At 43.2% G+C, this 72,089-nt stretch overlaps 2 protein-coding genes across 2 annotated transcripts in view; one reads left to right on the forward strand and one right to left on the reverse strand.

The window, feature by feature from the left end:
- Nucleotides 1–6,564: 6,564 nt before the first annotated feature.
- Nucleotides 6,565–34,763, forward strand: LOC147435382 (PHD finger protein ALFIN-LIKE 2-like). The gene is made up of 5 exons (XM_086488453.1): nucleotides 6,565–6,830; nucleotides 6,920–6,952; nucleotides 7,239–7,461; nucleotides 33,213–33,330; nucleotides 34,095–34,763. Exons 1-5 carry the CDS (start codon nucleotides 6,728–6,730, stop codon nucleotides 34,344–34,346), a joined length of 729 nt encoding a protein of 242 aa, XP_086344579.1. The 5' UTR covers nucleotides 6,565–6,727; the 3' UTR covers nucleotides 34,347–34,763.
- A 16,112-nt stretch (nucleotides 34,764–50,875) lies between these two features.
- LOC147435383 (uncharacterized) overlaps nucleotides 50,876–72,089 on the reverse strand; it is a 26,992-nt gene continuing 5,778 nt past the window's right edge. The window contains 4 exon segments of the mRNA XM_086488454.1: nucleotides 50,876–53,348; nucleotides 53,350–54,794; nucleotides 54,872–55,492; nucleotides 55,735–56,004. Coding sequence (XP_086344580.1) covers nucleotides 51,440–53,348; nucleotides 53,350–54,794; nucleotides 54,872–55,492; nucleotides 55,735–56,004 — 4,245 coding nt within the window. The 3' untranslated portion in view covers nucleotides 50,876–51,439.

Consider the following 72,089-nt stretch of genomic DNA (forward strand, 5'->3'; position numbering starts at 1 on the left):
ACCCCAATTTTTTCACCCTCTGAGTCCTCTACTAGCTATTCTACTGTCAGCCGACCTGCAGCACATACCCCCATTCCATCCCCTACTACTACCCCATGTTTTACCCCCACACCCACCACTACTTCACGTGCTCGATCTGCTGTTACTCTTGGATGTGCTCCTAGTGCTAAGATTCGGCTATATTTTTTATGTGATTGCAGGATGTTTGCAAGGATGAAGTTGGAAGGTTTTGTCTGAATCCTCCTGCCCCGACCAAAAATCGCTTCTTCATACATATTACCTACAGGAATGCTCTCATGGATATCAGGTCTATCCATGCCTTCTTTAGCCTTTTTTTGTATGGATTGGATATTCCAACTAATGAGCTATGGGATAATCTCTGTTTTTCTTGGTCATTCATGGACCCTATCAAGCTACAATTATGCAATGCTAAGGAAGTCTTTTCCAAAACTGTAATTCCAAATTGTCAGTGCAATGAGTCTACCCCTGGGTATTTTAATAGTCTTAAACATGTGCTATTTTTTGATCTTAAGTACATTGACAATCAGGGTATGAGAAACATTCTCATGAAGGGACTTAATCATATCCCATCCCAGCCTTTGTGCAAACACATTGCCATAAGCGCCTTTCCAATATGTTACAAAGTGGCATTTTAGTCTTACATCCCCTACTTCAGGAGGATAGAATTAAACAACTCTGTTGGGCATTTTGTGAAACCATGATTCCATTTAAAAACTCAACCAAGTTAATTGCCCTATGGATCAGCATATTGAGGCTCTAAAAAGCAAGTATTTTATTACCTGCTTACACAAGGCTGCCAATAACCCTGTCTTTATATGCCCAACCTTTATGACTCAAGAAGCTAAAAAGAGGCTCTCTGAATCCGACTTTCTGCCCATTACTATTCCCCAGTCTGACATTTTGAAAACAATTGATGATTACCTCACCAAACTTCACCTCAAAAACCTCTGCCCTCTACCTTACCTAACAGCCATTTATCAGGCTCACAAAAATGCCTTCAGATGGATCACTTGTGGGTCTAATTGCTGTTTCTCAGAGGTATCTTTACTCTTAGCTTGCATCCTCAAAACATGTATCCCCTGCTTAAAACATAGGGCACACTTACTCAACCAAAAAGCGTTATTATGTTGTAATATCCGACTGCAATCTTGGTGGGTTGTGGACTCCCTGTACGAAGTTATTCTAAATCTACCAAACAAAGTAACCTCTGTATTCTCAACCGATATCAAGAAATGTTATGAGAATATTCCTCATCAGGGAATTATTGGCATAATCTCCATCATCAACTCACTCATCAGCTATGTCTTTGATCAGCAAGCCCCTTTTGTCTCATTTAAGAACTTCCCCAAGCCGTGTACAAGTGGAAACTGGTCACAACAACCTTATAAAAACCAGCTATCCTTTGACAAGAGACAAGTCCTTGAGCTAAACTCCTGGCTTATTAGTAATATGTATGTACAATGTTACAGGCAGATTAATGGGATCCCCATGGGACTTGCTTGCTCTCCAATTTGGTGTAATCTCTACCTCCATGCATTGGAATATAACTACATACACTCAACCCTCAAAGATCCTCTTCATCGACACCACCTCCGGCTCCAATTCAAAACTCCATTCAGATTCTTTGATGATATCTTTTGGGTCAATTATGATCATCCTAGGTATTTTACTATTACCAACCCAATTTACCTCCCCTACCTCTCCATTGATGACAACATCACCATTTTTAAAGATGGTACAGGAGTTAACACAACCTTCCTCAGCATGCAGCTTGAAGTACATCATGGGAAACTCCACCGGTCCAGGATTGACAAGAGTAAGGTGGTCCCTGCTCATGTTCTGAAATTTATCCATAGAGGCAACAGGCCCTCAAACTGGTCTCATAAGGTCATTTTATCCCAAATCAAGCCCATTATCTTCTGTAACCATTCTATAGAACAAGCCTGCCTTGATATTAAAGCCCTTGTCTAAGCCTTTTGTGCCAATGTCTTTGAGAGAATTAGATTATGGAGAATCATCTATAAATATCTGGATGACACTAAAAACCTTCATTCATGTGCAGACTTCAAGGTTGTCCAATCTTGCCTCAGGAGGTGGGCACTAGGTCCCTAATGGGAGCCTAGTGCCCCCATTAGTGGGCTCTCCTACAAACATCAACAACCTAGTGTAAAGAGGAGGGTTTATCCCACACAAATCCATGGTGCCAAAGCATGAAGCAACCATTGGAATTTTTACCAACCTTGGCATTTTTTTGAGTAGTCTCTTTGAAAAATTAACAAAAGGGATTGTCTAAATCAAATCATTAATGGGATACGCAGGGAACCTAAGCCTTAGGTAAATGAGGTAAGCCTCACCATATGGAAAGCACCTCTTGTCACATCCACATGCTTCCACTAACCCACTACTCTAGGCTTACACCCCTGCATGGCGGGCACAGAGGGTGAGTTCTTTCAAAAGGAGAAACCCCACCAATTCTCCCACGTCACCCATATCCCCACCACCCCACTCTGCAAAAAAAGTGACTACTGCCGCCTACTACTCTTTCAAATGGATAAGCTATCTATATATGTGAAGGTTGTTGTGTGGGACGCTGAGAGCTTGAGCTTGCAGGACTTCTTGATAGGACCTTACTTCACCAACAAACTTAACAAGGAAGTTCCTACTCAGGTGCGGGCGGGCATCATAGAATACTTCCTCTTTCTTTCTTTCATTAATTTTTTTTGCTTTTAGCTATGGTGGACATCGATAACAAGTGTCCTTCATTGATGACACCTGCCTTCCACTACTAACTCCTCTCTTTGTTGTTGGCTGTGATGGTGGCAGGTAACATTTGAAGGACTTGCCATATCTTACATGCAAATGGAGTATTGAGGATGTGTTTTCTTTTATTGTACTTTGCCCACATTTTCACATGATAAATTGGGATTTTTTTGGCATTCCCTGGTTATTAGTAGATGATTGTCATCTTTGTGCTCTGATTATTGAAATCCTCCTACACACACACACACACACACACACACACACACACAAGGTAAGCCCAAGCCCCAAGAGGCAGCAAGGACACACGTCAAGCCCCTACCTATGTTGCCCTCACGGTGTGCCTAAAGCCTATTGGTTGACCTCCAATGATAAATTAGTTAATTTAATTAATTATTTTTGCATTTATCAAGTCCTCTCTCTCAAAGGGGAAAGGGGGACACTTGTCCCAAGGCTACCCTTGTTGCTTGATATGCCTCTCGCATGTGATTGGCTAGGCGTGGGGGGATCCTATGAGCTTCAAGCATGAGCTACAAGGGGGGGTCGACCAAAGCAAGAAGGGGGGCTTCTTGGGGGGTATACTCTCCCACACACACTCACACACACTCTCATTGTGTGAAGTGCAAAGTGCAAGAGCTCTATCTCCTTCTCCAAGCTAGTAGAGAAGTTGAGAGCCTACACCAACACTCTTGGCTATGGAATGCAAATCCAGCCAAGAGCCATGCTTCAATGCTTAAGCTTGCCATCTTCATTACAATGCTATTATGTATGCTAGCAAGAAGAGTGATGATAAGTGAGGAACTACTTCTTTCTCTTATGGAATGTTTCTTCTTCCTCTTCCCTACCCTCAATCCTGCTAGCTCTCTCCATCTTCGAAGGTGTTTGAGGCCTTGGGACTGAGGCTTGGGATAGTTAACGCTTTTTGCAAAGTTTATGTTATGCTCGTGATGCGTGAAGCTTTCAATCTTCATTGCATCACCTAGGTCACAAGGAACACAAAGATTGTATTGTACCAAGTCTCTTTTGATGGGAGAATCTATAATACAAATGCCTATTGGAGGGCGGACCGGCTCCACATAAATCTGGTCCTCAACTGTTGTCACGTTCTCTAAACTCTCTCTTTCTTGAAAGGTATTGTTCATGCCAAGTTAATTAAGTACTATGATTATGTTGCTATCATCAATTAAGTTCACCCTCTATGCTCTCAAAGTAGTCTCACAAAAATTCTTTCTCTAATTTTCCTAATTCCGCTACTCTCAAAGTTCGTAGGCCATTTCCATTACATAGAAACATCCCTACAATGGACTCTTGGTTGAGTTGGTGGGAGGTGCGTATTGCACATTGGGGGAGCATCATGACAGTGGTAGAGAGAAGTGCTGATGGGGCAAACACTCCAAGAACCAACTTGACTGAGAGTAAGCATGGCAGTTGGCTTGTAGTCGAAGGATTCAAAAAAAAAATCTCATTGTATGACGCATGTACTTCAAATATGGCGAATGTAATACTACAAAGCACGAAGGCAGTTTCTCATGCCATCTCTTATAAGTGACATGTTTTACCTCTCAACAATACCATTTTGCTAAGGTGTATAAAAAACTTGCGAGTAGCCCACCTTGAACTATCTTTTGGAAACCCAGAATGCTAGATTTTTAATAGAGCCTTCACAAACATGCTTAGATGGTGCCTCTAAAGGGGGCAATGAGGCAATCATATAAAATCTGTGCAAACACGAAATGTGCATACCATAGTTTTGCATCCGAAATAGCTCTAACATTCGTAAGTGCATTTGCAAAGTTTTTCACACACTTGTCATGAAAATTGAGCTTGTATTTCCCATGAGACAAAGTACTTGATGCCACAATAGTCTGACTTGAACGAAGATTGTGAACAATGCATCTGTCGCCCACAAACTTTACAACAAGACGAAGTCTCGCTAATGTAGAAACAAACAACAAACTCTTCTTGATCCTAGACTTGCCATTAACGGAAGCGATCACATTCTTTCCAACTCCCTAAACTAGAAAAGAGGCATTGTTGGCACAAGTGACAGTATTTCTGTCAGGGACAACATCAATAGAAGTGAACAAGTCAAGACGATATCTAATGTAGCACCGTTGTCAATATACCGTACACATGAATTTGTAGCCTCAATAATCCATGCATTACAGACTGAAGGGTAATACTAACGCTGTGCACTAAAAGCCCATTATGCATCACCAACAAGATTTGTAGATTCTACAATGGCTACATTTGAAGAAGATTCACTTTCTTTCTTACATGCTTCTTTAGCCTTTAGCTTAGGACAATGCTTTATTAGATGATCAAAATCTCTACAATAGCTTCAATGCAACTTTTTTGCTCCTCTTTCAATAGATCTACCAGATGCATTGCTACTATGGGAGGCATTTGTCATAGACGGTTTGCTACCTAAAGAAGGAACATTGGAAGTAGTAGCAGTGTTTATTGCTCCCTCTTCTTTGTGCCACGATAAAAGCCTGATCAACAACACATTTCTTAGCCCTTTTTTTATTGACATAGCCTCCTGTGATAGCAAACTACCCAATGTATCGAACTTAACAGCATTGCCATTGCCTTGTGCAACAAGCCTCCAAGTAGAAGCAAAAGTCTAATACAAATCTAGTAATGCATCCAAGATAGTTTGCATAAGTGAATGGTCGGGAATGACTTCACCCACAGAGCAATGAGTTGCTCATTGATATCGTTGATTTTAATGTCTATTTTATCTTCCTCATGCATGACCTTTGATTCTAAATGTTTGTGTAGAAATGATATTTTTGCTTCATTGCAACCCGCATATCACCTAGGATGTCCCAAGCATGTTTTGCTGTTTTTCTTGAATAACAAAGCTCTAAGACAAAAGAGGAAGGAATCAATGTATGGCTTGAAAAATTCTACATAGGATTGTATTGGCATATTTCATAGTGGAACTCGAGGTATGTGCATGATTTATACTCTCAATTTTCTCTCGAGAAGAGAGAGAGAGAGAGAGAGAGAGAGAGAGAGAGAGAGAGAGAGAGAGAGAGAGAGAGAGAGAGAGAAAATTGTGCAACGATGGATGCATGATGTGGTCATATACTCGTTCTATAACATTTCGTGTGCATATCCTTGCTATTATGGTAAGGGATATCACTTTTGATGTCTTGCAATATCATGATACTAACATAATTTTTAAGCTAAGGAGATGCACATTCCGAATTATTTATTACTAGGTGATCCATAGGTCATACTTAATCTAGGTTTGAAATTGAAAACGAAAAAATTATATTAAGTCTAGAAATATTATTAGATTGGTTTGCATATTACCACTTTCACTCTACATATGAGTAACACAAGTTAGTTGGGTGTCTTGAGCTAATTTGCTCCAATGTTGTAGCGATCTTGAGGATCGGTAGACATGTTTGGCCATGCCTTTGCTACTTTCTGTCATTGGTTTCCTTGGGCAAAATATAAGGTTTTGCCGAGTGTATTTTCATCAACGTGGTATACATCTTTCATTATGCATGCAATGGGTCTTCCAAGAAGTCAACCAAAGTCCAAGCACTCTAGATCTTGCAACAACAAGATCCAATGGTTTGGGCACATACAAATTCTACCTTTCTCCTTGATTCGAACACTCATACCATAATAAAGTAAGTAAATTGCAAATAAAATTTTCAAGTTGAAGCTTGAAAATTGGTACTTTAAATTATAAAACACGAACCTAGTCAACACACACGGATATCATCAAGTGTCGGTTTACGTTCTGAGTTCAAACCCGATCGGCAGCTTCTGCTAGAAATGATAAAAAAACAATAAGTGCCAAGTGCAGCGCCCTCGTCTACGTAAGTTGGAACTGATTGCAGGATCCTGCTTCCACGACTGAACAGTTAGGCTAGATAACAAAGAGTGTGTGAGAGAGAGAGACACACACACATAGAGAACTTAAGCAATGGAAGACGGCTCTATCCAGCATACTAACCCTCGCACAGTGGAGGATATCTTCAAGGATTACAAAGCTCGCCACGCGGGTCTGCTTAAAGCCCTCACCTCTGGTAAGCCACACTTCTCTTTGTCTTCCCCTTTTCTGGGTTTATCCGCTTCTTTCCTCTCTAAAAGATCGCCCATTTGATGCTTTTTGTAGAGGTGGAGGCCTTCTATCAATCATGTGATCCAGGTTTGCTTTCTTTCTACCTCACTCATACACTCTAGACTTTATTTTTCGGATCTGTTTGTTGTTCACATAGAATTGAGACCCTTCTAAGCTCCTGCCATTTATGTAGCACCATGTTCCATTGCTCATGTTAGTTAGCTTGGCTGTTGCACATGGAACAAACATGAATTTTCACATACCTACCTTCAGTTTTTTCACTGTCTGTAGTAGCACAATGCATTGTATCATCTACTCCTTCATTTGTTTAGATGGCCCTAACTTACAAGCTGTTGTGCAACTTTATGATCAGACAAAGACAATCTATGCTTGTATGGCTATCCAAATGGAAAATGGGAAGTGAATCTGCCTGCTGAAGAAATACCACCTGAGCTTCCAGAACCAGCTTTAGGTATAAATTTTGCCAGGGATGGGATGCAAAGACAAGATTGGCTGTCCCTTGTTGCTGTCCATAGTGATGCATGGATTCTATCTGTTGCATACTACTTTGGAGCTCGCCTTGACAAAACAGAGAGGTGCGGCGTTTCTATTTTAGATCTATTTTCAGGTTTTCATTGAGAAAAATGTAGAGTCTTTTTTGCAAATATGAATTCTCGATCCAGGGACAGATTGGATGAGTGGCTAGAGTGCTACTTAGAGTGTGGCATGACCATGTCAGATTTACCGACTCCAGTACCCCCCTCTTTTAAAAAGACTAGTCGTCCTTGATTGGGCACATGCAATTTCCAAAAGGCAAAATCTTGAACACAAACATCAGATTCTAGTGCCGCTTTCATGTATAAGAGTCGTGCATCCAAGAATTCCTGTAGACCCTCCATACACACTGAGATCATGCCCTCCAACCAAAGATGATAACTAAGTTCTTATGCTACAAGTGGAAAGTTGTCTTCAATACTTCATTTGATTTAGTATGTGACGCAATTAGCCTATTTTTTAACTGTATATAACGATGAGGCATACTGGCCCCACACATCAGGAGAAGTAATCACTGGGGGAGGGGAGTGCTCATGAAAGAATCGCCATGCCTCGCCTGAGTCTCTACTCAAGAATAGCTGATACAAGTCTCGCTCCATCTGGGCCAAGTAAGCTCGTTTCTTCCGTCGCACAAGGCGCCGGGAAGCAATCTGAGATTGTCTATAAGTGATGGCTCCCAAAAGAAGATCCCTCTGAAGCTGGGCTCTCATCTCTCTCCACTCCTGATCATACCAACTATTTTGGGGCATGCTCCCAGAATATCACCTCCGACCCGGCTGAGTGTGTGGGTATGCCTCTGATGCTGCACCATGCAGTGTCTCAATCAGTAAAGTGGTGCACTCCTCCACTGACAGGCTAGGACCAGCTGTGCATAGACGGCTATAGATCTCCTCTGTATAAACCGAGTCAGTCTCTGGTGTAAATGTATAATGGGTATGTGACCTGCCTGTTGATGTTTGGGCAATACTATACTAAAATGAAACAGACAATGCCAAAAGTGCATGATCCAGTGCTACGTCCACTGGTCTGGCTGCCCCTATGAAATCTTGAATACAAGGAATAAAGCTCGGCTGTGCCATCACATAGTCCACTATACCAGCCCCGTGTCTGTGTGGAAAGCATGTGAACCCGGTTGTTCAAGGAAATCGCTGTAAGCCATTAAGTATGACTTACCCATGTGTAGTCGTCATCTCCGTGAGGTATCTCCCATACTCCGTTTGCTCTCTGTCATGTGAGCATCTGTCAAGCCCCAACTCACCCACATCTAGCTCTCTAAGCATCTTATCTGAAGTGTCGTAGAAGACTCTGCCCGTTCGGGCATTGAAGTCCCCTAGGAGGATGATATCACCATCCCTAGAAAATTCCCATATATGATCATCTAGTATAGAGAAAGGCGATTGACCTATGGATGCAGCATATACTGACGTACTAGGGGGGAAGTAACATATGGCAATGTATAGAAATCGGCCTTTGTCAGCTCTGAGCCTCACCCACATGTATCTAGCATGATCAACTCTTCGTACAATATGTAGTAGTGGCTGTAACTCCTCCCAAAATAACAATACTACTCCTCCTGAACCTCTACTCCCATGCTCAAATCTCGTGACTGTCCTGTGGGATGTCTCTCATCTGTATCCCACCACATGTGGCATAAGATGTCCAGGGGCCTGATGAGTCTCTGAGAAGAAAACAATGTCCCTATCTCTGAAACTGTCCTCAAATGCACCAACGTCCAACCTCATAGATCCATTACAATTCCAAATAGCCATCTTCAGTGTGATCCCATAGGTCTCACACCGTCATGTAGAGCGCCGCTCTACAATCACCACCCAACCATCTCTGTAAAAGGCTATCTTTCCCTTCTCCCTTGCCGCCGTAATCTCTGGCATTACCTCTCTCATATGCGCAAGTTGTGAGAGAGTGAGATCATCACCGAGGAAAATACCTGTCTTCTTGAGAGTAGGCCTCTTTCCCTCCTCTTCCAAGGAGGGGAAGCGTAGTATGAGAGCTCTCCCTTTTGAAGATTCTCCCGGGCCATCACTCTTCTTGCCCACTCTCCATGCCTTTGTGTGTGAAGGCTTGTCCACCCCCATCATGGATGTGAGGCTTGTGACCTCTTTTTCCACATTGTTAATGTCGTTGAGGCCGGTTACCCTCACATGTAGAGCCCGCATCCTCCTCCTTTGTTCCTCTTCGAGGGTCATGTTAATAAGAGTGGGTGTACAAGGAGCTTTCTTACCTTTCCCTTTCTTGGCGACCTCAATCCATTTTTCGGCCTCTTCTACTTTCTTTCGTGTTGCGGAGATGACCGTGGCCCATGACTTCTTCTCCTCACCTTCCTTGATAACCCATATTTCTTCTCTCATGTTATTCAATTCTTCCATCATGGATGGCTGAATTTCGCCTTCTTCGAGCTGTCCACTTTTTACTTGTAGATTTCGGATGATGGAATCTTGGATGACCACTTTCTCCTCGAGCAAAGTGATCCTCCTACACATGCCATCTCTTTCTTCGGTCCATCTTTGAACAATAGTGCTCCTCTTCTTTCTCCATTCTTCCACTTCGTTTCTCCATTCTCTCATTTCCTTCTCTATTGTCGATATCCTCTTCCCTGTCTGCATGAAAGAGGCTTTGTGGGCGGCCGGCGAAGGATCCGTCTTCTTACATGTGGGGGAAGCCTTCGGCACTTCTCCGATGCTGCCCATGAGTGAGTGAGAGAGAGGAGGAGGAGAAGAAGAGAGAGAGAGAGAGAGAGAGAGAGAGAGAGAGAGAGAGAGAGAGAGAGAGAGAGAGAGGCCCTGGACGTAGTGGATTGATTTTCCATTGTGATATCAAACAACTCCCCACCTTAAGCAACCACTGTACTTCCAACTATGGTGGCTGCTTAAGATTTACAATAGTGGAGGTGCTCTACTTGTATTATCACAGGCACAAATTGCTCGAGTTCCTCCCGGATCATGGTTGCCCTACCCACCTTGGCTGCCTTCATCAGATGTCTTCCTTCCTCATTGGAAACCTTTACCCGCAACACATTCTCCTGTTTGTTGCCGAAACATCCTGAGCATTAAGTTGTCGTCTACCTCCCCTGTGCTGTAGAGGAAACGGCTTGGAGGGGCTCCCCGGTCTTGCTTCAACCCAACGAGCAACGAACCCTGCAAGCACAGGGCCCTACATTGAGTCACGGTGCAAGCACAGCCTGATGTGCAGCGAGCCCTGCAAGCACAGGGCCCTACATTGAGTCACGGTGGTTGGTATCTGTGGAGGAGTGGAAGTTTCTTGCCTCGCTGCAACTATGGTAAAAGCTTCTAGGTAGGCTTGCTTTCAGCTTGCAATTCTTGCTTTGCTATATGTGTATGTGATTATGTGTGAGTTGGGTGTTTGTGAAGAGTTGGTTTTGCATACATTGTTTTCTTCATACTCTTATAAACCGACTATGGGGTGAGTGTGTGTCAGAATAGGCAGTGGAAGATGCAACGAAGACAAGAACTGACGTGCAATCCGGTGAACACCTTGACTCCGATCTAGAACACCTGCAATGCCACATACATGAGCAAGGCACCTGTGGAGAAGAGAGATCATTGAGGTAGAAAGGGATGGGACATCTGAGAGAGAGAGAGAGAGAGAGAGAGAGAGAGAGAGAGAGAGAGAGAGAGAGAGATTTGGGAAAGGTTCTCCATATTGATAACAAACTGCTCATACAAGTGACCAAGGGTTGTCCAACAAATCTGACATGCCCCAATGGATAGACCCGATGTACGCAACTGTGACTCCTACCGCCATCTGCTTCTGCACACGAGACCAGTGACACGGTCTCCACATGGACCCTGCCGGGAGCGTACGAGCATGCTGAAAATCGCTGGACAGCAGCGTTTTCATCACCTCGCAGTTGCGTTTTTGGGTGGACAGCAAACACATGGCTTGTGTTTTTTCAGAGAGGATGAAGTTACCTCCTGCTAGGACACCATCCGGTGGTGGTCCGTGCGGTCTCTTTGTGACTGTTGTAGTACACAGTATCTTCGACATCGGCTTGATCGGGCGTACGATCCTTGGGAGATCCATTCATTCTAGCCATCATTCGGCGGTTGCGCACTCCAGAGGGGGTGGTGACTTGTGGTTTGCAATGGATACACCTATGCACTCATTAGAGGAGTTCACACGAGATATGGCCATGCTCATGGCATATGGGATTTCGACATTCCAAGAGAGGACACCACCATCTTGGGTGGACAAACACTTACCAATTGACCTCGACACGTCAGATCACTTGCTCATGTCAAAAACTGCTAACGTGTCAAAGCCCTGAAGAATGGAGCCAACTTACAGATGCCGGCCGAGGGGCCTAAACCCTAAGAAGAACAAGTAACAGAAGAAGTCCTCTAAACTTATGGGGACCCCGTCCGATGGGGCCCCAAGTGACATAAAGGAAATAAAGCAGGACTCACACACACACACACACCAGAACTTGCGAAGCAGGCTGATGACACGGCAGATTTTTGAAAATCACGCTGGTTGATGACGTGGCAAATTTGTACAGATTTCCGCTTTTCACTCTGGCAGTGCTGACGTGACAGGATTGTCAGCTTTTTGGCTTTGCTTTTGGACGAGATGCTTTTGAGTTTGAAGGCTTTTCACTGTAATTGCTTTTAAGGCCAAGGGCCTTTAAATATGAGGTTAGGGCTCATTCTCTGGCATGCTTCCTGGAGAAGGTGTAGAGTATGGAGTATTGGCTTGTATTGTGTTGATGCAATATAAAGAAATACTAAAAGGGGCGCCAAGGTTTGGGGCCAATACTCTCTAGGGTGGAATTCCGCCACTCCGTATCGTGTATCGTCTCTCTCTCTCTCTCTCTCTCTCTCTCTCAGTTCAGTTGTTATTAAGTATTAAAAGTTTGTTCAGTCTGTTCTTTTCTATTGGCACGTGGTGCCCGTCTTGTGACAGTGCTATCTGAGCATCAAGCATATGCTTTTCTGAAAGCATACCTGTCCCACCAAGGAGCAGACAGAGCAAGATTGCACTTTCAAAAGTTCATTGGAAATTTTAGCTCCGTGCTCCGACCCCGGACTTATTAGCCACTCCCACCCTTACTTCATCGCGCATCGGGTGCGCTCTCGTCTTCACCGCTCATGTCTTACAGGGCATAAGCCATAAAGATCACTTGCAAGAGAAGGATCCAAGATTTGTTTCAAACTGCTATTTTTCTCAGAGACAGTGCCATGCGGATGTTGATGTCTACAGCTACCAAGCAGCGCAATTTAAGGACTTGGCAAGCTTTCAAGAAAAAATTTGCCCGAAGTTATATGGTTTTTGACATCTTCCTTCGGAGCGCAACTTTTGGCAGAGTGGGTTATCTTGAAATGCTTGCCATGAAAACTCTAGCAGATTTTAACTTGAAATTTCTCGACATCTCTCAGTAGATGTCTCTTCACGAGCAGATGACCTTGGAGGTCCTGTGCGATTGCTATCTTGGGGCTACCACCGCCGCCAAAGAAACAGTGTTTGTCCAAGAGCTGATGGACCATGCTGTGCTCGGCTACGACCCTATGGAATGAACCTAACCCTAAATTTTTGGTGCAGGTTTCAGGTTGGAAAGCCAGTCGACTTTTCGAGCTTGACTGATGTCGAGATTGCTTTTTAAGTTTAAAATCTGTTTGAGAACTTGTTTGGTGATCCGGTTTGGAATTTGCTTGAAATGGACGGTATCTGTTTTGAACCTGTCTTGGTGCCAATTTGAATTGTTTGACTCTGGTTGTAATAGTGGTTTCAATGATTGGTGAGTTTACTCCCGGGTGGAGTAGTGAGAAATGATGTTTGAGAATGCTTGTTCATACTTATGGCCCGGACCCTTGTGGTTATTTACGGGGGGGAGTATTGTTGTTGTGACTCCCAACCCGGACCTGGATGGTTATGTGGGAGGAGTATTAAGAAGTCTGAGCAGTGGTTACTCTCAGCACCTCCAAACGACGCAGGCTGCGGTCTGGGAGGCGTTTGGTTGTAAAAGGCCTCTATATCTCCCAACCCGGACCTTTTTAGGTTATGCGGGAGGAGTGATGAGGGAGTCGTTGAATATCTCCCGGCCCGGACCTTGTTAGGTTATGCGGGAGGAGCGTTCATCGACAACTTTCTGTTTCTATGTCTTGTAACATGCATATGTGAGCATTTGTGTTGCATTGTGATGTGCCAACTATTGAATATTCCTAATTGGATGAGATTGCCTGGGTATGTAATTTTAGTGCATCAAGACACCCGTGGAAGATCAGTGCGGTCTAGGTGTGATGGCTAATTTTACTACGCTGGAATATCAAGAGTTTTGATCTGGACGAAAGGAGAAGCTAACTCCTTGATCAAAAGAGTCGAAAGGAGAAGCTAATTCCTTAACAAAAAGAGCAAACTGATTGTCCGTCGGAATGACCCTCGGAAATTTTTGAGCTAACTTGAGTTGTTTTGCAGATATGCTGTGATCGCAGACGATTACTCTCTTTCAAGAAGGGGAGATGTCACAAACTATTGACATGTCAAAGCCCTGAAGAATGGAGCCAACTTACAGATGCCGGCCGAGGGGCCTAAACCCTAAGAAGAACAAGTACTAGAAGAAGTCCTCCCAACTTATGGGGACCCCGTTCGATGGGGCCCCAAGTGACATAAAGGAAATAAAGCAGGACTCACACACACACACACAAGAACTCGCGAAGCAGGCTGATGACGTGGCAGATTTTTGAAAATCACGCTGGCTGATAACGCGGCAGAATTGTACGAATTTCCGCTTTTCACGTTGGCGGTGCTGACGTGGCAGGACTGTACGAATTTCTGTAAATTGCGCTGGCAACTTTTTGGCTTTGCTTTTGGACCAGATGCTTTTGAGTTTGAAGGCTTTTCACTGTAATTGCTTTTTAGACCAAGGGCCTTTAAATATGAGGTTAGGGCTCATTCTCTGGTATGCTTTTTGGAGAGGGTGCAGAGTCTGGAGTACCGGCTTGTAGTGTGTTGATGCGATATAAAGAAATACCGAAAGGGACGCCAAGGTTTGGGGCCAATACTCTCTGGGGTGGAATTCCGCCACTCCGTGTCTCGTGTCGTCTCTTTCTCTCTCTCTCTCAATTCAGTTGTTATTGAAGTGTTAAAAGTCTGTTCAATATGTTCTTTTCTATTGGCACGTGGTGCCCGTCTTGTGACAGCTTACACAAGAGCATCTACATGGACTTAGGAGTGGATCTTGGATTTCTTCTTAGACAGGTTCATTGCTTGGATCTAGAGACTGGAGTGGGACTTGAGTGCTTTGGACTCTCTCGGAGAGTTTACCCATGAGATGCGGAAGATCAGGCATTATTACGCGACTACATCCGGAGTCACATGGATGGTAGTGCAGTTGCTCTTTTACACTCTTGATCATTTGGATTGCTACTTTCAGAGTTGCTTACACTCACCCTTGGTAACCTTACAGCAGACTCATCCCCCGACCTGGGTAGTAGGCCACTCCCAACTCATTTACATTGAGAGCCACACCGAGTTGCGGTTTGGTGGTGTTGTTGGCGTGGATTCTATTTTGGTTGACACCGACGGATTGGAGGTAGGAGATAGAGGCAAGACAGCACAGACGGATTGGTCTGGCCTTTCCTCTTCTTAGAGAATAGCGCAAACTTCTGAGTCTGGATTTCCCCTTATCTTGGATTACCCTAGCTACTGACAAGACACCATCAGTGGTAGTCCGTGCGGTCTATCGAGGGCTGTTGTAGATTACGGTAGCTTGTACAGTGCAGACTGTTTAGTCTTGCTTTCCTTGATTCGGAGGATGTTATGGCGCAGATTGCCACATCTGGCCTTCTTGGAGTTTTACTTAGCTTAGCCACCTGGCCACACTGGGTTGCAGGTTCATGCATTGATAGGCTTCCGTGCATTCTCATGACGGTTCTTGGGGTTCTCCATTTTCTTCAGACGGTTCGACTACAGACACCACAGATCCTATTGGGTAGGACACTTGGAGGTCTATTGACACTTCTTTTACCACAAGGAGTTGTTTTCACACTCAATTCGGGACCTTCACGCAGTATCTTCCCCCTGTATCGGCGGAGTACAACAATTTGCTACACTACTCGTGATAGCATCTTTCCACGTAGATTTCTTGGCGGTTGGGACACCCCAGATTGTTGCAGACATCGCAGCAGACATCTTCATCATTTGCCTCACATCTTCGGCTTCACGCGGTTTGTTCAGCATTTGGTGCTGAGAGGGGGTGTTAGATTTACACCACTTTGCTGCTTCATAGGTCTAGGACATACTTGTACGGGTAGTATGTCTCCGGGCTGGCCACCCATAGCCTAGGTTTCTCTTGGTCCGGCCCCCCGAGTTTGGGACCGGCCGCCCACTTTTGTCTGGGCGCCCACATATATTTCCATATATCATTTTTCTGTTGGTCGTGGGGATTTTTATAAGGCCTTGCCCTACCTCCCCTTGGGCACCTATTTATGGAGCCAAGGGGGTACCCACTTCCACATCTCTTATCTCACAGAGATCACACATCTGTATTGAGGTTCTCTTGCTCTAGTAGTCAGTGGGGGGCTGATCGCCCCCTTTCCTACACATAGCGTTTGTGTTCTCTCTCTCTCTCTCTCTCTCTCTCTCTCTCTCTCTCTCTCTCTCTCTCTCTCTCTCATGCTTCCGTACACTCGCACTCCCACAGCTTTTGGCAAAGAGGCACGTCTCTTGAGCGAAGGGTCGTGACCATCCAAGCGTAGGGGTTCTCCTTGGCATGGCACTTTGCGTATTTGCAAGTAGGAGTAGATGTAATACTGTAAGAAAGTCACAATCGTGACATTCCCTCCCATTTAAAATGAGAGCCTTTGTTAAAGAAATGACTTTTGATGTTGATAGAACTTTGGAAAAGCATTGAATCTTTGAAAATCTTTAGTCTTTGAGCTATCTGAAACCTTTGTCTTGAACTTTTGCTTCTTGCGAAACCTTTTTGCTTTGACTGCTAAATCCCATGTCATTGCATTGTTCAAAGACTTTTTAGAGAATATGGCATAATCAGGTTGACTGCAACAAGAGGTTGATCTTCAAAATTCTTCATGTGATGTAAGACTTCTGGTTCAAAATCTTCCAATAAATGTGAAATAGTTGGTGAAAAGGAAATCTTCTCAAGACATTTTCCAGAGAGGGTAACTTCAATGTTACTAATCATTGGAGAGAATTTTGGATTGAAACTGCAATCATTTACCATCCCAAAATTCTTCAGAATCATCTTCAAAAACTGCCATTTCATGACTTGCAATTGGCATATCATCATCTGGCAAAGAATCAAAGAAAGCATAGTCGTCTTCAGACTCGGAATCTGCAGCTATGTCCTTATCTTTGTCTGGTAACGAAGTATCTCTTGGCAAAACTTCTTTATCAATAATAATTTCTGCATCTGCATCGGAGATCATATTCGTTTCATAATCCACTGTATCATGCTGTTTGACTTGTACACGTGAGGCTTGAATTACTCTTTCCGCATGATAAAGCCCATGTAAAATCATTCCAGGTCCATCTTTGAACAAGTTGATAGTATGTCCTTGAAAGCTAATTGCTAGATCATATTGAAATAACCAATGCTGAGCAAGAATCATGTCATAGTAAGATAAAGGCATGACTTCGAAATCGAGTTGATCTGCATAAGTTTGAATACCAAATTGCAACTGTCGAACTGTCTCATCACAAGTTAAAATTGATCCATCTGCTAATTCCACATTATATAAGTGAGATGTCTTCTGAGTTGGTAAGCCAAGCTGTTGAACTATCTGAGTGCTGACGAAATTATTAGAGCATCCGCTGTCCACCAAAATGTTGATGGAATGACTGTTGAGAGTTCCAAGAAGACTCAAAACTTGCTTTGAAAGAGGCTCCAAAATTGAAGAATTGCACCGAGCATGCTTCATAAGAATAGTCGTATCCTCTGAGACACGAATTGTGTTGACCACAGATTTTCCTTTATCTTGAGTAGAAGCTGGTTAGCATTCGATGATGTTTCCATGTTGGAATTTCTTTTCAACTTAGATGGATTTGGGTTCTTTTGACATTGATACCATCTATGGTCACCACCGCAAATTGTACATAAACCATCCTTCTTTGAAGTTGAAGATGCATTTGACGAAGAGGTATCTTCGGCCTCCGACCCCGGACTTATTAGCCACTACCACCCTTACTTCATCACGCATCGGGTGCGCTCCCGTCTTCATTGCTCTGTCTTACAGGGCATAAGCCATAAAGAACCCAAGACTTGGAATTCATGGATTCAATAGAATATTTGCAGTTTCTGCTCAACGAACTTCACGACATTCTTTCGTGGCATCCTCAGCAGAATCTTTCGATGCTGCAAAGTTTTCAACAATTTTGAACTACATGTTAACCCCCTCTGATGCCCCAGGTGGTACCTCCTCCTCTGGCAACAGAAAGTACGAGAGCTTCCAACCGGCAAACTTCTCGGCCGTCTTTTCCGATTGGGGGAGTCTTCAGGAATATGGTGCAGCCATCTGACCCTGATCCAGTGCAACCGCCTTTGCCACCGCCATTGACCCCACCTCCACCACCACCACCGCCACCAGGCTACAATGGTTGGAGCCCATATGGATACCCTTATTATCCATACCCGGGATATGCACCTAACCAACCCAAAAATTTCAAAGATGGCGGCACGACAGTCAAATTTTTCACTTTTTCCGGGGTGAAAGATCGCAAGAAAGCATTGCAGTTCCTACAACAATTCGACAACATCTGTGCTTTAGGGAACTATAGAGAAGAATCCAAGATTTCTCGAGCAGCAGGATTTCTTAAAGATAATGCTATGCAATGGTGGAGTTCAATCGCGACACAACCGCATGCTCCAAGGACCTGGCAAGCTTTCAAGACAGTTTTTGCACGTAGTGACATGACTTCTATGTTTGAAGTCCAGATTTTGGCAGAGTGGGGCAACTTGAAAATGCTTGCCTTCGAAACCATGGACAATATAACCAAAGGTTTCTCGATGTGTACCTTCCGGTGTCCTTCTTTAGATCTGTTCCCTTGGAGGCCCAATGCGAGCGATACACCATTGGACTACCATTACCATTGCAGGAATATTGTCTATCCAAGCAAGTCTCCACCATGCAAGAACTTATGGACCATGCCGCAGTCGGCTACAAAATGATGAAGGGAAAGCTAGAGTTTACCACAGAAGAATCTCCAGCCACTAACCACAACTCTCGCCAACAAAGAACAAATTCTCGAGAGTCTCGTGAAAATCAACCACAAAGGCCTTGTTTGACACCTCAACAACGAGACACCTTACTACAAGAAGGCCGATGTTTTGGATGCTTTCAAACAGGACATAACTATTTTGGTTGTCCCCAACGCACTGACAGACCCGTGGAGGCGACTCCCGCGTCGACGGTCGACAGAAACCTAGGACCATCTCCAGCCAAACGAGCTAAATTGGCCATTGGATTACTACCTGACATCTATGGCATACGCCGTGAAAGTACAAATGAATTGTGTCGAGCATATGGCAAAGTCAATGGCTTTAAAGCCCTTATTTTCTTTGACCTCGGAGCTACAGAGAACTTCATCCATCCAGAATTCTTAAAGCAGATGCACTTTGATTATGATGTAGAGGGTGGAGAAATTGAAGCAGAGTTAGCCACGGGGCAAACTCAGAAAGTGGTAGTGCTCATTGGTGCTCTTCCAGTGACTATTCAAGATTATCATGGAAAAAAGCTGATTTCCACATCATGAAGTTTGGCAATTGTGACGTTCTATTAGGCATGCCTTGGCATGACAAGAATGATGCGACTCTTCAGGTTCGGAACTGAACCATCACCGTGATGTAGAAGGGCAAGCCAGTAGTCCTCAAAGTTCGGTTGTCCGAACAAAACCTTGAATGAACTCTCTAGTTGTTTTATAATTAGATACTTTTGAACTTTGTTTGAGAAAGTATTGTTTGAAACTTTGTTTGAAATGGATGGTATCTGTTTTGAACCTGTCTTGGTGCCGATTTGAAATGTTTTACTCTGGTTTTAATGATTGGTGATTTTACTCCCGGGTGGAGGGTGAGAAATGATGTTTGAGAATGCTTGTTCATACTCATGGCCCGGACCCTTGTGGTTATTTGCGCGGGGGGGGGGGGGGGGTATTGAATGATTGAAAAGTGTTGTTACTCCTGGCCAGGACGTGCATGGTTATATACGGGGGGAGTATTAAGAAGTTTGAGTAGTGGTTACTCTCAGCACCTCCAAACGACGCAGGCTACGGTTTGGGGGACGTTTGGTTGTAAAAGGCCTCTATATCTCATGGCCCGAACCTTTTTAGGTTATTTGTGGGAGGAGTGATGAGGGAGTCGTTGAACAGCTCATGGCCCGGACCTGGATGGTCATTTGCGGGGGGAGTGTTCATCGGCGGCTTTATGTTTCTATGTCTTGTAACATGCATATGTGAGCATTTGTGTTGCATTGTGATGTGCCAACCAGTGAATATTCCTAATTGGATGAGATTGCCTGGGTATATAATTTAGTGCAACAAGACACCCGTGGTAGATCACTGCGGTCTGGGTGTGATGGCTAATTTTATTACTTCGGAATATCAAGAGTTCCGATCTGGACGAAAGGAGAACCCAACTCCTTGATCAAAAGAGCCGAAAGGAGAAGCTAACTCCTTAACAAAAAGAGCAAACTGATTGTCCCTCGGAATGACCCTCGGAAATTTCTGAGCTAACTTGAGTTGTTTTGCAGATATGCCGTAATTGCCAACGATTACTCTCTTTCAAGAAGGGGAGATGTCACAAACCGCTGACATGTCAAAGCCCTAAAGAATGGAGCCAACTTGCAGATGTCGGTCGAGGGGCCTAAACCCTAAGAAGAACAAGTAACAGAAGAAGAAATCCTACCGACTTATGGGACCCCGTTCGATGGGGCCCCAAGTGACATAAATGATTAAAATAAAGCAAGACACACACACAGAGAAAGAATTACGTAGCAGCTGATGACGTGGCAACTGTAAAGGAAATTTTGGAAATTGCACTGACATGATGACGTGGCAGACTGTACGGAATTCCGTGATTTACGTTGGTAGCTTTTTGGCATTGCTTTTGGACCAAAAGCTTTTGAGTTTAAAGGTTTTTCATGTAAACTGCTTTTCATAGGCCAAGGGCCTTTAAATATGAGGTTAGGGCTCATTCTCTGGCATGCTTCGTGGAGAAGGTGCAGAGTCTCGAGTACCGGCTTGTACTGTGTTGATGCAATATAAAGAAATACCGAAAGGGACGCCAAGGTTTGGGGCCAATACTCTCTGGGGTGGAATTTCGCCACTCCGTGTCGTGTGTCGTCTCTCTCTCAGTTCAATTGTTAATGAAGTGCTAAAAGTCTGTTCAATTTGTTCTTTTCTATTGACACGTGGTGCCCGTCTTGTGACAGTGGTATTAGAGCATCAGGCGTGTGCTTTTCTGAAAGCATACTGGTCCCACAAAAGAGCAGACACAGCAGTCCGAACGACTTTTGGAATTTATTTGAGGTATCTTCGATCTCCGACCCCGGACTTACTAGCCACTCCCACCCTTACTACATCGCGCATCGGGCGCGCTCCTGTCTTCACCACTCATGTCTTACAGGGCATAAGCCTTTAAGATTACTTGCAAGAGAAGGATCCAAGATTTGTTTCGAGATGCTGTTTTTCTCAAAGACAGTACCATGCAGGTGTTGATAGCTACCAAGCAGCATACTCCAAGTACTTGGCAAGCTTTCAAGGGAATTTTCTTTTTTTGTCCGAAGTTATATGGCTTTTGACATAGTGCAACTTCTAGTAGAGTGGGGTATCCTGAAATGCTTGCCATGAAAACCCTAGCAGATTATAACTTGAAATTTCTCGACATCTCTTAGTAGATGTCTGTTCACGAGCAGATGACCTTGGAGATCTAGTGCGATTGCTATCTTGGGACTACCATCACCGCCAACGAAAACACTCTGTCCAAGAGCTGATGGATCATGTTGTGCTCGGCTACGACCTCATGGAAGGAACCTAACCCTAATTTTTCGTGCAGGTTTCAGGATGGAAAGTCAGCCGACTTTTCGAGCTCGGTTGATGTCGACATTGCTTTTTAAATTTGAATTTTGTCTGAGAATCTGTTTGAGAACTTCTTTGGTGATCCTGTTTGGAATTTGTTTGAAATGGATGGTATTTGTTTTAAGCCTGTCTTGGTGCCGATTTGAATTGTCTGACTGTGGTTTTAATACTGGTTTCAATGATTGGTGATTTTACTCCCGGGTGGAGTAGTGAGAAATGATATTTGAGAATGCTTGTCATACTCATGGCCTAGACTCTTGTGGTTATTTGCAGGGGGAGTATTGAATGATTGAAAAGTGTTGTTTTTCCTCATGGCCCGGACCCTTGTGGTTATTTACTGGGGGAGTATTGTTGTTTTTGACTCCCGGCCCAGACCTGGATGGTTATGCGGGAGGAGTATTAAGAAGTCTGAGCAGTGGTTAATCTCAGCACCTCCAAACTACGCAGGCTGCGGTCTGGGGGGCGTTTGGTTGTAAAAAGCTTCTATATCTCCAGGCCTGGACCTTTTTAGGTTATGTGGGCGGAGTGATGAGGGAGTCGTTAAATATCTCCCGGCCCGGACCTTGTTAGGTTATGCGGGAGGATTGTTCATCGGCGACTTTATGTTTCTATGTCTTGTAACATGCATATGTAAGCATTTGTGTTGCATTGTGAAGTGCCAATTACTGAATATTCCTAATTGGATGAGATTGCCTGGGTATGTAATTTTAGTGCATCAAAACACCCGTGGAAGATCAGGACGGTGTGGGTGTGATGGCTAATTTTACTACACCGGAATATCAAGAGTTCCCATCTGGACGAAAGGAGAAGCTAACTCCTTGATCAAAAGAGCCGAAAGAAGAAGCTAACTCCTTAACAAAAAAAGCAAACTGAATGTCCCTTGGATTTTTTTTTTGAGCTAACTTGAGTTGTTTTGCAGATATGCTGTAATTGCGGACGATTACTCTCTTTCAAGAAGGGGAGATGTCACAAACTACTCACGTGTCAAAGCCTTGAAGAATGGAGCCAACTTACAGGCTTTTCATGTAAACTGCTTTTCATAGGCCGAGGGCCTTTAAATATGAGGTTAGGGCTCATTCTCTAGCATGCTTCGTGGAGAAGGTGCAGAGTCTCGAGTACCGGCTTGTACTGTGTTGATGCAATATAAAGAAATACCGAAAGGGGCGCCAAGGTTTGGGGCCAATACTCTCTGGGGTGGAATTCCACCACTCCGTGTCGTGTGTCGTCTCTGTCTCGGTTCAATTGTTAATGAAGTGCTAAAAGTCTGTTCAATCTGTTCTTTTCTATTGACACGTGGTGCCCGTCTTGTGACAGTGGTATCAGAGCATTGAGGCGTATGGTTTTCTGAAAGAATACCGGTCCCACAAGAGAGCAGACGGAGCAATCCGAACGCCGTTTCGAATTTATTTGAGGTATCTTCGATCTCCGATCCCGGACTTACTAGCCACTCCCACTCTTACTACATCGGGCATCGGGCGCGCTCCCGTCTTCATCACTCATGTCTTACAGGGCATAAGCCATTAAGATTACTTGCAAGAGAAGGAGAAGCTAACTCCTTGATCAAAAGAGCCAAAAGAAGAAGCTAACTCCTTGATCAAAAGAGCCGAAAGAAGAAGCTAACTCCTTAACAAAAAGAGCAAACTGAATGTCCCTCGGAATGTCCCTTGGAATGACCCTTTGATTTTTTTTTTTGAGCGAACTTGAGTTGTTTTGCAGATATGCTGTAATCGCGGACGATTACTCTAATTCAAGAAGGGGAGATGTCACAAACTGCTGACGTGTCAAAGCCCTGAAGAATGGAGCCAACTTATAGTTGTCGGCCGAGGGGCCTAAACCCTAAGTGAAGAGGCAGAGCAGCAAGAAATAAAGCAGGGCTCACACACACACACAAGAACTTGCGAAGCTGGCTGATGACGTGGCAGATTTCCAAAAATTGCACTGGCATGATGACGTGGCAGGCTGTACAGAATTCCGCGTTTTGCGCTGGTTGATGATGTGGCAGGCTGTACGGATTTCCGTAAATTACGTTGGCAGTTTTTTGGCTTTGCTTTTGGACAAGAAGCTTTTGAGTTTATAGGCTTTTCATGTAAATTGCTTTTCATAGGCCAAGGGACTTTAGATATGAGGTTAGGACTCATTCTCTGGCATGCTTCCTGGAGAAGGTGCAGACTCTCGAGTACCAACTTGTACTGTGTTGATGCAATATAAAGAAATATCGAAAGGGGCACCAATGTTTGGGGCCAATACTCTCTGGGGTGGAATTCCGCCACTCCGTGTCTCGTGTCGTCTCTCTCTCTGAGTTCAATTGTTAATGAAGTGCTAAAAGTCTGTTCAATCTGTTCTTTTCTATTGGCACGTGGTGCCCGTTTGGTGACAGCTGCTGAGCTATTGCAGATTTACTACCATCCGCTGCTCATGCCATTTGCAGGCTGTAGCCGCTGAAGCAGCCACTACCCACCATTTTCATTTGCTTGCCTGCCTGTTGTGACGAGAAACTGTTACGTACCCGCCATGTTCATTTGCTTGCCTGTTGTGACGAGCAACCATTATGTACCCAGCTGTAATTATTTAGTTTATGTGTTGCCGGATACTGCTGTTTTGTTACAAATTCAGCGAAGCTATGTGTTGACTCAAGACACATTTGGTCTTGGGCATTTGCTAGCTTTTTTGTCGCAAGTGCGGGCTGGGCAAGTCCCATGTGCGAACCGTACTCCCGGGCGACCTTAACGGTGCATCATTCGTTGGTCTTAGGGTCTTTGGGACAAAGGGCTGACATTACTTGGTTACTACAACTTTTGCACAACTTGAAAGCTTCCTTCTTTTTTTTTTCTTGAGAGAGAGAGAGAGAGAGAGAGAGAGAGAGAGAGAGAGAGAGAGAGAGAGAGATGAAATGTTCTATAAACGGCTTCAAAAGGCCAAAATGACCTATGAGACCACAAAGTTACAACGTGATGTATCTGATACAATGTCTAAGTACCAAAAATAAAAGGAACTGAAACTAAAAAGCTGAATGCTAAGTCTAAAGCTAAATGCGAGCTAATTAGGTAGCGAAGACTAGGCTGATACAATGTCTGATATAAATGATGATACAAGAGCTGATACAAAACAGTCCTCATGTGGATCACAAGAGGTCCATCATCGGTCACTGGCGGATCTCCTCAATGGTCAGTAATCTGACCAAGCGTCATGCATGTCGGGCCAAAGTGATCCGAATCCTCTGATGTAGCCTCCTCAGTCGTGGACGACCGGATCTCCCTAGCTCAGTCGCTCGATCGATCAACTTGCCTCTGGTGTGAGAAACATGTGAGCTCTGTTGTGGCTGCTCCTCCGCTTGCCCAGTGCCTGAACTGAAGAAATGTGTGATCCGTCGCTGTTGATGGATGACCTCTACCCTCATCAAACTCTCTCTGTGTCGGCGCAACTCGAGTAAAAATAGTCCCAGACATCTTTGGTCCTCATACCTCATGACTCTAGAAAGTGGTCCAAAGCCCTCTTCGAATAAGCAATGAAAGCGCCCTCATATCTCATAATAGACCGTGCAGTGGCATATCTAGTGCAACTTTGTCTCAGGCTCCATATGGCATAGGGGATATGTCCTGGCCTCTGCTGGTACTCCTCTATATTTGCCAGTCTCAATCCGAAGCTGGTGTGAAGATGTGTGTATCTGGCCAATAGCACATCGTATCCCATGAGATAGGTGAGTATTTTGGGTTTCATCACAAAACCATCCTCAGTAAGCTGGAGAAGATGCTCTCTGTAGAAAGCCATCTTTGTGCCCAGCTCCTGTGGAATGCAAACTGTAAGTGAGAGTGCAAGAGAGTGCTAGAGAGAGAGAGAAGAGACGACACTAGATGGGGTCCCAAACCCCCCTCCAAGGGCCCCCCTCTCTATTGCTAGCGAGGTATTCGCTTTAGATTGCACAAAGGTCTGGTACAATGCTTCTAGATCTATGGTACTTGACGACGATGACAACGGCGAGGACTTAGGGCTGAAAGTGCAAAACGCTAGGGCTGAAGCTGGCTGAAATCTGGTCGCTGTCCTAGGGCTGAAATCTGCAATTGTCGGCAACGACGACGGTGACGACGAGAACTGATAGGCTGAAATCTGAAGTAATGGATCCGAATCTGAAAACGCTGGCTGATCTGATAGCGCTTCGAGAATCCGACGAGGGAACTGTTGCGGGATGGTGTGGTACCGCAAGGCGAGGCTGATCTGCTAGGCAAAAACGCCAAGGGCTGAAAACGCTGATCTGGCTTGCTTGGAAACGCTGAGGTGCTGCTGAAAACGGATCTTGATGGAGAAAATGCTAGAGGGCCTGTTGCACGTGAAGGCACTGTGCTCTCACTTCTTGTCTTCTGCCTTTTCCTAGCGCCTAGGGGCTTCCTTTTATACTTGCCGAGTGGGTCGAGCAGTCTCCCAATAGCCTCCACGATTGGATAAAATGTCACTTATTAATAAATGACCCCTTTCTAAAGGATGGTTCATATGCCGTGCAACTTGGGTTCATGTAATGGCAAAACATGCTCATGCTAGGTGGGGGCAACTACTCTAAGTGCCTGGACATGGACGGCCCGCGTACAGGCTCACAAGGTTGCCAGAACACTTCCTAGGCTTTCTAAACCCTAAAAGTAGGAACAGCTTGTCCACATGCACATAGGGTTAGCTGTGCACGTGACATCTCCCCCATTTTATGGTGAGGTACAGTACCGAGCTGCATGGTTCTTTTTAGTCCTCCAACAACTCGGAAAAATATTTGAAAAATGCTTCATCAACCCGTGTTGCCTCGTGGATTCCTCGATATTTGAACTTCAAAAGGTATTGTCGTGCTTGCTTCTTGGATCCATGGCGAAACCGATGTAGCAAAATCTGCTCTGGTTCCATGACGAGTCTTCACCTTTCTTATGATGAACCTCTCGAACCGCATTACGAAGGAAGTTTCCAAAGAGGAGCATGCACATCCATTGTGGAGACGGATTCTTGACCAGCTTGAGGAGACCTCGTTTGCCAGACAGATCACACTTGAATGGGAGTTGTACAACCTCCAGTTCAAAGATTTCAACTCACTTGATGGTTGACCCGCCGCATGCGAGAACTTTGGGACGGCCTTGTCTCTGCCGGAGGCGACATCACCTCGGCACCCATTACTATTCAAGCTTCCCCCACGCTTTGATCCCTATTTTCAGAGTTTGCTCACATCTGGACGTACCTCTTTTCCCACTTGGGACGAGATTCTCCCTTCCCTTACATGGATTGAGGGGCACTCCGCATTCCGAGCCGGAGGTGTTGTTGATGCAGAAGGAGCTTTGATAGCTCAAGGAGGTAACAAGAAAGGTAAAGGTAAGAAGAAGAAGAAGAAGAACAAGGACATCGAATGTTACCATTGCCACAAGAAAGGGCACAGAGAATTGGAATGCAGACAGTGGTCTGGGTGTGATGGTTAATTTTACTACGCCGGAATATCAAGAGTTCCGATCTGGACGAAAGGAGAAGCCAACTCCTTAACAAAAAGAGCAAATTGATCGTCCCTTGGTTTTGTTTTTTAAAGCTAACTTGAGTTGTTTTGCAGATATATGGTAATCGTGGTCAATTACCCTCTTTCAAGAAGGGGGGATGTCACAAACTGCTGACGTGTCAAGCCATTGAAGACCTGAGCCAACTTGCAGATCCCGGTCGAGGGGCTTAAACCCTAAGAAGCAAAAGAAGTTGAAGTTCCCACCAACTTATGGGACCTCGTTCGATGGGGCCCAAGTGACGCAAAGGATATAAAATAAAGCAAGATCCACTTTGCGTGGAGAGATGATGACGTGGCAAAATTGTACGGAAAACCCGGATTCTGTGTTTACATGATGACGTGGCAGAGTGTACGGATTTCCCTGTTTTGCACTGACTGCTGATGTGACAGTTGTACGGATTTCCGTAAATCACGCTGACAGCTTTTTGCTGTAGCTTTTTGGACCAATTGCTTTTGAGTTTCAAGCTTTTCATGTAAACTACTTTCAAGGCCAAGGGCCTTTAAATAAGTGCAGAGGGCTCAGTTTCTAGCATGCTTCAGTACGAAGGTGCAGAGGGTGGAGTACCGGCATTGTACTGAGTTCAGTAAATATAAAGAAATAACGAAAGGGGCGCCAAGGTTTGGGGCCAAATTTTGCCATTTCATGTCGCGTGTGCTCTCTCTCGTTTTTAGTTCAGTTGTTATTGAAGTGCTAAAAGTCTGTTCAGTCTGTTCTTTTCCGTTGGCACGTGGTGCCAGCCTCGTGACAGTCTATGTACACAACAATCTCAAGCTCATTTCATGGAAACAACCTTCTTATTCTTCAGGTCCATGCAAGGCATGGGATGTATTGGATGGGGATTCATTGGATGGCTCTTTTGAGGATGAAGATGAGGATGACGATATGCTCCCATTGTAACTGATTTTGTTCTCAGATAATTGATTAATCACTACTGTAATTGTCTAATTGATTTTGTTCTTAGATAATTGTCCTACTATCCTGTAAAGGTTGGGTGTTGTAAGTTGTTTCTTTCTATTTGTTCCAAAACTCAGCCATGCTGGTCTTCAAACTGTCAAATTTGTTGTATTCAATCAAGAAAGTAGCAAGTTATTTAATAAGTCTCAATAATTTACATTTCATCGAGAACTAAGCATTACTAGAAACTCATTCTACCCCCGACGTTTCCTTGGGATTTGGAGCCGTTTCCTCACGTTTCTACCTATTTACGTTTCCTAGTTGATGAAAGTTAAAAAGCCTATCGGAAAGGTGGCAAGTAAGAAGATTATGCCGGGGCTATTTGTGTTGGAAATCTACTTTTGAGACGCCTAGTGGATCCAAGAAGCGTGTTCGCTTCAAGGATGACCCCAGTTCTTCTTCGTCTTTAGATAGCTCCCACGGTTTCTCTTCCTCTAGTTTTAGTGAGGATGAAAGGCGGCGGAAGAAGCGGGAAAAGGACAAGAAAAGAAAATCCAAGAAGATATCTAGAAAGTACAGAAAGCAATCTAACAAATTAGAGGAGGAAACCTCTGCCTCCTCTAACAGTTCAGACAATGATGCCCGCATTTTTGGTACTATTTATGGCGTAATCATTTGTCACGGGCCACTCAGTACGACAACCTAGAAAAGAAGAAGAAGATGACCACCAAGTTAAAGGATGGGGTCAAGTCCTAAGGTTTGACACTTTTTCGGCTTACAAGGATTCCCATTGAGCGCTTTCTTACATACAACAATTTAACATGCTTTCTATGGGGGCAACTTCTCTAAAGCCTCCAAGGTACAGAAGGGGCATCTTTTCTAAAGGATAATGTTCAGACATGGTGGCCGACCTTGATTTATAGTACAGCTCTGGTGTGGTTGACCGAGCGAACAAACAGGATGTGATTACGACCTAGAACCATGTGAAGATGTTACAAGATTGGACACTCCAAGCGAGAAACACGAATAGAAAGTGCAAATAATTGATATAAACTTGAATAGAGAGAGAGAGAGAGAGAGAGAGAGAGAGAGAGAGAGAGAGAGAGAGAGAGAGAGAGAAAGAAGAGAGTCGACACGGAACGGTGCTGTTCCGTTCCGAGATGCACTCGCCCTAGAGACTGGTGCCCCTTCCGGTATTTCTTTATTGATTGACAATCACAAAGGTACAACTCCTGGTCAAAGGTGTGACGGAAAAGGGTGAATCGGGTGATGATCTTGTGCGGAACTGCAAGCAAACCTCCTCTCGGGACCAAGAAGCCAATAGATCTCGGATCTATTGTGATAGATCTCCTCGTACACAAGCTCCTAGCGCCGAACGGGCAAGGCAATGACCTGCAGGCGCACACACCCGGTGTAGGGTGTCTATGCAGTGGGAAGAGGGAGCGGTGCTAGAGAGAGGAAGAGGGATCTATGATTGAAAACTCCAGAGAGAGAAGAAGAAGAAGAAGAAGAAGAGAGAGAGAGAGAGAGAGAGAGAGAGAGAGAGAGAGAGAGAGAGAGAGAGAGAGAGAGAGAGAGAGAGAGAGAGAGAGAGAGAGAGAGAGAGAGAGAGAGAGAGAGAGAGATTGATAGATTGATTGATTTATCGTCCACGTAGGTCATATATGACCCATGGGACCGTCACAAAAGGCATTACATCGACTTGTTGCTTCTGGGTCGGATACATATCAGTTAGAGAGAGAGAGAGAGAGAGAGAGAGAGAGAGAGAGAGAGAGAGAGAGAGAGAGAGAGAGAGAGAGAGAGAGAGAGAGAGAGAGAGAGAGAGAGAGAGAGAGAGAGAGAGAGAGAGAGAGAGAGAGAGAGAGAGAGAGCTCAAAACATTGGATGCTCTGCTCATTGATCACAACATGATAAAAGTACGAGAGAGAGAGAGAGAGAGAGAGAGAGAGAGAGAGAGAGAGAGAGAGAGAGAGAGAGAGAGAGAGAGAGAGAGAGAGAGAGAGAGAGAGAGAGAGAGAGAGAGAGAGAGCTCAAAACATTGGATGCTCTGCTCATTGATCACAACATGATAAAAGTACGGGGGATGGGGAGGGTCTACATATATAGGGCAATAGCAAAATTGCCCTACTCGGTGATAAATTTGTAAACTCTGTGAAAGTGACTTGCAACACACATTTAGTAGCAAAAGTGCAGAACTCTGGATACTCGGGAAACCCTAGGAATAGGGGTCTCGACTCATGCGAGCCTATGGGTTGAGCAACACCGTGGAATGTATCGCCGAGAAAAGGTACATCTACCTCAGATATGGCAAGGCACAGCCACAAAACCGCCCTCACTCCCTAATCTGCTCGGGGGAGATATTGGAGCCACCCCCTCTTAGCTCCTGGACAGGAAACAAGTCCAAGGGAGCTGGCATGAGAGGATAATGCCGCTTGTGGAAGAGGTTCGGTGAAGATATGAGCAGGGTTATCTGATGTCGGGATATACTCTAGTCGAATAGAGCCATCCTTGGTCTTCTCACGAACAATATGTTGCGGAATCTCTATATGCTTAGTCCGACCATGAAACACCGGTTCCTCACAATGGCTATACAACTCAGGTTGTCAGAGTACATAGTGATCGTCTGCTGGGGAAATGCGATTTTTGGAAGTAGCCTTTATAACCATACCAACTGACATGTAGCACTGCAAACAACCTTGTACTCTGCTTTTGCAAACTGTTGTAAGAGTACATCGTGATCGTCTGCTGGGGGAATCCGATCTCCGAAAGTAGCCTCCGTAACCATACTAACTCACATGTAGTACTACCAACTGCCTTGTACTCTGCTTCTGTGGACGATAAGGCAACTGCATGCTGTTTCTTATTGCGCCATGAAATTGCTCCTGAGCCAAAAGAAAAGGTGAAACTGTAGTCAACCGTTGTCCATCTGGATCTCCACCCCAATTTGAATCACTCCATCCTTGTAGAATGATCTTGGAGTGTGTACCTCTAGTGGCATGATGAATGCCTAATGACTTGGTTGCCTTTAAATACCCCAGAGTCCGAAGAGCCTGCTCCATATGTGACTTGGCAGGTCTTTGCATGAAAGAGCTGAGAAGGCCCACCGAAAATCTGATATCAAACCCGGTGTTGAGAATCCAACCGACTAGTCTCCGATACTTTGTAGCATGTGCTACATCTGATGGGTCATGTTGTGACAACTTCTAATTGGGATCCATAGGAGATAAGATAGGTTTGCACTCAGTCATACCAAATGCTTCTAACAACTCATGGACATAGCGCTTGTCACCAGGAGGTATATTTTTCCTGTTGTTTTCTTTAAATATCTACTACATATATTTATTTATTTTATTTTTGCTTGTTTTCCCCGAAACCCTTGAAAAGGTGCAAGTGGACATTGCATGGCCAGTATGAAATGGTTGCAGTCGAACAGGTTTCTCATACCGGGAATCTAGGTTAGTCAGTCGGTGATTGTTTGGGCCAGTTAGCATTGAATTCTGATGAGTATGGAAGTGTGCACGCATCTAAATGGAATTTGGGCCATGCGGCAAGTCACTGACAACTTTATAAGTTGGGAGGGGTTAGGAAACTGAACCATAAGGGGCAAACTGGAACACATGGCAGTGGGAAAAGCAACCTGTTTGACAACTCAACTCCCAAAAGCACAGGGCCAGCTAGGGGGCGCCCAAAAGAGAGATGGGGCTACCTATTGCCATTGTGTTAGTGGATTTTCAGGTTTGAAGCTTTAATGGAAAGCTTGCCTTTGCCCTTGTCTCATGTAGCGCGATGATTTGCTCTCGTGCATCTCTCTCTCCCCTTTGCACATATGATAATGCCCTAGCGGGTGGGTTTTTTAGATGACTATGTACAGTTCTGTGGGTTTTATGCTGAACAAGAACTGCACTAGCTAATTGCTAATCCCCCACAAGTATGGACAGTTCCACAACGACAGACTGCAAAATAGAAGAGTTTTCTTGCCTGAAAACTCGTCCATCTCAAAAAGGAAGTGTCCTATTGCTAGTGGGAGCTCGTGAGACACTCATAAACGTGTTTGCCCCGCCCAAAAAAATCCAAAACAGTGAATTACAGCTTGCTGCGTTTATTTGCAGATTTATGGTTTCATACCTAAACTGCAAGTTAAACGCCAGGGAAGCCTCGGGGTGGCTATACAGGGGTTTGGGCACTTGCCAGTGATCAAAATAGGAAATTACAGCATGATGGAATTGACTTAGAGCTCACTGAAAAGATTCTATGAAGCAAGGGAACTTGTCCTAGACTTACACTTTTGACGTGCAGACATTTTGGTACTGTTAAACTGTCGAAATTGGGTCAAAAATATGCAATTTCAGTCCTTGACAGGTTTGGACAGCTTGGTGAGAGCTTGGTCTAAGTGTTCGGATCATCTCTTTTTAATTGAATAAGAAATACCGAAAGGGTGCCAGTCTTTGGGGCCTACAGGGTGTCGGTCTTCATATGCACAGTGACAATCTAGTTGCTAGATGCGTCTGTGCTCTCTTCTTTTCTCAGTGCTCTGTGTATAGTGCTCCTCTGTTGCTGGCTCTCTCTGGCGAACGTGGCATAATCTCTCCTCTTGGCGTATACCTCTGTGTCAGCTAGTCTCTATCTGCAACTGGCGAGATGAGAGGTGTAGCTGACCAATAACACATCTAATGCCATGAGATAGGTGGGTGTCCATATACGTGGGGCGTGAGATAAATCCTTTATCTGTCACCCATAGAAGATGATCTCGATAAAAAGCCATCTTCGTGGCCAACTCATGTGACAGAGAGCCAAGTCCTCCTAGTATCCAGCTGAATGAGATCATGTCTGATAATCCTGCTAATCTCTGAACGTGTGAGGGTGAGGGATGGTGCATCCAGGGAATTCTGAAAAGGGGGCAGCTTGTCCATGCTAAATTCATGTAGCTCAAACCAAGCTGATATCTGTGCAAACCAACATGAAGTATCACCCTCTTTGGCCAGTTGTGGCGATGACTGAAGCGTTAGTCGTGCATATCTGTTGCGTAGTAGCCCCCATATGCTATGAATGAAAGACACTGATCTAGCAAGAGCCTCCACTACAATTGGTGGTGCACTCATCTCAGCTCTGATAACCTCATGTGGCACTGAGGCTTTCACGCCGATCAGCCTTTTTTTTTGCATACATCGACATTTATTTGGTGGTCTCAGAAAGTCTTATTCAATTAAAATTTGCCTATTGTATTGTTGCAGTTCTAATGATTGCCTTGTGTGATTCTGTTTTTTAAACCACCTGCAACTTGGAATACTTTGACTGGAGAGACTTTTTTCGTATGAACTTGGCAGGAAGCAGTTGTTTAACTTGATCAATGACCTGCCAACTCTCTTTGATATAGTAACCGGAAGAAGAGCTCTCAAGGAGAAGAGTAGTGCCAACAACTCTAGCAAGAACAAAGGGAAACCGGTAAGGTTATGATTAATGTCTTTTTGACAATAGGTTGTTTTATTAGCTAGCCTAATTGTTGAGTCCCGCTTCAACACCAACACAGGGATTGGTATGTATGAACATGCCGTGTCGATAGCCCATCTTTAAGCACAATTACGAGTAATTTGGTTTTGTGTGTCTTAAAATGTTCAATCTCTTGGAACTGAGCTGCAAATGAAGGTGCTTCTCTACTAGACATGTTGGAAGTGCATTGATTTCGATGATGCCCAAGTGTGTTGTGTAGAATGCAATAGTGATGTTGCTTTTCTTTGTAAAAAATGTTTCACAAGGCTTACCAGTTCATTCTCCTGTTTCGACAATATAGAATTCAATCTAGAATTGAAATGGCTGGAGGGTTTGGTCCTTGGGAAATGATAGCTGGTTCTTTTAAGGTTGTTTTGACCATGATCCAATAAGACATCTGTTAGGGAATTTCCTAAAAGAAATGAACTGCCCGACATGAGAATGTGTGTGTGTAAGTGTGTGAGAGGAGGGGGAATGAGAGAGGGAGAGGGAGAGGCACATAAGAGATGGGAGCACATGAAACCCATAATAAAAGGAGAAGGGAATGTGTTTTTGCTTGGCGTTCAATTGCTTGTAGTTTTGTCTTTGTGTGTGCTCATGCGCGCGCAAAATGTGATGAAGGTTTTGAAGTGGATAATATTTTGATTTGTCGATTTGTGTTTTATCTGAATGATATTCTGAAGCATTCTTGTGCCTAAACGTGTTGCTTGCAATTGAAGGATCCACTATCTCAGGGTCTGCCTATTGCTAAAGAGACCGACAATGACTCTGAGGATGATGAGGATGACGACGAACACAGCGAGGCAACATGTGGCAGTTGTGGGAAGAAGTACACAGCTGACGAGTTTTGGATTTGCTGCGATAGTTGCGAAAGGTGGTTCCATGGAAAGTGTGTGAAAGTCACTCCAGCAAGAGCAGAGCATTTGAAGCAGTATAAATGCCCATCTTGCAGTAAGAGAGCAAGGACATAGAAGGTTACACAGACCCAAAAGCGGTTGTCGTCATCGCATTTAACAGGTAAAAGCATGAGGTGCTGAAAGTTGAGTCTAACTGACAGGCACCTCCTTTCTAAATATGGCAATTAGTGTTTTACATATGTTAGATCCAACGTGTGTCGTAATTTAGTACACGCATGTAATGAATGGATCTAGGAAGTTTGAGCCAGTTGTGAAGTAGTAGACAAGGCGACCAATCTTTTGATAAAAGGAGGCGCTCAAATTTTCATCTGTATAGGAGTGTCAAATGGCATTCAGAATAATAATCATAGGATGATGGGGTTGTGCTGCAATCACTCTCCTTGCCTTAAGATTGTGCAGAGGAGCTAAAATTGTATGAGCTTGTGCCATTTTTTTGTTGTGCAATAGAGTTTTCCAGCACCATTTAGTGCTTGTCTTTCTCAGAAGGAGCTTCTTCGAGCAGTCCTTTGGGAGTTCTAGCTAAAGGACATTGTGTGCTATTAACCGTGAAATTAAGCAAAGTGCGCATGCACCGGCCGCGTCACAAACATTTTCCTTGATCACTTCGTACCTTGATCTTGGTAACTTTGTTGTTACTTTCGTGTAACAATAGCACTAGTTCTTCAAAGTTTGTAATCATCCCAAAGCCCTCTTAATGGATGCCAGAGAATTCTTCATGTGAGAGTGTGAGAGTAGGGGGATTATTGCCCTTGAGTTGGAGACTTCAGTAGCCTGGATATCACAACGGGCATCAAATCTTCCACGAATATTGCCAGTTCTATGAAAGGAGCTGACTCACAAAAAATTTCTTTTAATATGTTATTGACCTTTTTGTAGTTTTCAAGATGGAGCACTAGGAATCGGTTCCCCACTTCTTGTCTTCGTCATCTTCATATTCCGCAAAGTTGGTTAGCCCTTTCTTGAGCTTGCAATTGCTACACTATTGCTACTTCTACTTTGACATTTGGATGGTGGATGTCCCTTCTTGTCGTAGTGCATACAAAATCTATGTTTGTAGGAATCCTTGGAGAAGTGTCCAAGCTTGTCACACTCGCAACACTTCTTTTTATTGCTTGAACTAAATGAAATCGTTAATGTTGTGCCGTCACTTGTGGATGGTTCATTTGGTGCTCTAGACTCGACAACAAATCTCACTTCTTCATGAGATGCCCTCGTAGCTTTGTTTGCCACGTGTAAAACCCCTCGCTATTGAACTTAACCCCCTTTTCACCCGTTGTGCATTCAAAGGGGTCTTAATGCTTGGAGGTGCTCCAAGACCGGTGTCTAGCTCTTTATAAAATCATGCCAATTAAGTCATATGCATACATGAAAATAAATGCATACATTTTAGAGTGTTGTGCTTGGTTACAAGAATTTGAATTTTAACAAGCAATGAGACAAAGTGAGTGAAAAATTTATCCCTTCGCTTTGAAAATTCCCCTGAGTGAAAGATTTACTTAGCAAAGCTCCTTGGTTGGATGAATCCCTTTGTAGGTAAGGTTGATTTGGTCCTCCTTGAAGTCTTTAGATGTAGCCTCCCCTAGAGCTTGTAGCTCTCTTTCACCAAGGTGAGCAACTGCCCCTAAACAAAGAATAACTTTGTTTTTGCACAGTAGGACTAGTCGTCGATGTCGGAGCTGCCTAATCGATTTCGAAACTAATGCAGAGAAGAACGCCATTCAAGAGAATCTCTCTTACTCGGAATGTTCTAGCTCTCCAATGCCAAGAGCTAATGTCAAGAGAAAAACACTGGAAGCCGAGAAGAAAATCGCCGGGTAGAATTTGCTTCTCAAATGCCCAATCCTAGAGCTCTGAGAATGTTAGGCCAATGTCGGGGGATGCCCAAGCTTACTTGCTGTTTTTGTGTATGTGCAATTTACTTTCTGATGGTTTAGTGGTCAGGTTTTGACTCCCACTTTGACATGTTTTGTCACTAGCATATGCTCGTGTGACTACAGATCACAGGCTTTACAGGTTATTAGCCATACTTTTAGATTTTGTTTCTTGCATTGCAATCTTTTGTTTTAAGTCATACGAGTAGGTCAAGTAGGCCAAAACATCAACATCTGAGCTACAAAAGTTGAAGAAAAATTGGACCAAAGCCATATTTTGGGCAAAAAGGCCATAAACTCTAAAAATTTGAACAAGAGTTAGAAAATCAAGCAAACTAAAACCAAGTCACAAAAGATCAAGGAGATAGCTTTTAAAGACCCTGAGAAGCCTATCTAATAAGTTTGGTTGTAAACTAATAGGGAATATGGATCACGATCCATGTACCTTACGGCAAAAACTTTGAAATTTTCTAGATCTCAAATACTCAATACTTGAAAACATTACTTCCCATAATCTAGATGCAAAAGGAGTTGTGAAACCATGGCCAAAGTAAGAAATTGGGCACATTTCCAAAACTCAGACTCATCAAATCAATATACAAAGTAATCTTGAGATATTGAACTCCAAATAAAAAAAGATTTTGGAAAACACTTGCAACAAATGACATCACCAATAGGTGACACAAATCTTGAATCTAAGTCATGCCAACGATAAATTGCAATCCATCACCCCTAGAGTGACTTTTGGCCAAAAGGTACTCACTACACAGAGGTAGCATAGAGAGACATACTTAGGAGGTTGGGTCATCAAAAAGACCTAGAAATCAAGGGAAATTTGCCAAAATGAGAAAGGTATAAAAAAACCACTAGAAACTAATGAACATTAAGTCCATCCGATGCTAATGATGGATTGCAATCCATCATTTTTAACAAAATGAGAAGATTTATACCAATTGATAGACCTAGTTTCTAGGATCCTATTTGTGCTTTTCTAGTTGAATTTGAATAGTATAAGAGTGGTGTCCAAGCTAAGATTTGGAATCAAACAATTTAAATAATGGCATTCGGGAAAGCAAAAGAGATCCAAGTTGAACATAAAGCTTCTAAGAGATATAACTCATCATTATGAACAATTTTGTGCAACCAAATTCTTCATACTTAAAAAACGTTGAATTGCGATCCATGTCATCCTTCATAGTGGGGGTATCTTGGAAATACGTGAATAGATCCTATATTTCAAGTTTAAGCTAAAAATACCCTTTGATAACCAAGCTACAAGCAAAACAAGCTCTTGTTGCTTGGTCTTGAAATTGTTTTGAGTGGTGTTTCAAGTGCATTTCATCTAACTTTTTATACACAACTCCAAATTGAGTCACAAGTACTGCTAGGAAAAAAGCTTGTGAGAGATAGGATACACTAGAAAAATAAGCCATTTTTAAATAGGATGTCCAATTCCAAACTTTTAGCGTGTCTAGAATACGTAGCCTTAGAACCTATATTTAAACATAGAAAAGGGGGAGGCCACCAAAAGTTATTTATTCAAAGTCCATGCAATGGAAAAAGGGAAATACTTGGACTAACCTTTGAGCTTCAATTTTCAAGATTAGATGAACCAAGAGGACCAAAAGACAAGTCAGAGCAGCTATGACACTCTTCTCAAATTCACTAAAGATTTTGCAAAACCTTTAAATGCGAGTTCGAGAGCAAACGAAGAGATTTACCAATCATACCAAGCTATACCTCAAAGTGGCTTATGGATCTTTTCTAAGTGGTTATCCCACTCATATGGAGCCATACCAGTTGTTTCATCCGTCAACTCAAATGTGTGTCTAGACACATGAACAAGAGCAAGGTGATTAATGAGCAATCTAGTGCAAAACCACTTACCATGCAACCATTTGACTTGTTGTTGCGACTTGAGGGCCACGACGATAATTAAGTTTACCTCTCTCACATTCAGGGCAAAAGATGTTTTTTGAGCAAGCAAAATTGGATTCTTTATAGAGAAATTCTCCCAATCGGGGGGGGGGGGGACATGTAATCAACGTCTTCATTTCATGAAGGATCCAAGTAGAGTGTTGTATTGCAGACTCAAGGATCTTGTGTAGGTTTACATTAGGCAATTTGATACACAAACCTACCAAGAATTATGGGTTCACCCAACAAAGATTAACTGCAATATTGAGTTCAAGGAAGGAAATATGTGGATGATGAGGTGGATTCTACTATTTAATCCTGCAATAGATCAAATTATCGTCAGTATATTGGGTCAACCGGATCAACAAGGTATAGAGGCATAGATGGAGCAAAGTAAATTCGTGTCTTTTGCAACTCAAAGAAACCCTTAGCACCTAGGATTACTGGCACAATCCATTAGTATAAGTCAAATATCATAGCTAAAGGGAAACTTACCAACACCCCAAATGCCAAATGTTTCACAACCAGGTATTCCTCATATGCTTGAAGGAGTTTCTAGTCATCAGGTGGTAATACCAAACCCAACACTTTCTTGTGAGTATGATTGGACATCACATGCACCTTTAGCATCTGGCATAAGCATAAGAAAAATTTGGCTTATCAAAGCACAACAATACCAAGTGTTGGCATAGTCATGAGCAATCATCAAAATAGATGTTTGCAAAGAAATCTTGATGAGGGACGGCTATTGAAATAAGGGTTGCAGGAAAACACACACATCTTGGAGAGACGAAGGAAGCTCAAGGCACACAACAGAGAGTGTTTTACTTAGTGTGCAATGGAAAGATATATAGCCCTAGAATGATGGACGTATATACAATGCACGGGGGGAAAAACCTACTAGCAAGGGAAAAAATGCCCCGGCGGTCCTAAGTGTGTTCACACACATCACTACCACATGTATAAGGTAACAAATACCCCCCTGGGAGTGATGCGGTGAATGAGAGCTGGCACATAGAGTAAAGGGAAGTGCCATGCCCTGAGGACATGATCAGTTCACAAAGGGGAGTAAGCCCAAAGCTTTTCGGAAAGCTTCAAACTTGTCATGAGACAATGCCTTTGTGAAAAGATCTGCAAGGTTGTCCTGTGTTGGCACATAAGCCAAGCTGCTCTCTCCTTCTGAGATCCTCTCCCTAACATAGTGGTAATGCACCTCAATGTGCTTTGTGCGAGCATGAAAAACTAGGTTCCTCGCAACTGCCAATACGCTTTGACTGTGAGTGTAGATAGTGTTGGCAATGTCCTGTCCAACAACCAAATCAACCATAAGGCGTCTGAGCCATACACACTCAACTGTAGCTATGAAGAGTGCCCTGTACTCAGCCTCACAACTAGAAGTGGCCACAGTAGGTTGCTTCTTGCTCAACCATGATATACATGAGCTACCAAGCATGAAACAAAAACCACTTGTGGACACTCACGTGTCAAAACAACCAACCCAATCTAAGTACGAAAAAGCATGTAAGTCTAGCAGAAATGATCCCCCCTTGGGATAAAACAAGCCACGATGTAAAGTGCCACTCAAGTAGCAAAAAATCCTCTTGAGAGAGAGCCTGCCAATACTTTAGGCTATGCATAAATCTGCTGACCTGTGAGACTACAAACTGAATATCCGGCCTCGTGTTGCATACATAAATGAGGCAACCAATAGCAGTTTGGTAAAGAGTGACATCTGCAGGATCACCAACACCATGGGGACTCAATTTCAAATCTGCTTCCATGGGAGTGGCAGTAGGATTGCGTCCAAACTTACATAGCAATGTCTCTATGTAACTTTTCTGACACAAGGAAATACCACCATCAGATTTCTTAAACTGTATACCCAAGTAATGATGCAACAACCCCAAATATTTCATCTCGAAAGTAGCATTCAAATCGGCCTTAAATTCAACAATATGTCTCTCATTTGGTCCAGTGATCAGCAAATCGTCCACATAAAGAACCAAAATGAAGTACATCACCCTCACACTTTACATACAATGTGCTTTCTGTTGGACTGTTATGAAAGCCTCGTTTGACCAAATGAGTTTCGGCCTTCTCATACCAAGCACGAGGAGATTGCTTCAACCCATACAAATCTTTCTTACATCTGCACACTTTATCCTCTTGTCCTTTCTTGACAAAACCGCGAGGCTACGTTACATAAACTTCCTCAAATATGTCACCATTCAAGAAAGCAGTAACAATGTCGGATTGCTGTACATCCCAACCAAAATGAGCTGCCAATGCACATGGAAAATGCACAATTTCTCATACGACAAGTGGGAGCAATCTCTTCATAATCTATGCATTTTTGTTGTGCATAACCTTTTGCAACAAGTCGAACCTTATGACGATCAATCTCACTATTCGGCTTGCATTTCAACTTGTAAACCCACTTCATACCAATGAACTTTTTTCCAAGAGGCAAATCACATAAAGTCCATGTGTCATTTTTTATAAGTGCATCATATTCTGATTGCATAGCAACCATCCAATTTTTTGAATTTTGTGCTTCATCAAAAGATAGAGGTTCCTCAACATCATGTAAGCTAGACACAGCCAAAGCATATCAATCTGATTCATAAGGTGCATGGCGAGAACCTGAACGAGTACGACTAGACAAAGGTGCATCAAATTTACTATCATGCAAAGTATGCACTAGCCATTTTGGCATACCTCTAGCCTACTTATTCTCAGCCCTTTCCTCATCAAGTACATCATGTACATATGCAACAGTTATAGGCTGATCTGTAACATTTTCAAAAACCCCCATTGCCTGTACATTTGCCTCATTGGAATTTACATTCGAACTTCCACCATTGAAAAGAGGCATACATTTGCCTCATTGGAATTTACATTCGAACTTCCACCACTGAAAAGAGGCAACAAAGTGTCATAAATGTCCTGTGAGCTTACATTACTATCTCTAGTACATGACAACAAGGGTTGAACATAATCTTCCACAAACACAACATCCTGTGAGACCAAGATACAATTTGTTTGCGGATGATACAACTTGTAACCTTTGCTTTCAGCACTATAACCAACAAAAATACATTTGACAGCCTTACCATCCAATTTTTTGCACTGTGTTTGTGGCACTAAAGCATATGCCAAATAGCCAAAAACACGCAAGTGATCAATAGAAGGCTTTTTATCATGCCATGCTTCATATGGAGTAATAGAATGCAAAGCTTTCGTAGGACACCTGTTAAGTACATAAGTGGCACACATGATGGCCTCAAGCGAAAATGAATGTGGAAAAGCTTGACTTTTGACCATACATCGTGCCATTTCCGTAAGTGACCTGTTTTTCCTCTCAGCAACACCATTTTGCTGAGGCGTATAAGGATTGTACATTTGGTGTTTTATCCCACGACTAGCCAGAAATGCATTAAATTCATGAGACATATACTCCCCCCGTCAATCGAAAGGGAGGGTGTCCATAGTACATTTCGAGACATTTTCAGCCATAGCCAGAAATTGTTTGAAGCACATAAATACTTCGGACTTTGCTTTAACCGGAAATACCCATGCATGCCTGGAGAAATCATCAATGAAATTCACGTAGTAAAGATAATTGCCCAAGGAAGGAGTTTGCATGGGCCCACAAACATCACTATGCATAAGCTGCAACCTGCATGTGGCCCTAACTGAACCATCCTTTGGAAACTTAGAACGTTGCATCTGACCTAAAATGAGCCTTCCAAACATGTTTGATAGGTGCTTCAAGAGGCGGCAAAGAAACAACCATATCAGATTTTTGCAAACACAGCAAACTCGCAAAATTCAGATGACCAAAACGTCCATGCCAAAGTTTTGCATATGAAATAGCCTTTGAATCCACAAGTGCATTCGCAAAATTCTTCTCACACTTGTAATACAAAGTGAGCTTATACAGTCCATGGCATAAAATACCAGATGCAACAATTTTATCACCAAAACTGAAATCATGTATGGTACATCTGTCATCCACAAATTTGACTACAAGACCAAGTCTAGCAAGTGTAGATACAGACAAAAGATTTTTCTTGATCCCATGTACATAAAGTGCATCAACAAGTGTGAAAGAACTACCATTTGTAGTAGTAAGCACAATCTTTCCAACTCTCTGAACCGGATAGGAGGCATTGTTGGCATAAGTAACTGAATTCCCGTGAGGGATAGACTCAAGAGAGGTGAAAAAATCACAATGTGAGGTAATGTGGTTTGTAGCACCATTGTCAAAATACCACAGAAGTGAATCTGTAGACTGACATGCCTGCATCATGGACAACAGGATTATAGGTACACTCTACACTAAAAGCCTATTCTACATCAACATTAGCATCACAGTCTCCTTTCATAGAAGACTTAACAATAGCTGCATTTGTATTGGAACCAGCATTAGTAGTGGAACCAGTCTCTTTCTTCTTAGCCTCTTTGGACTTCAACTTAGTGCACTGCTTGATCAAGTGATCATTAGCTTTACAATAATGGCAACGCATCTTCTTTTTGCCCTTATCACCAGAATTCTTAAACGAACTGTTGCCAGCAGAAGCATTAGAAATATGTGATTTACCACTCGCATAAGAACCGTGAGAAGTGGATACGTTACTGTTACCACCTTTTCTTTGAGCAACAATAAAGGCCTGTTCAACTGCACACTGTCTAGTCCCCTTTTTTTTTGGAAAGTGGCTCTTGTAACAACAATGTGCACAATGCATCAAACTTGAAAACTTCAAGATTTCCTTGGATCATAAGTCTCCAAGTACTAGCAAAAGTTTGATAAGAATCTGGCAAGGCATCAAGGATGGTCTGCACAAGGGAACTGTTTGAAATGACTTCACCTACAGAAATAAGTTGCTCATTGATATCCTTGATACCAGCAAGGAAAGTGTCCATATCATCTTCCTCATGCATAATCTTCGACTCCAGATCTTTACGTAGCAATGGACCAGCAAGAATATCCCAAGCCTGTTTGCAGATTTTGTTGAACGAATGTGAGGAGTAATGGTACGCTTCACATACAATGCAATCAAGGCATGAGCCTGTGCATCTTTTACATCCCAAAAAGCTTGTTCAATTGTAGGCAAAACAACTCTAACAGGAGTAATCCTTGCAGCAAGACCTGCAACATTCTCAACATCGCCTACATCATCAGAATCGGACGTACATCAATGTCCTACACAATATTCCAGACACCCTTTGTCACAAGAACATGTTGCATCATGTATACCCACATAGGGTAATTGTCCCCATCCAATATATCCTCAGCAACAAACATCTTGAACACATCTCTGTTGTTGTCGGCCATGGCGAATGCCTGCACCTGATGTAAAAACTGCATGAAAAGAGGAGAAACGAAGCGGGAACAACACGTGCTATATAGCACAAACCGTAGAAGACTGTAAGGACCTGTTATACAGAAAACGACACTGACAAAAATTTTGTACAAAATGATGAAATAGCTGCGCAATACTTCCTGTAATGGAAATGGAGACCAAAATGAGCCCAAATCAGAAATCCGAGCAGAGTGTGCTCTTTGAGCTCACCCAAAATTTTTGTCAACCTGTGAACGCTCACCAAAGCTCACAAAAATCGAAGAAAGTGAGCAGGCGTGTGCTGGAGCTACTGGCGACTAAGCCCCGGGAGGTTGCAACCTGCTCTGATGATTAGGGTTGCAGGAAAGCACACACACAACTTAGAGAAGACGAAGGAAGCTCAAGGCACACAACAGAGAGTGTTTTACTTAGTGTGCAATGGAAAGATAGATAGCCCTAGAATGATGGGTGTATATACAATGCACGGGGGAAAAAACCTCCTAGCGAGGGGAAAAATGCCCCGACGGTCCTAAGACACACATCACTACCACACGTATATGGTAACAAATGCCATTTTTTTTGTTGAGGCAACCCTTTGGGAAGGGGGAACACTAGCAACATGAGTACAAGGAAGCCCCCAAAGAAACACTTCAATTGGCGAAGGTAAAAAAAGAATTTACTTGAAGAACCCTATAAGAAGGGGGGAGCCACATCTGCTACCGCCCAACAACAAATAGTTGGACAAGCTATTGTAGATCAAAGGAAGGAAGGGAAAAACCCTAACAATCTATCAATTGAAACAACACAAATCTCATTAGGCCAAGCAACAATAGGTTCAAGGCTCTCAATAAAGGCCTCATCGGGTTTAGAGCCAAAGGCACCACCAAAGAAGAAGATTTTACCATAGAGCACAATATATCTATTGAGTTCAAGAATGGAACAATTGCAAGTAGGAAAATCAAAGCAAGTTTCAATTGAAGGGGGGTGCTAAAGCACCAACTAATCCACATCAAGTTCCACATACAAGTTCTAAGGATAAGGACTCAAGAACTACTAAAGGGATCAAGGCAAGTAGCTTTTGCAAGGATGCCAAAGACATGGTCAATACTAGTTGCTATTCGTGAAACACATGAGAAAAATCTTCTGCAATGACAACTCTCACACAAAGTAAAGGATGAACAAGCAAAGACCACCACCAAGGAAGGTGCGTCTACTCCTCATGCAAGTATTAGATTTGGTATATTTGATGATGAAGAATTGTTCGGGCAAGCAAAGATTGACTTGGAGCTGGAACAAAATCTCATGTCATATGGGACTTGGGTATTGCCTAATAAACAAAAGTTGCATAGTTCTCCACAACATATTTCTATGTCAAGAGACACTTGGGGAGAGTGTAGAGAAATGGTCTTCACTTCTTTCTCTCAAATTTTGGAAGGTGAGTTTCATGTAATTGTGACTAAAAATCTACAAGAGGATCTTGTTCTTGGCAAATTTCTAGCACAAAAGCTGTAGAGCTTCAAAATTTTCAAGTTGTAGAGTGAAACCACACGAACCACATGAATAAATCTTCCAAATCTAGAGGCTACACGTGTTAAACTGGATGATCAAATCACTTATGAAGGCTTCATGAAGAATGATCCTCCTTGATGGCCCATAACCAAAGAGAAGTGCTTACCCCAAAAAGAGAGAACCTGTAGTCAAAGACAAGGCGATACAATCCATAGTTTAGATAGTGGTTATGAAAAATATAACGTGACCAAAAGCTGGTCAATCACATGAGCCAATCAACAATGACTCATCATATTCAGCTTCAAATATAAAATCAAATGTCTATCAGCCAAAATTTCCTTCCATAAGATCTTTGAAGAAAAAACAAGTGGAGAAAGTGTTTCTTCCAATCACATATGTTCAAGTCGATGATCCAGTATGGATTGAAGAATCACAAGTAGAAAGGGAAAACAAACACATGGGTTGGATAGATTCTCGTCAGACCAAGAATAGTTAAGGAATCAAGAAATCATCAACCAAGGATGGGAAAGTAGTTGGGCAGAGCTAAAAGAAGATAAGGACAGTAAAAGTCTTTAACCTCCCAAGAACCTTCCAACAGGAAATGGAAGTAGGTTCCAAAGTCTCATATGCAACAAAAAAATGGAGGAATCCATTTACGCTAGGTGAATGGGATCTTATGCTAGATATCCTTTGTGGTCAATGGGATTTTATGCTAGACATCAACAAAGGATTTTTTTCATCAAGCTACTTGAAGCGCAATCAAGGTAACACGTGGATATGTGTTCCAAAATCTTCTCATAAGCTAAGCCAACAGGATATGAAGCAACATCTACATTATCATTAAAGAATCCTTCAAACAATGGAGTTTTCAAGATCAAAGGACAAGATCACAGTGCAAGTTGTAGATTCACAAATAGTCAAACAAGTATGGCAAAGGAAACCTCTATTGTCAATTTGTTCCTTCAACAACCCTCTTTTTTAGGATTCAATCTTACAAGTTCCCGATGACACGTTTGGGTTAAATATGAGAAAATTTGAATCAAGTTTGTAGGATGCAAAAAAAACGTCCTTTGGCATAGTCAAAGTCGGGAAGCTAAGACAATAAATGAGCAAGGCATCAGCTCCGAAGCTTTACCAGTAATGTTCTGTGTGGTCTAAGAGTCTTAGCTATTCCAAGTAATGCTCAAGCTGGAAGGGTTGATCATATTTAATTTGTGTTGTTCATGCGTGAGCTTAAGAGTTGAATATGTATTTTAAGGCTAGTGAAGTGACGGAGAAAGGCCCAAAGACACTTAGGTACTAAGAACAACGAGATATGAGTGAAGAAGATTCTACATAAAAAATCCTTCTCAGGAAAGTGAAAGATTTTGAGACATATTTTGATGTCACATGTGTAACATTTGTTCCTTGAAACACTTATCAACTCCATTTTTTGCACCGCAAGCTTTTCTTAGCAATTTTCTTGTATGCATATGGAGTGCTTCATAATTGGCACTTGCATTAGTTTTGTTCCTTTCATATACTCACCTTGCATGAACAGGTACTTAAATTCCAAGTGCTCAACTCAAATAAGAGCATATACAAAAGGCATTTTTTTCCCCACCGGGTTTTTTCTCTTTAGTCATCCAAGTTTTAGACTCTAGTATAGAAACACTCATCACTACCCTCTTGTGCATAATTTCTGTACATAGTGCATCAGCAATAAGAAGGTTTGATCCAAGTGCGCAATGGAAAAAGTATAACAGTTGAGACATATAGGATTAAGCCATGTTTTTCCAAGAGTAAACCTAAGCTTCAAGGTCAGTAACTTCTTCGTAAAAAAGAATGGGAATTGGATAAAAATACAAGTAAGATCAAGTGCATTTTAAAGATAAAAAAGATGTGCAACCTCCATACAGGAGATATCCAACTACAAATTTCCCATAAGAAAACCAATAGATTCCAAATACCTCAAAAAACAACCCCAAGTCAAAAGAAGTCAATTTTGACTAGCTTCTTCAGTATCACGGTACTAAACTTTGGTTCACAAGAGAGGAAATCTTTATCACCAAAGTGTTGGAACCTATTTTCTAAGTTCCCTCAATTTGGACATAAAGATCACCACGGATCACAAGATAGGGGGCGGCTTTCAACATTTTTCATGATGTTGCATATAAAGCTTTTGGGATTCCAAATCACATAACATTAACACCACAAGGTGACACAATGGTAAAAACAAAAAGAGGTTATTAGATACATCTAATGATGTTGTGTACAATGTCATAAGTGTTTTTCTAGAAATACCTATGATGAAGGCAACGACCAAAGATCTGACTGTTGACTGAGCTGGACCTGCAACTAACCTAACACCCCAACTTAGGAAATTAAGTCCCAAAGTGATCCACATAGCATGGGGAATGTGTGGTAAGAATCTTGATGCAAAACGTCAGAAATGATGGATCACGATCCATCGTCCCTTGCATAAGTAGAAAAGTATCCCTAACACTTCGCAAGCAGTGACTAGTCAAGCAAGAGAGCTAATAAAACCTTCAAAACAAAAACAAAAAAAACTAAAAATGAACTAACAAAGTGCTTCAAGTTTGGTCAGATTTCTAGAGTCGGAATTAGTAGCATAGGGAATCAATTTGCAAGAGGAATTGGACCACTAGCACCATCACAAGGTCATCTACCCAAGGGGCTACGTGCCTGAAGGACCAAGTATTCACAGATAGTCATTCACCTACAAAAAGCGGCAAGAAACAAGAGATAGTGCCAAAAATGAAAATTTATTGTGACAAAGCCAAAATTTGGCCTATTTTGTGTTCATTTGATCTAAATTTGCATTGACATTCACCACTAGGCTTAGATTAGTTGTATTAGAATCAAGTGTACAAGTCTTAGTCCCAGATGTAAAAAAAAGATGGATCATTGTCCATAATTCTAGCCCTTTGCAAAATTTGACTACCCAACCCTCATCTAGAGTATCAAAAAAGGCCCACACTCTAGTTAAAAGTCAATTCGTAACTTAAAACTATAAAATTTGCAAAGTCTAACATAAAATTCAAACCATTGATCCAAATTCAAAAAGATCATGCCCACATGATCTACTAATCATGTTGATACAAGCCCTCTCTTCTAAAGTAAGTGTAACAAAAAATAATAGATCATATTCCATGACCCCCAATCTCATTTTCACCCATCAACTTGTCTATAGGGCTAGTTTAATTGGTGAATTTTGGATTCAAATTGCTCAAAGTATGCTCAATTTTGTTCTATGGTCAAGTTATGGTCATCTACAAAAAAACGTGGATTTCAATCACTTGGTTTCCAACTAGTTTTGTGATATTTAATCACTTGAAAAACCCCCTTTAGCGAATTTTCATCTGAAGTCCTTATTTTGTAGTGGTATTTTTACTCAACTTGTAAATATACATAAAGCTCACCAGAATGTGATGTAATTGGAAAATTTTCACTTAATTTTAATTTTGAAATAAATGTATCGGGTCTCCCAAGTCTCAAAAAAATAAAAAGTCTTTCAAAACATATTAAGTGCATAACTGAAGGGTCATTTTAGAAAATCAAGAGACAAATGAAGGTGGAAAGTCAAAAGACCTATTGTGTCCATGTAAAGAGGTAATCAATTTCACATTGTATATTTGTGTTTCTCTTTGCCTTTTATTTTCCCTTTAGCGTTTTCTTCTCTTGAAAGTGTCCTCTCTCTCTCTCTCTCTCTCTCTCTCTCACACACACACACACACACACACACACACACACACACACACACAAAGTTGTATCCGTCCTTCTCATGTCCAACTGATACTATTGCAATTCTACGTGCTTCGTCATTGCCCGTTGCTACATGCTATAGACTAACGCATCATTTTTGTTGTTATCGAGCGAATGTTTGAATTAGGAATACTTTTTATTTTTTTTAAAGCCATTTAGGAATATTTTTAATTTGAATTAAGAATGTATAATGTCCATGAGAACTATGAAAACTAAGCAAAGTGAGTAGAGCTATTTTGTGAAATATATGGTGCAATCTGGTAATGCAAATCAAGTTTTGTCAAGTACATTGTGTCTCTTCCCTCTTTCTCTATCTTTTAAGTCTATTCACTATCGGTTTGGTGAAGATTTTAGTTTTAATGTTGTGTGAGTTTTTTTTTTTAAAGTGATATATTCAAAGTTAGATGCTAATCTTTTGATAGGAGGTTGAGTTTAAACCTTAAGCAAAGTTGTTAGACTATTTTTATTTATGTTTCGATGACATGTGAAACGATAGACCACGATTTGCAAACTCTTCAGAATCAATTTTTAATGGTTCAATTATTCTAATAGTCCTAGCCTATCATTTCCTTGAGTTTCAAAGCATCCTCAACTCATTTGGCTGAGAAAAAATCAAGTGATTCGGTCAAAATATATATGACAATTGATCATTGATTGTTGGTTGTTTGTCGCTCTTGTGCATTTTCTTGCGTAAGTTCGCCATGACAATTCACTCATTGAAATAGCCCACATCACTAGCTTTTTTTTTATAAAAATGGTTGATTTCAAATCAAGAAACTGCCCTTTTTGTTTAAAAGTAGTGCCAACAAATGCGTAAAGACAAAAAACCAAGGAGCTCATACAAAATATAAAGACTTACAATTTTTTCATGGCATTATGGAGTTTCAAGTTCACGCAAAGTTGAGCCTACTATAATCACAATGGTTACTAGTCAATACTTACAACAATTCCTACAAGACCTCTTGGCTAACATTAAAACGAGAGAGAGAGAGAGAGAGAGAGAGAGAGAGAGATCTTTGTCTTTGTCTTCGTATCCTCCCCTCGAACAAGTGCTTATTTTCCCACTTTTGTTATGCAATCAGGCTTTATTGAACAAACAAATACAATGCAAAAATACTGATGTAAAAGAATTGCTAATGCGAATGCTAATGATGTTGTTGCCGGTTTTCCCTTCCTTTGAAGAGAACCTTTGAATTTCCCCATGGTGCTTTGGAGCGGTCTTTGCACTTGGAGACTCTCCAAGGCCAATGTCTAAAACTCCGTACATGAGCACATGCTCATATCCTTGATGATAGATATAAAATCATACATTGCAAAAAGGTTGGTGTTCTGTTGTGTGAGTAGCCTTTTGAAATCCTTCTAAACTCCACTTGTTGAAGTGCGAAGCTTTTCCTTTTGAGAAGCCTTTTTTGCTTTCTCTTTCGTGCTTTTTAGCTCTGTCTATAGGCGAGAAACCTCTCTTGATGGGATGCTTTAAGCTGCTCGAGGGACTGGCTACTTAACTGGATCTCTTGAGGCCCGTGGGAAGTGGGGCTAATAGGCAAGAGACATGTGGGTATCCTCAGAAATGTGCGACAGTGCAGGAAACTACGACCCAAGAGTGTCAACTAACCATGCGGTCTTTGCACTTGGAGACTCTCCAAGGCCAATGTCTAAAACTCCGTACATGAGCACATGCTCATATCCTTGATGATAGATATAAAATCATACATTGCAAAAAGGTTGGTGTTCTGTTGTGTGAGTAGCCTTTTGAAATCCTTCTAAACTCCGCTTGTTGAAGTGCGAAGCTTTTCCTTTTGAGAAGCCTTTTTTGCTTTCTCTTTCGTGCTTTTTAGCTCTGTCTGTAGGCGAGAAACCTCTCTTGGTGGGATGCTTTAAGTTGCTCGAGGGACTGGCTACTTAACTGGATCTCTTGAGGCCCGTGGGAAGTGGGGCTAATAGGCAAGAGACATGTGGGTATCCTCAGAAATGTGCGACAGTGCAGGAAACTACGACCCAAGAGTGTCAACTAACCATGCTTCATACGATTTGGCGTCCGACTGTGGCCCGAAATTCCTTTGCACGTGGGAGTAGGCTCTTTACGGACCCGACCAGCTCCGGAAAAATTAAATTTTATGCCGAATTCGAGTCTGCCCAGCTTGGCTGAAATAAGGAGTGCCTTTGAACACACGACCTCAAAGACCAAGAATTAGCTCATCCAATTTAGGCTAGTCAATAAGGCTTATGAGCTTGATTGTGATGGGCTCCCCAAAAATAAGGATTTTGACTTCTATCGTGCAGGAAACTACACACACACACACACACACACCTAAAGTTAGCTTGACCTTGGGGATATTGGATTAGGAGCTAATGACCTCCAAATTAGGTGGTTAAAAGCTCATTACAGAGCTATTGCAAAGAGCTATGCCGACACACGACATGCAAATTTTGATTGGCCGATTAATTCGACACGCAAGGCTCAATTAAACGAAAGGGAATTTTGAGCAATGGCTTCACACACACATAAGTGCCTGTCAGGATGTATCTTGTAATCAATACACTCCAAGAGGTCGTTGTTGTGCTTATGTATTTGAGGGGCAGCACCATACCACTCTTAAGAGGGGAGATTCGGAACAGAAGCTTGTCCTTGTTATGCTTTCACTCAATCACCATGCTTGGCATACATGTCCGTCGAAGCATTGAAACTGTCCAATCTCTCTTCGCTCTGCAACTCTATGCATACACAATACAAAATTATTTTTTACCTAGCAACATCCATTTTATCAGAAGAGCTGGTTCCCTGCTTGTTTGGAAAGAAAGCTCTGGAGGCATACTGCTCCTCACTCTTGTATTCCGAGGGGATTTCAAGGCTTTCACTAGTGATGTGTGTGCAGCGTAGCTTTGCGCCGACTGGAAGAACAAAGGGCTTCTCATTGTTAACGGCCTGCCATGTGGTTCGCAGTGGAAAATCCTCTGCTTTGTTCCAAGTTTGGAGGCCCATAGGAAGGGCCGAGTTCAAGTTATCAATTTGAGAACTGATGACAGCCTTCTCAAATTCAAGACCGCTCACTGCCCTGACTGCCCTCGCGTCTGGTCGTAGCTTCCAAACCTGTGTAAAAGTAGATCCCAACTGGTAGGCCATTTCAACTTCAAGAAACGTTATTGCCAACAAGTTCAAAGGAACCTGACTCGGACTTTTGATGCCGGCACTTCGCAAGCCGTCAACAAGCGAATTGAATGGCAAGCGCAAGGTCTCTTGTACAAAATACTGATATGTTTGGTCTACATTATTCACTGATGGATTGAGCTGAAGCCTGATAATCATGTTGTGTACCCGCTTCTGTAGCATGGCTGCCTCCAAAAGCTCTCTCGCATTAGCTAATACACCCTGAAATTCAAAGCCGCCTCTTCCTCGCATTGGCAGCCTCTTTCCAATCTCACATATGTTTGTTTGGTCGTATAAATCGTGTAGAGCAGCCTCTTTCCAGTCATTGCATGGATGCAGGCTTGAACACCCCCATTTTATGCTCTCTTGTCTCATTGCATTTTCTATGACGCTGTACTTGTTCAGCCAAATTCTGTTTGCCTTCCACTCAGCTATACATGGCTTAATATGCAGCATTTCTAGTGCTTGCTTAAGTTCACCTGGCAATTTTGGCTTCACTACATCAAAGAATGTTGGCTTGGCTTGCAAGCCCCATTCTCCTTCTCGAGTAGAAGCTAATATTTCCCTCATCTCTTCTTCCACCCAGTTTCTTGAAAGAGAAAGACCCAACTTCTGTAACCATTGTCGTGCTTTCCAAGCTCTCATCAGGTCCTCCATCAGAACACCAGTTGATGTAGTCAGCACCTTCGCTATCATACTTTGGAGCAAGCGGTCTACGTCCTGCATCATATCACTAAACCATCGGCAAAGTAAAGAGAATGCTTGCAGGTCTTCCTGGTTCAAAATAATGCACAGTACTTGCATTGCCATACAGACTTTGCACGATTTGAGCCAATCCTGCTTCCACTGCTCCAAATAACCAATATCCTGACTCCACTGGACAGTGTCCTGCTTCCATAGCCTGCGCTTTATCAAAGAATAGACAGTTTCTTCAAGCTCCTTAAACCTCCAGGGACTAAACATGCACCCATCTCCTGCGAGCTTCTCACACATCACTTCTTTATCAGCTTTCGCTAGAGATGATGTAATCATGTACTCAAAAAGAAAGATCTCATCCATGGCTTTCTGTTCCCATGGCTTGCAACCAAATGAACACTTCTCACCCGGAACAAGCGCACGCAAAACATGCAACTGCTGTCTCAACTGTTCTACAGTTTGATTCTTCAACTCCTCCAGCATATCTTTACTGTTGCTTGTTGCTTTATTGACATTACTCGACAAGCTCTTCATAAACAGTTTCTGCAGAGAGTCAAAATTGTCGAACACCTCCAGCAACACATAATCAGGACTCCTGTAGTGCACTTTCCTCATCTCCTCACATACAAACAGCCTTCCCCAACTTTCCGCCATATCTTGATACTCTCCTAGTGGTGACTGCACAGGTTGCTTCTGCCAGGCATTGGTGATTATGTCTTTGACCTGAGACTGGATACCCTTGTCACTCAAAAACTCGCAAATCCAGTAGATAACATTGGACAGCATTTTTATGAAGGCACTATGCTTCACATTTATGACTAGCAAATGCAGCTCTGTCATGCGCAATCTGCTCGAAGCTGCTCACCTCGCTACGCATTCTGACACTGATTTCTGCTGTCTGCTGGAATCTGCTTACGTCACGAGCAATTTCAACATTGCCAGCACTTATCTCCTCATCCCACTCATCATCTTCTGCATCACTCGTCTCCTCACTCCACTCATCATCGCTACAACGTTGAATTGCATCATTGGCCTCCTCAGGCTCTATGCCTATTTTCTGATGCAGCTGATCCCTCAAACTTTCTAGGTTGCACTGTGTATTCTCCAGACACAAGCTTGGAGAAAATGCCTTGCTACTTGACCTGTATAACTCCCAATCCCAAGACACACGAACTCTTTGCATAGACAGCACTAAGAGATTCATTAGTCCCCGGAGTTTCCAGCAAACTTCTTTCACTACCGTGTTTCTGCAGTCTCCGATGGTTATCTCTTGTAAGGATATAGGGAGAGCAAGGTCATCACTGGAGGCACACACAATATCGACGTACTCATGCAGCAATGCTTTATTGTCTGAATCCAGTAAAACATCCATGTCACTCAACTTCAATTCCCTGAGGCCTGAACAGTTTCTCAAGTCTGGCAATCTGCTGACTGGGCAATCCCAAAGATCCAGCACAGTTAGACATCTTGATGCTTGCAGAGCAGTTATGAGCTCCTCAGAAACTTTTTGCCAGCGAGTCACAATGAAGCAGCTCACATTCTGGGACAATTTCTGGAAACCGTGCAAATTCAGCAGCATAGGGCAGCCTCTTTTCCTGAATTCATGCAGACAAACAGACTCACTCATTTCAACCTCCCTCAAGGCTTCACAAAACCACACAGCAAGACGACGCAAGCAGTTCCCACCGCCCAAATCGACAACCTGCAAGTAGTCGTTATAGGAGACAGACACCGACTCCAAGAAGTTGGAGTTTTTGAAGTCTAAAGCCTCAAGTTCATCACATTTTGAAATGTACACACAGACCAATGCTTTGCAGCCACTTGTATCCAATTTTGTCAAGGACTTGCAAGAATTCAAACACAACCAGCTCAGTTGCTTAAGATCCTTCAAGTCTAGAGTTTCCATGGGGCATGAACTTAGCTCCAAACTAACCAACCTTGCCAACCCTTGTAGCTCAAGCTCTACTAGACTGAGGCAACTCCTAGCACTCAGCAGCTTTAACTTTTTTGAGCATCCATCGAAGGCTAGCTTTGTACAACTGATACCTACAAAACAAGCTCTCTCAGCCTGTTCAAGTATGGAGAAATCACATTTATCACCAGTCTGATGGACGAATCTAACAGTTCTTGTGCCACTAGCATCACCCACTTTGGCCCGTCGTTTTGCAAGCTCCCGGTGAAGGTCATGCATGCAGACCTTGTCAGAATCAAGATTCCAGACCTCCAAAAGTGATTTCAATCTCAAAGCATCCAGCTGCTACAATCTCAAAAAAGAATCTAACATCAAAATATTTTCTGCATTTAACGGATAACGGACATGAGAAATTTTACCTTCTCTCTTACTTCATCCAGACTTTCACAGCCAGGATGCAAGGTGTTCATTAGCCAAAGGCATAGCTCATTGACATTGCTGACAATCTCTGGAGTAAACAGCGCTATGTCCATGAACATATCCCTCATCTCATCAGAAAGTCTTAAAAAGATTGTTTCCATTTGTGTAAACAACATATGCTCTCTGTCCGAAGCTTCCGAAACACGTAAGGAAGAAAGTCTCCAGGAAGAGGGGTTCCTTCCTAGTTGAGTAGCAAGAACCTTAAGGGCCATGGGGTGAAAGCCTCCAAAATCACACATCTCAACAGCTTTATGAAGGATATACCTCTGTTCTTCAGTTAATACTTCAATGTTCTGAAGGCCATTGTGATCTAGCACTATCTTGACAGCATCTTCAGCAGTTACATATGGACAATGCATACAGCAGCTTTCAGGAATTCCCAAGACTTTCTCTAGGACATCTTTGCTACGTGATGTCACCAACACTATGCTATTGACATGGTACTCGAGCCCATAAAGAAAATTCTTAGCCATCTCCCAAGATTGTGGCTTATCTGATTCATTATCCAGTGCCAAGAAAACTCGTTGTCGTGGCATGCGTTCCTTCAAACAAGTCCAGCCCTGACCACAAACAAAGTGGCACCTTCAAGTAGTCGAACTTTAAAATCGATGAGTTTGAAGGGAATGAATACAACATCAAGGTTGTAAGTTCACAGCTAGGCTAATCACTATCCTCATGCAGAAGATGAGTAAGAGTACAAAAAATCATGGAAGCAGTGTACTGTAGTGCATGAATATATGGGCTCCCAAAACGATCATGTCAAGTCTCAAGATTTGTGCAGTAATCACATCACGGAATTTACCTCTGCTGCATTGTTAATGTGCCTTTGAACAAACTCTTGGCTAGCTCCAGTGAGCTGCCTCAGAGCTAAGTGGAGCTGAAGTTCGATATTGCTACTACCAAACGCCAGATGACAAACTCTGCCTTGAAATTCCCTATTCAGCAAGTGAGCCAGAACCATACACATAGTACTCTTTCCCACACCTGCAATGCCATAGACACCGACTATCCTTGCATTTTTACACAAATGGGACTTGCCAAAGCCAATATCAGAAAAGCGTGTCATGATTTCCTGCAGATCACATGAATTGAATCTGTCAAAAGCTTCCAGTCATTCTATTTTCACTAAAGAGATGTTACATATAGATGAAGAATCTAAAAAAGGCTCAAATTCACCTCTGAAGGAAAGTGTAGACTCATGGTAGTCATCCACAAGAAAATATCATTATCACCTCCATCATGCATTATTTCACTAAGTACTGGGCATCCTCACTAATGTCATCATTGACCAACAATTTTGAGAGCAAATCATGGTAACAATGCAGGATCCTTACGAGTTGGGAAAACCTCCAGGATACATGATGAGCTACTGATGGAGAAGGTCCAGGTGATGCTCAAATCAGAGCTAAACTATATGAGGGATGACATCAGAAAGGAAATGCACGCGAACGCTGAGAGCTACAGGAACTCCATGTATGGAGACATGATGAGAGAACTAAGGAGAGAGATCCGGGGGGTACAAAATGAGGAAATTCAGATCCTGAAAACGGAATTACGAAACCTAATCAAGGCCGAAGTAAATGTAGCAGAATGTGTTATGCAAAAGAAACTCGATGAGGCAGTAGCAAGTTTTGAAGCATGGAGAACAAATATGGAAAAGCACATGGGGGAAAAAGATGTAATAATCGAGGAGCTAAAAGGAGAACTTGCGGCTTGCAAATCTGCAACTAAGGAGAAGGGAGACGACCAACCTTCGGTGCAGAAGGAGCTCGAGAACGTGAAGGATCAGATGAAAGCTCTATGAGAAGGAGATGAACAGAAATAAAAAACGGCATCTTCATGGGCGGAACGTCTTGTTAAGACACAAGAAAAGGTTGATGAAGCAGAGAAATGGATAGAGGATGCGAAGAAAGGGAAGGCCCAGATGCCTGAGACCACACCTACCTCCACCATTATTAATATGACCATTGAGGAAGAGCAGAAAAGGAAGAATCGGGCTCTGCATGTGCGGGTCACAGGAGTCAAAGACAAAGAGAATGTAGATGAAGAAGTGAGGGAACTGCTACAACGCATGGGCATCACAGAGCCTACTCACACAAGTGCATGCAGAGTGGGCAAGAAAGGAATCGACGAGAAGGGAAACGTAAAGGATAGGGCACTTATTCTCCGCTTCCCGAATATAGAAATAAGGAAAGAATTTCTAAAGAAGAGGCCAACTCTTAAGAAAACCGGTATTTTCCTGGGAGATGACCTTACATTGGCACAAGTGGCACACATGCAAGAGTTGATGCCAGAGATCAGGGCAGGAAGAGAAAAGGGGAAAATCGCCTTTTATAGAGGAGGGAAAGTAGTGGTTCTGGAAAAGCGCTCATCATGACGGTGCGAGACCTATGGGGCGACACTCCGGATAGCGGTGTGGAATTGTAATGGATCATATAGACTAGATGTAGGTGCCTTTGAAGACAGCTTTAGGGACAGAGACACAGTTTTCTACTCAGAGACACACCAGATATCGGGACAGCTTATGCCACATGTGAAGGGGTATTTATGGGAAACAGTTGGTCGACCAGACAAGAGATCTCTGCGAGGTAGCCGGGGTTCAGGAGGAGTAGCAGTCTTATTTAAAGAGGAGCTGAAATCACTACTACAGATTATCAGGAAAGATGAACAAGCAAGGTATATGTGGGTGAGAATGAGAGCCGAGACAAGTAGATTTCTATGTATCGCTATATGCTACTTCCCTCCAAGTACATCAGTCTACTCCACCCTAAAGGACAGTCCTGTTTCTCCATATTGAATAATGACATATGGGAGTTCTCTAGAGATGGAGACATCGTTCTCTTAGGAGACTTTAATGCCAGAACGGCCAACCCTCAAGCAGTATTCTATGATACTTCTGAGGAAATGCTCAGAGAAGTGGATTTATCACAGGAGGGGCTTACTAGAAACTCACAGGATAAAGAACACACTGAATATGGGAGACATCTCATGGAAATGGCAACTACACATGGTTTGGCCATACTTAATGGTCTAGAGAATTTCCCTTTATTTGGGGGATTCACATGCTTACCGCACAGGCATGGGGCCAGTACGGTGGATTATGTCATGACTTCACCAAGCTTTATTTCTAGTATCGAGGACTTTAAGGTGGGACCCAGACCGGTTGGGATTGCAGTGGATCATGCTCTCTTGACCTTATCAATCTCCTTCCAATACAATGCCTCTCAAGTACAAAGGAAGAAGACACACACAAGATATACTTTCACGCCAGAGACTAATTCAGTCTATGTGGAAAAGATCTATAACAAGATGTGGGCAGCCGAGCCAGTATATACTGTAGAGGAGATTACTTCTCAGCTAACAGAGATACTACATGGAGCAGCACAAGAGGCATACCCACATACTCAGCCTGATCAGAAGAGAGGATCTGGGAACATGCCTCAAAACAGTTGGTACGACGAGGAATGCAGAGAGACGAGAACCCAGGCCCAGAAAGAGCTTACACTTGGGATTCTCACATATAAGCAGTCTCGTATAGTACGTCGCAAGAAAAGGGCATTTTTAGCCAAACTGGAGAAGGATTTATATCAGCTCTTCTTGAAGGACTCACATGAGGCCTGGCGTTTATTTCACGAGCATTCATCGCCTCCGACAATTACTTCTCCTGATATTTGGGGTCAATATGTAACATCATTATATACGGTATCTGGATAGCCTCCATTACCAGATCCGCTCGAGCCATGCCTTGCTACTAGTACTTTCTTTACGACGGAAATGGTGGAAAAAGCCATTGATAAGATGAAGACAAGAAGAGCATATGATCATGAGGGTTTAGTAGCAGAACATCTGATCCATGCAAGGGATCTACTTTCAGAAGTCCTTGCTCGTCTGTTTAATCGGGTCATGTGTGAAGGATTCCATGAATCTTGGAAATTATCTACTATCGTACCTATTTTCAAGTCGGGGGATCCTATGATACCCGGGAACTACCGTACCATTATGGTGGGTCACACATTGACCCGACTGTATGCATCCATTCTAGAACAAAAATTGAGTAGATGGGCAGAGAATGAGGGCATAAGGGCAACAGGACAAGCTGGATTCAGGAGGGGTTATTCCACTTTAGATCATATTCTTACGCTCAGAGCCATTATTGAGGAAGGAAGAGCAAGCGGGAGAAGGATGTATTGTTGCTTTGTGGATTTTCGGAAAGCTTTTGATACAGTACCAAGGGCCAGATTGATGCGCAGAATGCAAGAGTTAGGGGTCCCCAAAGAGATTATCTGGGGGATCATGGCCTCATACGGGCCAGTAACTGGTTATGTACGTACTCCAGAAGGGGATTCCGACATTGTTCATTCCACCGTTGGAGTAAAGCAGGGATGCCCACTGTCCCCTACTTTATTTGGTATGTATATAGATGAGGTATCAGATTACATTGATAGAGAGGGTGACAGAGGTGCTCAACTTGCAGGTCATGGATCCCTTTGTTGTTGTATGCAGATGATATTGTATTGATAGCAGAATCACCAGATGGAATGCAGAGGCAGTTAGATGCATTACATAAATTCGCGGAAGACAGCGGACTGTCAGTAAATTTGGGTAAAACCAAAGTTATGGTGTTTAACACCACACCGCAGTGGGTTAGGAGATCGGCACCTACATTTGCATATGGCCAGGATACAGTAGAGTACAAAGATGCATACACATACCTTGGTGTGGTATTTACAGGACCGAAGTTTACTCTTAAGAAAGCAGCGGATGCTAGATTGTCCAGAGCCTCTGCGGCCTTGGGAGGGTTGGAGAGGATGTGTTCACAAGTGCAGTTTCAAGAACCACGAACAAAACTTTGGCTCTTTGATACTGTGGTGGCTTCGGCTATGCTTTATGGGGTCCAGATTTGGGGACCATCTGTGGATCAGGATAATTGGAAGTCAATGGAGAGACCTTTGGTATCTATGATTTCCCGAATGATTAGAGCCAAGGCCTCCGTACCACACGCGATTACCCGAGCGGAACCAGCTGCCCCTCCGATAGAAATTGAAGCTCTTACCAGATCAGTGTCCTTTATACACGCTTTATGGGATACAAATAATTGCCGATATACTAGATTGGCCCTCGAATCCTCTCGACAATTAGCAACGAAGGGAGATACATCATGCTGGTATGCGCAACTGTCCTCGTGGTTTCAGAGACACGAGTTCAGTATGGAAAGATTACCCCACTTCCAATACTCTCTTGAGGCTCCATCACTGGCAATCACACGAACGGAGATTAATAAAATCATCCGCCAGGATCTTATACAGTTGGACACTAAGAGGACATGGGTAGACCCTACACAAGAATTGGGCATGAAGATGGCCGACTACAAAGAAAACTTCCTACAGATATCTGAAGATGGTTTTGTGATTCGCCCGAGCTACATGGATACCCACCTGTCTCATGGTTTGAGATGTGCTATTGGTCAGATTCGTACATCCTCACACCAACTGGAAATTGAATTTGGCAGATTTAGGGGAATCCCACATGAGAGCAGAATTTGCAAGTTATGCGGAATGGAGCCGGAGACAGAATTACACTACATATGTCATTGCACCGTATACTATGAGATACGCGGGCGTTTCCATTGCCTATTTAAAGAAGGCTTTGGACCTCTAGATAGAGTCATGCAATACTAGAATCAAAGGTGCTTAGGCCTGTACCTACTGGAACTACATCGGCACAGGGATAATCTGATGAGAAGACAAAGAGCACTACAGCCTCAAAGGCAGATCACAGATTTCTTCGGATCGAGAGAAGCAGGAATGGAAGGAGAAGCAAGAGGCCAGCAGTGAGCACAAAGGAGTATCCACATTCAGACCAAAGGCACCTTCATTGACAGGGCGATTGAGCTTAGGAAATCGAGACGACCACGACCGAGATGCAGAAGCACACTTCACCGGAGGAGACTACAACAAAGGATTAGAAGCATTCTAGCCAGACACCCAGAATGCTCCTAAGAAGTTTATCTAATACTTTGTATTTAGTTTTTCGCATTTATTTTCACACTTTCACACTTTTCAGACATTGTAACAGATTCACCACTTTTGTATCAGTTTGGTCTCATAGGTCACTTTGGCCTTTTGAAGACGTTAATATAACATTTCATTTCTCTCTCTCTCTCTCTCTCTCTCTCTCTCTCTCTCTCTCTCTCTCTCTCTCTCTCTCTCTCTCTCTCTCTGTGTGTGTGTGTGTGTGTGTGTGTGTGTGTGTGTGTGTGTGTGAGATCACCTATCGACAGTCATTGATTACCTTCCGGTGCCTAGTGTGACGGAAGAAGCGGGCTTTCTTGGCTCAGTTAGAGCACGATCTTTCCCGTTGTTCTTGAGCCAGGACTTAGGGGAGGCATGGAGACTCTTCCATGAGCACTCAACTCCTCCTGGAATCACTTCTACGGAGGTATGGGTCAGTATGCGACATCTTTGTACATGGTTCCTAGACAGCCACCGCTTCCAAACCCCCTAGAGCCATGCCCACATACTTGTGCTTTGTTTACTGCAGAGGTGGTAAGGAAAGCCATTGAGAGGATGAGGACTGGGAGAGCTTATGATCATGAGGGCTTAGTAGCAGAGCATTTTTATATGTACCAACGATATGCTTGCAGAGCTTCTAGCAATGATGTTCAATTGTGCAATGTGTGAGGGTCTACTTGACACTTGGAGCTTGTCTACTATAGTGCCTATTCTCAAGGCAGGGGACCCTATGGAGTCTCTGAACTATTGTACTATCAGGGTGGTCTCGTACAGTCACGTACGTTTTGTCCACGTACGAAGACGTACGGTACTCATCGAACTAGAAAATTTTATGTCGTACGACATGGTTACGTACGTTCAAAAATAAAAACATGCAATTCTTAACCCTAGATTTTAGACTCGGGACAATTAGACAATTGATTATCACATTGGACAAGAAGGCAACTTGCAAGTGCCAAGTGCCAACACTCAAGAGTTGAGAATCAAGACAATGAGACACAATGGGCAATGAGTGAGAGAGAGGGAGAGGGAGAGGGAGAGAGAGGATTCTAATGGAATCGAAAGCAATGTGTGTGTGTGTGTGCGTGCGTGCGTGCGTGCGTGCGTGCGTGTGTGTGTGTGTGTGTGTGTGTGTGTGTGAGAGAGAGAGAGAGAGAGAGAGAGAGAGAGAGAGAGAGAGATGAAATGAAATGAAATGAAATGTTATATTAACGTCTTCAAAAGGCCAGAATGACCTATGAGACCAAACTGATATAAAAGTGGTGAATCTGTTACAATGTCTGGGTACCTTAGTACTAAAGTACTAAGTGTGAAAAGTGTGAAAGTGTGAAAATAAATGTGAAAAACTAAATACAAAGTATTAAATAAACTTCTTAGGAGCATTCTGGGTGTCTAGCTAGAATGCTTCTAATCCTTTGTTGTAGTCTCCTCCGGTGAAGTGTGCATCTCGGTCGTGGTCGTCTCGATTTCCTAAGCTCAATCGCCCTGTCAATGAGGGTGCCTTTGGTATGAATGTGGGTACTCCTTTGTGCTGGCTGCTGGCCTCTTGCTTCTCCTTCCACTCCTACTTCTCTCGATCCGAAGAAATCTGTGATCTGGCTTTGAGGCTGTAGTGCTCTTTGTCTTCTCATTAGATTATCCCTGTGCCGATGTAGTTCCAGTAGGTACAAGCCTAAGCATCTTTAATATTGATATTGCATGACTCTATCTAGGGGTCCAAAGCCTTCTTTAAATAGGCAATGGAAACGCCCACGTATCTCATAGTATACGGTGCAGTGGCATATGTAGTGTAATTCTGTCTCCGGCTCCATTCCGCATAACTTGCAAATTCTGCTCTCAGGTGGGATTCCCCTAAATCTGCCAAATTCAATTTCCAAATGGTGTGAGGATGTACAAATCTGACCAATAGCACATCTCAAACCATGAGACAGGTGGGTATCCATGTAGCTCGTGTGAGAGAGAGAGAGTGAGAAAGGAGGCTCAAGGCATGTGGGAGGTGGGGGGGGGGGGGGGATCCTAGGCTAGGTGGGAGGGATTTTATGCCAAAAGGTAACCCAAAAACCTCCCAAAAAAAAGCTCAGTCAATGGACTAAAAAACCGGTCAAACGTACTAAAAAACCATCGGACGCAACGGACGCCTTGACCGGACGGGATGCCACCGGACGCCACCGTACGCCTCGTTCCGTCCGACGGACGAGAACAACCCTGCTATACTATTATGATTGGGCACGCATTGGTACGGCTGTATGCATCCATTCTTAGGCAGCAGTTGAGCAAATGGTCAGAGAGAGCAAGCATACGAGCAGTGGGACATGCAGGTTTTAGGCAGGGGTTTTCTTCTCTTGATCACATTGTGACGCTTAGAGCTATTATTGAGGAGGATAGATCACATGGGAGGAGGATTTATTGTAGCTTTGTGGATTTGACACAGTCATAGCAGTACGATACGAGACGGGACGTTTAATACGCGGTGTACAATACACGTACTAGACGTATTTTTGAGAATCAAAAATAAAATACGTCATCTTTTTTAGATATGATACTTTTATAAGGACAAATGAAGCGGTTCATGGACCTCCTCAATGACTTTTCAATATGTAACCATAGCATACATAAACAAGCACCATGAAGCTCTAAAACACAATTGATCAACTAGGAAAAGACACACGTTTTGAGAAAAAAAACATTAGAATAGAAAACATTATGAGACATATTGTATGTTTCAATACGGGACGTTGTGTATTCTAAATAAAATACGTGTATTTTAGCTGCTATGGACACAGTTCCTAGAGACAGAATGATGCGTAGATTACAAGAGATGGGGGTACCCACAGAGCTTATGGCACTCTACAGGTTAGTGAGAGGACAGGTTCGCGCCCCAGAGGGGTCATCTAATGTAGTTCACTCCACTATTGGGGTGAAGCAGGGATGCCCGCTATCTCCGACGCTTTTTGGCGTGTATGTGGATGGAAGGTGACAGAGAAGCTTAGTTGGCTGAGACGTGGATTCGTTGTTATATGTTGATGATATTACGCTGATTTCTGATTCCCCAGAGGGGTTGCAACGTTACTTAGATGCTTTACATGTGTTTGCCCATGATAGTAGATTGTTTGTCAACCTTGGCAAAACAAGGGTTATGTGGGACCTCCACAGATACAGATTTGCTCGTTTAGCTCTTGAGTCTTCTCGACAGCTAACACTGCAGGGGGGATACTACTTGCTGGTATGGATAGATGACATCATGGTTTCAGTATGGATAGATTGCCTCCTTTCAAGTACTCTTTAGATGCACCCTCTCTATCTATTTATGCGCACAGAGATCACTAGGCTCAACCGTCAAGACCTGTCTCAGCTTGACACTAGGAGGACTTGGATTCAGCCGACAAGAGAGTTGGGCACGAAGATGGCCTTCTATAGAGAGCATCTTCTCCAACTGACAGAGGACAGGTTTGTGACTAGACCTAGTTACATGGATACACATTTATCTTGGGGGATACGGTGCGCTATTGGTCAGCTATGCACCTCTTCACACCAGCTTGAGGTCGAGACTTGCAGATTTATGGGGATACTTGTAGAGGCTAGGATATGCCAGCTATGCCATTTGGAGCCTGAGATAGAGTTGCATTACATATGTCGCTATCCGGTGTACTACGAGATACGGGGGCGATTTCATTGGTTCTTCAGAGGGTTTCAGACCACTATCTAGAGTCATGAGATATCAGGATCAGAGATGTCTTAGGTTATTTTTACTCGAGATACGCACACACAGAGAAAGCTTGTTGCGGAGACCAGAAGAGAGACAGTCTCAGAGGTTAGATTACAGATATCAGGATCAGAGATGTCTTGGGTTATTTTTACTCGAGATACACACACACACAAAGCTTGTTGCGGAGACCAGCAGAGAGACAATCTCAAAGGTAGATTACAGATTTTTTTAGACCACCTACTGGGCAGACAGAGGGACAGACCACTCAACAGAGCCCAGATATCACCCACACCAGAGGTACGTTGATCGATCGGGCTACACAGCTACGGAGATCTAAACGCCCGCGATTGAGGGGTGCCTCACAGCATCGACAGACACGGATTACTTTAGCTCGACATGCGAGACGCCCAATACAAGTACTTACCATGGTGGACATCGACGAGCTTCTAACGACCGATGCAATACATCCTCAGACAGTGCCCGATGCCGGACATCCTCAGACATTGATGTTCATACAATGAGATTGTACTACCCACTGTTTCTTGAGCTACTTAGATTCATGACAATAGCCATTTAGACTTTATCTTATTTCGGTTTCATTATTTTGTACCCTTACATTGTATGAGATTCATCAGGATTGTACCGGTTTGGTCTCATAGAGGTGCCAAACTGGCAAGGATGTGGATCCCATTGTTGTTATATGCTGATGATATTGTGTTGATCTCTGACTCACCACACGGTATGCAGCAACAGTTGGATACATTACATAGTTTTGTAGAGGATAGTGGATTGTTTGTAAACCTTGGTAAAACCAAGGTTATGGTGTTTAACACCACACCACACCACACCACAGTGGATCAGGAGATCAGCACCGACTTTTACATATGGTCAGGAGATTGTAGAGTATACAGATGCATACACTTACCTTGGGGTTGTCTTCACTGGGCCAAGGTTTTCTTTGGGGAGAGCAACAGAGACTAGACTGACTAGAGCTTTTGCGGCCTTGGGAGGCTAGGAGAGGATGTGTTTGCAAGTTCAGTTCCAGAAACCTCGGAAAAAGTTATGTCTCTTTGATACTTTAGTAGCCTCAGCTATGTTGAATGGGGTGCAGATATGGGGACCTTCTCTAGGCCAGGATGATTGGAGACGTATGGAGACTCGAGAGGCCCTTGGCATCTATGATCTCTCGACTGATCAAAGCCAAGGCCTCCGTACCCCGCGCTATCATTCGAGCAAAGCTAGCTGCCCCTCTGGAGATTGAGGTGCTTACCAGATCAGTCTCCTTTGTGCACAGCTTGTGGGATACTACTAGGGACATATATGCTAGACTGGCCCTTGAGTCTTCCAGACAGTTAGCTCTTTAGTGGGACACTTCATGCTGGTATGCACAGATGACATCATGGTTTCAGACGCATGGCTTCACCATGGACAGGCTGCCCCCTTTCCAGTACTCTCTTCAGGCCATAGTAACAGGGGACGGAGGGGACGGACCCTAGGGACGGGGGACGCCCATTTCCGGGACGGGGACGGGTGGGGACGGACGGAAAAAGAGCTGCCAAGTGGGAACGCAGGCAAAACGTCCCGGGGACGGCAGGGAACGGCAGGGGACGGAGGGGACGGGAGGGGACGGCAAGGGATGCGAGGGGACTTTTTTTAAAATTTGAAAACCTGATCATTTCTAGAGGCTAGTTTCTCTCCAATAGCCATATGTTTGAACTTCAAAGCACCCCAATGGCTATAAAAGCCACCCTTTGGGTCCTCATTTCTCGATGTTTTATTAGCACATTTGCGTCTATATGACTCATGTTCTTTGGTCTATTTAGTGTAAATTTGTGGTCAAAGTGATTCTCTATGTGTGTGGCATGTGAATAGGTCAAAAAATGCCAAAAAAACTCTTTTTTTTTTTGCAGTCCCAACCCCCGTCCCCGTTTCCTGACTTTTGCCATCCTGTCCCCGTTCCCGACCCCGATCTGCCGTCCCATGTAACTATGCTTCAAGCACCCTCGATGTCTCTTACACGGGTGGAGATACTAGACTCATTCGTAAGGACCTGATCCAGCTAGATACCAGGAGGACATGGATAGAGCCGCCACAGGAGTTGGGCACAAAGATGGCTTTCTATAGAGAGCATCTTCTCCACCTCACAGGAGATGGGTTTGTGATTCGACCTAGCTACATGGACACACATGTCTCATGGTTTGCGGTGTGCCATTGGTCAGATAGGCACATCCTCAAATCAGCTGGAGATTGAGACTGGTAGATTCAGAGGGATACCAGCAAACAACAAGATCTTGTCGTGTTCGTTGCAGTCTAAGTATTGATGTGTGCTCCTTTTCTGTTGGATGTATATTTCCGATTCACTCTGAAGATAGGTTCCAGACAGTGGAAGATCAGTTACAGTTCTACTCTCAATTCCAATGAAGTTCCTTCAGATACAGTTTGCAGTTCATTATTGTATATGATAATTGGTGCAATTCTTTGATTCTTTGTCATCGGACATATAATTCCTTGGTAGCCTCGGTTGTCCCATTCCTTGGACTTCTCGTAGTAGCTTGGAGATTTTGGCATTTGGTATGACCGGAGGTGCAGATTTCCGAGTCTTTCCTCGAGGGTAGAGTGCTTTAGAGTTGGGAAACGATCCGGATACTCGCAATTTATGCCTTAACCCTCAATATTGATGCATCCGCTTGGAGCGGTCAACAACAGTACCTTCTACAAATGCTGGTTGTGCGACTTGTGAGTCGGTTGGCTTGAGAAGATTCTTGATAGAGCTTGATTTCCTTTCAGCGGACAACATTATACTTCACGGACGTCTTTCGAGGGTAGAGGTTGGATGGTATACTAGCTAGGTACTATTCAACCTCAGAGTTTTGTAGCAGGTGTCCTCGTCCACAAAACCCTCTCTTTGCAGTTACAGTGAAGCAGGGATATCCCCTGTCTCCGACTATTTTTTGGATGTATGTAGATGAGTTTTCAAACTATGTAGAACGTCAGGGAGACAGAGGGGCTGAGCTAGCAGGAACATGGATTCCGTTGTTACTATATGCTAATGATATTGTGTTGATTTATGACTCTCCAGAGGGGATGCATCGTCATTTAGATGCTTTGCATACATTTGCTAGCAACAATGGATTGTCGGTCAACCTTGGGAAAACCAAGGTTATGGTGTTCAACATCACACCACAGTGGGTCAGGAGGTCAGCACCCACATTTACGTATGGCTAGGAGAATGTGGAATACACAGATGCATATACTTATCTTAGGGTAGTTTTCGGTGGACCGGTGTTTTCAATGAGGAGAGCATCAGAAACTAGACTGACGAGAGCATATGCAGCCTTGGGAGGACTAGAGAGGATGTGTTCGCAGGTTCAGTTCCAGGAACCGCGAACAAAGCTCTTGCTTTTTGACACTTTAGTGACTTCAGCTATGCTCTACGGAGTTCAGGTATGGGGACCCTCAGTAGACCATCATGGGAGATCTGGCAACACAGATGGATGGAGATATATGGAGAGGCCTTTGATCTCTATGATCGCTCGGATGATTCGGACTAAGGCCTCAGTGCTGCAAGAGATTATCCGAGTCGAGCTAGCCCCCCCCCCCCGGTGGTTGAGCCACTGGCTAGATCAGTATCCTTTATACACAATTTATGGGACCTCCCCACGGACAGATATGCTCGGCTTGCCCTAGAGTCATCTCGACAACTAGCACTACAAGGCGATACAGCATGTTGGTATGGACAAATGACAGCATGGTTTCAGTCACACGGTTTCAGCATGGATAGATTGCCTCCGTTATATACTCCCTGGATGCACCCTCCCTGTCTTTTCACACGGACAGAGATCACCAGACTCATACGCCAGGATCTGATTCAGCTAGATACCAGGAGCACATGGATACAGCCGACACAGGAGTTGGGCATGAAGATGGCCTTCTACAGAGAGAATCTCCTCCAACTCATAGAGGACGGATTTGTGACTAGGCCTACATACATGGATACGCACTTATCCCATGGGATACCATGCGCTATTGGGCAGATACGCACATCCTCACATCAGCTCCAGATCGAGACTGGCCGATTTCGAGGGGTACCAATAGGGGCCAGGATATGTCACCTATGCCACTTAGAGCCAAAGAAAGAGCTACACTACACATGTGTCACCTATGCCACTTAGAGCCAGAGAAAGAGCTACACTACACATGTCATTGCCCCGCGTACTATGAGATATGCGGCCGCTTCCACTGTCTATTCAGAGAGGGTTTTGGACCATTTTCTAGAGTAATGAGATACGAGGATCAGAGATGTCTCGGATTGTTCCTGCTAGAGCTTCGCAGACTTAGGGAGAGCTTGCTGAGGACATCAGGGAGAGACAGTCTCAGAGACGAATCACAGATTTCTTTACACCACCCAGGGGAGAGCCAAAGGAGCAATCATCGCAGCAGATCTCAGAGCTTACCTACACTAGAGATACGTTGATTGACCGAGCCATTGAGCTAGGCCGATCCAGACGTCCACGACCTCGAGGGGTCTCCCACCATCGACGAAGGCTGCAACAAAAGATACAGATCACTCTAGCTCGACATGTAAGACACCCAACCAAAATACTGACCATGGAGGATGTTGATGAGATTCGACAGCGACCGATGAGAGAAGGTCATTGAAACTACCAAAACAACCCAAAACATGCTATTTTTAGGTCAAAACAAATGATTTACAGGTTATAACAGCAATACGCACGTGTACCAAATTTATGGGATCACATGTATTGATGTTTAGTGAGAGGATTTAAGTGAAAAGCTGAGTACAAGTGATTTAATTCGCATATTCAGTTGAAAATTCAGATTTGGACAGTTTCATGTAAAGAAATTGTGGTCTTTTGTATGCAAAGTCTTGTGGTTGCTCCTATCTGCTGAAATTTTCAGCCTATTGCATCTATCTTGTATACACACTTGTGGTTGAGTTAAGATGGTTGCTACCTCTTCCGCATCTGACACTAAAAGGTTGATGGAAATCAAACGGTTTGATGGTCAAGGCTTTGACTTTTGGCAAGAACGCATGCAAGGTATCCTTTTCTTAAAGGATTGTGAAGATGCATTGGAAGAGAATAAGCCGCAAGGTTTGTCTGACTAAGGCCATGGCCTACATCAAAATGGCTATCAATGATGACATTTTGATGGACATCAAGCGTTTGGACACTGCTTTGCTATATGGCAAAAGCTAAAGTCCAATTATGAGAACACCACGCCTGTGAACCAGGTGCATTTGATGCGAAATTTGGTGAATATGTAGCTTGATGACTCGAACTGAGCTTCTGAGCATTTGGTGAATTTGATGATAAGCTGAAAGCTATTTTCTTGCTTATGACATTGTCTCTCCTTGAGTAACAGTCCCAACCTCACGTATAACGATGTGAGAGGGTCTATTCTCAATGAAGAGATTGGGAAGGTGGCAGTTCGGCCTACAATGCAAGAGGTAGAAATCAAAAGCGTGATGCGGGCTACAGGACTCAAAATAGAAGTAAGAGCAAGTCAAAGGATAAGGATGTCACTTGCTATCAATGTGGCAGAAAGGGTCACAAGAAACCTGATTGCAAGTATTTTAAGAAAGAGCACGATAGGAAGAAGGAAGCGCAAGAGAAGAAGAAAAAAGATGAGAAGAAAGGGAAAAAATCAGCAGGTGATTCCTCCAAGGATGCTGAAAATGCAAATGTATCCTCTAGTGTGGTCATTGACAGATGTTGAGGAAATCTTGGTTATGGCTTCATGCCCCTCAGATTTGGTGATAGCTAATGCGCAAGACATGCTTATCTCAAATAAAGATGTCATTGATGCATTGCTTAGTGCTAATAATGGCCTATCCCAGTCTTGGGTAGTAGATTCTGGTGCTTCTTTCCATGTGACTTCATCTTTGGAGTGTTTTTCTACATATGTTGCAGGCAATTATGGCAAGGTGTACCTTGGTGATAATTTTGCTTGCAATATTGAGGGAATGGGTACCATGTGCTTGGCTCTTAACAATGGTCAAGAGCTTTTATTGAATGATGTCAGGTTTGTACCAAGCATTAAGAAAAGTTTGCTATCAGTTGGCCAGTGAGATGCACATAGTTTTACTACCATCTTTGTTGGGGGTTCATGGAAGTTGCTTAAGGGCTCTATGCTTGTTGCAAAAGGGTCTAAAAGTGGTACTATGTACTATCTTCGATGCAAAGCTTTGCCTGGCAAGTTTCTTGTTGTTGCTGAAGTTGCTTCACATACGGAATTGTGGCATAAGAGACTTGGCCATATAATCCAAAGGGGTATTGATGCGCTTTTCTCTTTGAAGAGGGTTGATGTAAAAGACAAAAACTTGGATTTTTGTAACAATTGTCTTTATGGAAAGCAAAAAAAATCTTCTTATTACTCTGGTGTCTCTCGCAAAGCTAATCCTCTTGATCTTATTCACTCTGATGTATGCACTATGTCTGTTAAGTCTTTTGGTGGTTTATTGTATTTTGTTACATTTATTAATGATTGTACTAGGAAAGGATGGGTGCATTTGTTGAAAGGCAAGAGTGAGAATTTTAATGCTTTTAAGAAGTTTCATGCTTTTGTCACTACTCAAAAGAGTGCTAAGCTTAAATGTCTCAGGTCAGACAATGGAGGAGAATATGTGTGTTGAATTTCAACGTTTTTGTGATGATAATGGGATCAAAAGGGAATTGACGGCCTCTTATAATCCGTCTTATAATGATGTGGCTGAGAGGTACAACCGTACTTTATGTGAGAGAGTGCATTGCATGTTGTCCACCACTAATCTTTCCCAAGAGTTTTGGGGAGAAGCATTAAAAATTGCAGTTCATATTTGCAATCGCTCTCCGAATAGTACGCTAAAAGATGACATTCCAGAAGAAGTCTGGTTTGGCAAACCTGCCTCTTATGATCATTAGAGAGTGTTTGGCTGCTAAGCTTTTGGTCATGCACGCAATGACGAAGCTTGATATAAAGTCCATTTAAGGAGTCTTCCTAGGTTATGGGAAAGAAGGTGAAACGGGCTATAGAGTGTGGTTACCACAATCTAGAAAGGTAATTCGTAGTCGAGATATAGTGTTCAATGAGGCAAAATTGCTTAAGAATGCTACAAAATTTGATTCTGACAAGAAAATAGTCAGATTTCAGCCTATTGTGCCACCCATTGATGTTGAAAAAGAGCCTCATGATGCATTACCGCAAGCTGAAATTGATAATCAGCCGGTTAACCTTGAACCAAAAGAGGTAGGACATGATATTGATGCTCCTAATGAAGATGGACAGCCACCTGAATTGGTTGAAAATGATTTTCAGCAGCATGATAGAGCTGAAAATGAGTTGCCTCATGATGTAGAACCGTTGCCTGAGAATGTAGATCATTGGGTACGCAGGTCAACTCGTTTGAGAAGGCAACTGCAGAGATTTAATCCCTCTTTG

The sequence above is a fragment of the Adiantum capillus-veneris genome, chromosome 18 (genome assembly GCF_014529385.1).
Source record: "Adiantum capillus-veneris isolate H3 chromosome 18, ASM1452938v2, whole genome shotgun sequence".
NCBI lineage: Eukaryota > Viridiplantae > Streptophyta > Polypodiopsida > Polypodiales > Pteridaceae > Adiantum > Adiantum capillus-veneris.

What these genes read in the sequence shown, in the direction of transcription:
- LOC147435382 (XM_086488453.1), top strand. Translation starts at nt 6,728, where the DNA reads ATGGAAGACGGCTCTATCCAGCATACTAACCCTCGCACAGTGGAGGAT. An exon ending in GCTTAAAGCCCTCACCTCTG is followed by an intron (nt 6,831 to 6,919) that starts GTAAGCCACACT and finishes TGCTTTTTGTAG; the next exon opens with AGGTGGAGGCCTTCTATCAA. An exon ending in CGCCTTGACAAAACAGAGAG is followed by an intron (nt 7,462 to 33,212) that starts GTGCGGCGTTTC and finishes TGAACTTGGCAG; the next exon opens with GAAGCAGTTGTTTAACTTGA.